The sequence below is a fragment of the Oryctolagus cuniculus genome, chromosome 2 (genome assembly GCF_964237555.1).
Source record: "Oryctolagus cuniculus chromosome 2, mOryCun1.1, whole genome shotgun sequence".
Taxonomy (NCBI): domain Eukaryota; kingdom Metazoa; phylum Chordata; class Mammalia; order Lagomorpha; family Leporidae; genus Oryctolagus; species Oryctolagus cuniculus.
In genome coordinates, this window is record NC_091433.1 from 43958543 (window position 1) to 44019490 (window position 60948).

The following is a 60948-nucleotide window of genomic DNA, read 5'->3' on the forward strand; positions in this document are numbered from 1 at the left end:
TTGGGCTGTAAGAGTTGGAGTCCCTAGCTTGCTAAATGCCGGTTTCTCACTCTGGCTTGCTTGCTTGCCAGCTGTAAGTCCACGACAGACCTCATTCTGGACCGGGAAGGAGGCAGGCCGGGTCCTTGAGAACAAAGAAAGTAAGCCCCCTGAAATTTATGACCTTCTGCTCCCCACCAGCTCCCTTGGAATTTATGGCCCAACGCTTCCCGCCAGTTCCTCCCTGTGCCATCTCCTTTGTGTAGCATCCCCGCCACATAATGTATAGCCTTTACATTTAAATGAACCAGTGAACATGTTAAGTCCCAATACCTTGCCATATAGAGAATAAGAAGGTAACCTATGAATGAGATGACATGCACCCTTGTAAGTGTGAGGCTATAAAAACCTCTCTTATGCAAACGAGAGGGCCTTTTGCCTGTGCATTGCTAAAGGGCTGTGTGTGGGTTAGGGGGTCCCAACCGGCTGGTAACAAATAAACCTCTGCTTTTGCATCCACAACTGTGCCTTGTGCATTGATTGGGAAATTCGGACTCAACAGGGCCACCACTGCTGCCTCCCAGATCCTGAATTAGCAGGAGGCTGGAGTCAGAAGCTGGCAGAATCAAGCCCCATGCAGTTGTCTTGTGTGTGTGTGTGTGTGTGTGTGTGTGTGTGTGTTTTCTTCTCCTTCTCCTTCTTTTAAGATTTATTTATTTATTTGAAAGTCAGAGTTACACAGAGAGAGGAGAGGCAGAGAGAGAATGAGGTCTTCCATCTGATGGTTCACTCCCCAATTGGCTGCAACAGCCGGAGCTGCGCCGATCTGAAGCCAAGAGCCAGGAGCTTCCTCTGGGTCTTCCACGCAGGTGGGAGGGGTGCAGGGGCCCAAGGACTTAGGCCATCCTCCACTGCTTTCTCAGGCCATAGCAGAGAGCTGGATCGGAAGTTGAGTAGCCGGGACTGGAACTGGTGCCCATATGAGATGCCGGCGCTGCAGGCCAGGGCATTAACCCCCTGTGCCACAGCGTCAGCCCCCCCATGCAGTTGTCTTAACTGACACTTGAGCTGCCAGGCTAAACACAGGAGGATCCCCACTTTAAAGAAGTGATTAGGGTGGTGTCAGGTCATTAGGATGTGCCTTGACCCAATAGGGCTGGTGTCCTCACAAACAGGCGGTTAGGACACAGACACACACAGAGGGACGGCCACAGGGAGGAGACACCATCCACAAGCCAGGGAGAGTGGCCTCAGGAGAAGCAACCTCCTGACCTTGGATGTGTAGCTGGCACTTCCATTGTTCAAGCCACGCAGTGTGTGGTGACTTTTAGGGCAGCTGGAACAAGCATTGCCCTTCCACACCTCTTCCCCTGTGCATGGACCAATCAGGGTGGACCCCTCTCCCCCGCACGTGAAGGCACGGGGCTGTGGGGGCCGCTGTAGGCAAATGTAGAGGCTTCTGAGGGCAGGGGCGTCTTCCCCCTCGTACCCTGGCATAGCCCCGAACGCACCGGGGGCCCTGAGGCTGTGTCTCCTGCAAACTCCCACCCCACGACGCAGCGGAGACCTTACCGTCAGAAAGCGCTCAGAAACACCGGGTGCACGGATCATCTGTGGGGACACAGGGGGTACTGCAAACAGGGGCTGTGGCTGCCAGAGGGCGGAGCGAGAGCTCCTTGGAGCTGGCAGGTGGATGATGGGCTGCACGGAGGGAACCCGGTGGGCTCATGGGGGTCGGGGCTGTGGGGGTGGTGGGGGGAACCCTGCAGGACAGGAAGGTGGTTTCAGAGAGGGGACAAGGTGACCAGCGGCCCCCAGCAGCCCAGGGATTTTTGGAGTGGAGCCAGGGGTGCAAGGAGAGAGTGTGGGAGGTGGGAGGGGCCAGGAGGGGGATGGCATGGATGTCAGCAGGTGCAGGGTGCCAAGAAAAGAGGAGAAGGTGACCAGTCCTACAAGCCTGGCCTCAGTGCACACGGGGCCTTCCGGTCCCTGCACTCCCTTGGCCTGGGGGCTGCCTGGGTGCACACGCTTCTAGCCTCAGCCCTGCCCTGGTTCCCCCAGTGGCCTTGGCTTCCTGGGGGTGACACCTGGCCTCAGTGGTCCCCGCACACCAGCTGGGCTCCCAGTGATGGGAGCTCCGGGCTGAGCATCCACCTCTGGGCACCTCCTCTGTTCACAGGGACAAGGCCTCTAGCACCTTCCTCCTTGCTCCTGGTTCTGCCCTGCTTGGGCTACTCAGATTTAACGGTCCTTAGCTCAATGAGCACCCTCTGTGGGCCACCCCGGGTCTTCTCCAGGCCAGGCCTCCCACGTCCACTCTGTTCTTCTGCCTCCCAGGTGACGTCCACACTTCCCCCCACGGGCTGCCCCCCTACTCTCATGAGTGTGTTGTGCTCCTTTTTTTTTAAAAAACTTGATTTTATTTATTTGAAAAGCAGAATGACAGAGAAAGACTGAGAGAGAGAGAGAGAGAGATCTTCCACTGCTGATTCACTCCCCCACTCCCCAAGCAGCAGTGACAGCCGGGACTGGGTCAGGCTGAGGCCAGGAGCCCAGAACTCCATCCTGGTCTCCCATGTGGGTGCAGGGGCCCAAGCACTTGGGCCATCGTCCACTGCTTTCCCAGGTGTGTCAGCAGGGAGCCGGATCGGACGTGGGGCACCTGGGACTCCAACTGGGGCTGCGATGAGGCTCACCTGCTGCCCCTTGACAGCAGGGGTGCTCTGCTTGGCTGTTGGCCCGATGTCCAAGCAGTCTCCCCTTTCAGAGTCTAAATCGGTGCCCCCAAATGCTCTGGCTTTTCCTGGAACCTGATGCTTCTGGCCCCAACAAATACTGGGAAGACAGGGTTAGGGTGGGTCCCGCAGCCCAGGGGTGTGTGTGTCTCAAAGCCCGTTACTTCTCTCCCTGTTCTAAGGGTTAACAGTGTCCTGAGCCCCCCAGGCTGGCAAGCAGGCTGCAGGGAAGGGGAGGATCTCTCGCCTTTTTTCTCTCCTGGGGCACAATGCTGAAAGTGAGCCAGTTGGGGGCAGGGCTGGAAGCCAAAACCAGCCACCCCCAAATGATATTATGAATGGGCAGCAACAATGCTCAGGGCTGGGGGGAGGGGGCCTGCCTGTGGACAAGCAGCAAGGTCAGGGTCGCAGGCCGCCCGTAAACAAGGATCACAATGCCGTCCTTTTCCTCCGGAGAGCCAGCTCCTCTCCCGGCCCTGTCCCCTGGGCCCAGGCCTCCCGGCCCTCATCCTCACCGGCTCTGTCACTGAAAGGGCCACTGCTGCTTCCTCAGGGAAAAGCCGGCTCTTTGTGGGCCCCCACTTCCTGCGCCTGTGGGAACCGCTGTGGGCTCGGGACATCTGCCTCCAGGCGCCTTTCTCAGGGGCCCAAGGTGGGAAGGAGGAGGGGTGCGGGCTGCAGGGGAGGGGGCTGTGACCTGTGCTGCTGGGATTGTCATCACCAGGCCTGCGGGGAGAACAATGAGGGGAGCCCCCAGCTTCCCCTGCCCAGAGCTTCCCTCTTCCCACCAGTGAGCCTTTGTGTGTGGCCTGTGGGGAGGGCGGGGGAATTCTTGTGTTTGCTTTTGTTTCCCTGTTCTTTTTTTTGGGGGGGGAGGGGGGTTGGGTGTTGGCCTTTGGCTAGCCCGGAGGCAGGGGGTCTGCAGGGGCTGGAGGCCTCTCTGAAGGCACCTGAAGGAGGATGGCAGGGGACCGGTGGCGGTGGCGGCATCTGTGGGGTCTTTGGAGGTGAGGGGTGGGTTCTCTGCTGGGTTCCTGGGGCTTTCAAGTGCACTTGCTTCTGGGAGGTGTGTCTGAGATCCTGGGGAAGGTAGCACAAAAGACTGGTGCCCACGAGGAAGAAGGGGCGGGTGGAGCAGCCAGGCCAAGGGCTCTCTCTGGAGGGCAATCCAGAGCAGCTGGCATAGTCAGTGACTCAGCAGCCTCTGGCTTCCACACTTGCATTCCAGGAAATGGGTCCAAGGAAGCCCCGCCCACGGCTCCAGCTGCAAATGCTGTGCGTGCTTCGGGGCTGCCACAGGTGCGTCAGATCATCCCAGGACACGGGAGAGACACTGCTCTGATTTTGATTCTCTGTAAGCCCAGGGTTCAGGAGACCCAGAGATGACCCCCAGGAGAGGGCAGCTTGTCCAGCCTGACTGCCAGCCAGCGGAATGTAGGCTATTTGCCACCGCTAACGAAACCTGTGCAGACTCCGGCGTGGACCCTCCCATGCACATGCGACAGCACTGCAGGGCAGAGGAAAGGGACCGCTGTAGTAATTGGGGAGCCGCTCAGAAAGATCCCCCAGGAGCCACTTTTGAAAACGTTGAGTGTCTTGCAACATGTCTGGGTGATGCGAAGACCCCGACTCTGGCGGCTGGAGCTGCTGCAGCACCTGGGACTGCCTCGCTCCACTTCCGGAGCAGTGCGGCTCAGCCTGGCTGCACAGGAGGGTGTCCAGGGCTAAACCCAACACTCGACAGCTGCTCTGGAAAACAGTATGGCCACTTCTCATAAAATCTGACACTAACCATGCAACCCAGCATGTGCAAGCTTGGGCATTGATTCTAGAAAAGAGAAAACTTGTGTTCGTACAAAACCTGTACATGGCTGTTCATGCTAGGTTTATTCCTGACTGCCCCAACACTGGTCCCAACCCAGATGTATCTATCTCAACAGGTGAATGGTTGGATGAACTGTGTTCTCTCCATACAAGTCAGCAACAAAAACAATGAATTCTTTTTTAAAAAATTTATTTATTTGACAGGTAGAATTACAGACAGTGAGAGAGAGAGAGAGAAAGGTCTTCCTTCTGTTGGCTCACTCCCCAAATGGCTGCCACAGCCGGCTCTGCGCTGATCCGAAGCCAGGATCCAGGTGCTTCTTGCTGATCTCCTATGCAGGTGCAGGGGCCCAAGCACCTCGGCCATCCTCCACTGCCTTCCCGGGCCACAGCAGAGAGCTAGACTGGAAGAGGAGCAACCGGGACTAGAACTGGTGCCCATATGGGATGCTGGCGCCACAGGCGAGGATTAGCCAAGTGAGCCATGGCGTTGGCCTTAACAATGAATTCTTTTTTTTTTTTTTAAGATTTATTTATTTATTTGCAAGTCAGAGTTACATAGAGAGAGGAGAGGCAGAGAGAGAGAGAGAGAGAGAGAGAGGGGTCTTCCATCCGATGGTTCACTCCCCAAATGGCCACAACGGCCAGAGCTGCGCCAATCCGAAGCCAGGAGCCAGGAGCCTCCTCCGGGTCTCCCACGTGGGTGCAGGGGCCCAAGGACTTGGGCCATCCTCCACTGCTTTCCTGGGCCATAGCAGAGAGCTGGACAGGAAGTGGAGCAGCCGGGTCTCGAACTGGCGCCCATGTGGGATGTTGGCGCTTTAAGCCAGGGCATCAACCCACTGTGCCACAGCGCCGCCGCCCCCCCCCCCTTTTTTTTTAACAGGCAGAGTGGACAGTGAGAGAGAGAGAGACAGAGAGAAAGGTCTTCCTTTGCTGTTGGTTCACCTTTCAATGGCCGCTGCGGCTGGCACGTTGTGGCCGGCGCACCGCGCTGATCCGATGGCAGGAGCCAGGTACTTATCCTGGTCTCCCATGGGGTGCAGGGCCCAAGGACTTGGGCCATCCTCCACTGCACTCCCTGGCCACAGCAGAGAGCTGGCCTGGAAGAGGGGTAACCGGGACTAGAACCCGGTGTGCCGGCCCCGCAAGGTGGAGGATTAGCCTAGTGAGCCACGGTGCCGGCTCACAATGAATTCTTGATACGTACTGATGGAATAAGGATATAAGCCTCAGCCATTCTAGCTCCTTCCTGAGCAACTTGGGGGATCTCAAGGGAATTATGCTGAATTAAAGAAGCCAAGCTCTGGGGCCAGCATTATGGCGTGGCGGGTAAATCCGCCACCTGCACTGCTAGCATCCCATATGGGCACCAGTTCCAGTTCCAGCTGCTCCCCTTCCTATCCAGCTCTCTGCTATGGCCTGGGAAAGCAGAAGAAGATGGCACGAGCTCTTGGGCCCCTGCACCCACGTGGGAGACCTGGAGGAAGCTCCTGGCTCCTGGCTTTGGATCAGCACAGCTCTCTCTGTTGCAGCCAATTGGGGAGTGAACCAGCTGATAGAAGACCTCTCTCTCTCTATGCCTCTCCTTCTCTCTCTGTGTAATGCTTTCAAATAAATAAACAAATCTTTAAAAAAAAGGCAAGCTCAAAGGATTACAAACTCTGATTCCATCTATCTAACATCCTGGAAAATTCTAAATTATATAGCTGGACTTTGCTTCTCTGAGCTCAGGCTGGGACCCAGGGTTCAGGAGCACATATAAGAGACAAGGCCAGGGTCCCACACAACCAGTCACTATTGGAATCAGAAAGTGTATTTTGCACAGAGACAGCAAAAAGAATAAGTCAGTGATGACAGCTCCCCACAATCTTTGTCCCCCATGCCAGAAACACTGTAAGGGACACACTGTGGCAGAAGGGGCCCGGTGACACTTGGACACCTGCTACTCAACACTCAATGCTGCGTTGCAGGGGCGTGGTATTAGATTCTGAGCGGAGGGTGGAGGAAGGCCCCCCGCTTCATCAAGACCTGGCCAGGAAGCCTCCCAGGGTGGGGAGGGCGTGAGATGTGGCCTCAGCGTCTCCTCCAGGTCTTCCATCTAGTCCTGATCTGGGCAGTCGCACACACACAAGCTGTGCTTTAAGGAAGCCTGTGTAGGTTGTGCAAGGTCGCAGGGGGCCATGGCAAGAGCTATTGCCCTACAGCTTTCTTGGAATGGACCTGGGCATTCGTAGTTGAAACCCATTCCCAGTAGTTCTGCTGGGAAGCTGAGGGTTCAATGTGTCTGGCCGGACTCCAGTTTCCTCACCTGTAAGTGAACGAGGCTGCGTGGAGGAGTGGGGACTTGCTCCCTGGCCACAGCCTCCCTGTGGACACAGAAGTGCTCAGATGTACGCAAAAGGCACTTACCAAGACCAAGGGCACTTGCCATCACCATGACCGTGGGAGACATTGTCCCGGACATGATCAGGAAAACGAAAAGCATCAAGTCCCAGGGTGCCCGGGCGCGTGCTAACACACCACTGCTGTGTGGCTGTGTCCAGAGCTCTCAGGAGTAACTGCCCTCGGCCTGGGAGAAGCGTTTGCATGGTCACATGTGTGCGTGTAAGAGGGAGAGTATCATGGTTTTCACCTACACGCGGAAATAAATTAGAACAATGTTCCAGACCCTAGCACCTTGCATCCTCATTCGCTCAGCTAATCCATTTGCTTAACCACTCATTCATTCTGTCCACAAACATTTGAAGTGCATCTCCTAACTACCCGACATGGCTCACATTAAATTTTAACTTATTTGGAACTGCAGGTTCAGGCTCTAACCCCAGGGCCTCCAGAAAGCCTTAGGGATGTCTTGGATACTGGTTATCAGTGCCTGAAACAGGATGTCACCAAGGGCAAACACAAGGGTAGGGACTTGGTGGTGCTGGGCCTGGGAAGAAAAGAACCCATGTGTGTGCTGCTAGCCAGAGTCAATTCTTGACTGGGACAGTGCTTCCTGTGCACCTGTGTCCATGGCCTTATCTGCCCATGTCATCCTTGGCACGTCCATAAACATTTCTTAGAGAAAGGGCTCCCAGGGTTGTAAAAGTTCAGGGATGATGTGATTAGCCATGTGGAATATTTTCTATAGGACTTTCTAGAAACTTTGCTGCCTGGTGCTAAAGACAAGACCTGTTAGAGAAGGGACAGCTGACTCTGGGCCCAGGAGAGGTCCAGCTCGTGCCAAGATCAGGGTCAGGTAGCAGGTGAAGGCAAGGGGAGGGTGAAGGAAGAACACAGGTCTTCTTCTTTTTTTTTTTTTATAGGATTTTTATAAGATTTGGGACCTGAAGCAACCTGAAAGTGACAAGAAGACAATCTGTTGGCCCAGAAGAGACAGCTGCTTCTCCCTGGGGGCTGGGGGACTTGGCATGCAGGTGGAGTTGGGAGAAGCAGAAGAGGGGTGTCGTATCTCTTCCATGGGGAAAGAGACCTTGAGGGCTGGTCTGGGGTGCACAGACCCTTCCCCAGCTGAGGCACCTCTGTACTGAGCAGCAGGGCAGGAGGAGGCCTGGCTTAGCATCTGCGCCAGAACCTTCCCCCTGCCCTAGTCATAAGAAACCACAACATCTGCCACCTGGTGACAGAGGAAAATACTACAGGACCACAGATGGGCTGGCAGCTGGTCAACCTCATGGTTTAACTTAACATTATTACTTTATAAAAGATTCCTTTAAAATTATTTATTATTTTATTAGAAAAGACAGAGAAGCAGACACAGAGAGATCCTCCATCTGCCAGTTCACTCTCCATGCGCTCCCAACAGCCAGCCAGGGCTGGGCCAGTCTGAAGCCAGGACCCCACAGCTCAGTCTGTTCTCCCTGTGGGTGGCATGGACCCAAGTACCTGAGCTATCAGCTGCAGCCTCCCAGAGTGAGCATTACCAGCAAACCGGAATCAGAAGCAGAGCCAGGACTCTAACCCAGGCTCTCCAATATGGGAGGTAGGTATCACAGGACATATCTTATACGCTGCTCCAAACACCTGCCCTTAATTTAATCTTATTTAACGCGAGTCATCTGTTGCATTCCTAGGGCAGAGTTCAGGATCTGAGTTAGGGGAAGCCCTCTGGGCTCTGGGCTGTCTTTTCTCCCTAATTATACTGGAACCATCAGAAGTTACTTGCACTGTGTAATGTTAGGCAACTTGAAGGCAGTTAGGTTTTAGTTTTAGTTCATTGCCAGCAGACTAGGAGCCCTTGTTTGCTGTTAACCACCACAAGATGTGGTTATCCTTGGTTTTTCCACTGGTGACAAACCTCGGTATGAAACTCTAGCCACTAATAGGGGACTTGTCCCTTTAACCTCCTTGAAGGGCTTCAGAGAAATATCTCCTGCTCCAAGTCCCTGTCACTTGTCTTAACCAGCATTTCATCCATGTCTTTATTGCCACCCATCATGTTACCTGCTGGAGGGAGGATGGTGTTCACAAAGGAGGGCACTCTGACAGTGGACACAGAAAGCTCACCAGCAGACCAGCAGTCACAGCGTGTGAGATGCCATGCCAGAGGCATGCACAGATACGTGCTCAGAGAAAATGTATTCCACTACATAGCATTCCCAAGGGAAGTGACACTCACTGATACTAAACAACAAATAGTAGACAAGTAGACAAAAAGCTGGGGGATGGCCTGGTGCCATGGCGCAGTAGCTTAATCCTCTGCCTTTAGTGCCAGCATCCCATATGGGCACCAGTTCTAGTCCCAGCTGCTTCTCTTCTAATCCAGCTCTCTGCTTTGGCCTGGGAAAGCAGTAGAAGATGGCCCAAGTACTTGGGCCCCTGCTCCTGCATGAGAAACTGGGGAGAAGCTCTTGGCTCCTGGCTTCAGACTGGCGCAGCTCCTGCCATTGCGGCCATTTGGGGAGTGAATCAACAGAAGGAAGACTTTCTCTCTCTCTCTCTCTCCCTCTGTCTGTAACTCTACCTCTCAAATAAATAAATAAAATCTTAAAAAAAAAAAGCTGGGGGAGAGGAGGGGTGAACGTCTGGGTAGGTGCACCTGCAAGGTTGATCTGCAGTGTGGAGAAAGAGTATGAACTATGCAGATAGTTCATATCTGCAGACGGCAATGGCCAACCCTGAGCAGCGTGAAAGCGTGTGTGTAGTCCGAAGTTTTCATATGAATGATCCGGTCTTTAGGATGACCTTGAATGTGAACATCTCTACATCAGATTTCCTGATCCTGGGATGGTATAGGACAGCACAGGACACTGTCGGGGGACTGTGGGTCAAGCTGTTCTCAGAAGGCTAGGTCCAGATGTTTGTCTCTGATGTAAGAAAGAATTTGAGGATGATATGTAGGTAAAGGCTAGCAGAGGAAGAACATTTGCATGCAAAGCCAAAGTACACACTTGATAGGGAGTATGGGCATGCTTAAGGATGAGCTGTGCCCAGTGAGGTTCAGGGTCATCCCGTATGATCTCAAGAGAGCAGAGGTATTGAATATTCACAGGACGTAGTGCTGGGGTGGGGGGGAGGTTTGAGTACTACCCATTTTCTTGCCTTTTAGGAAATCTTGGAAGTACACGATGGCGTAGGGGTGTCAACCATGGTCATTTTATTATAGCGTTGTGATACATATAACTGGGATGTGGTCAGCAGTCACGCTGGATGCTTTTGGCTGGTGCCAGTTATGAGCAGCGTTTTCACAGAAGCTGTGGTTTTCCTGTGGAAGGAGGGGTTGGGGCAGAGCAGGGAGCTGGTGACCTCAACCCCTCCTTGTTGGCCACCCCCTTGCCTGCATTATCGCCCTCCCTCAAAGACTTCCATCCCTTGACATTTATGGGAGGTCGAGGGAGGAAGGTTCCTCTTCTGTAACTTCACACCGTGTCCCTGCCTAACCAGGGAGTGACAGCCCCTTCCTTGCTGACCGATCTTGAGGCGCTAGACGATCATCGTTGGCAATGGCTGGAGTCCCGGCAAGACCATCATCTTTACATGGAATCTGGATTCTGGAAGACACAAATTTAACAACTAGGATGAGTATGCATGGGCCAAAAAGGAGCAAGAGTAAGGGCCATTTTGGAGAAGGGAGAGTGATTTTCGCTGCTTCCCAGGTGGTGGGATCTGAGGGACTTCCCTTACCAGAACCGTGGATCCACTTGGCTCGAGGGTAAATGCTTTTGGTGTCTTCTGCCATGAGCCTGCTGTTGTGCATGTAGGTGCAGCAGGCTTTGTTAATCTCTGCGCTTCTCCACCCTGTTCAGCCAGTGGGTGATCCAGGGCTAGTCCGTTGTCCATGATCGCATTATCCACAGAGCCTCAAGAATCTTGTAGTTGCTCTAGGGCCTGGCCACTGATCTGGGCCGAGCAGCAGACGGTTCTCCATCCTCTCCCTCTGCTGTTATTGTGGAAAAGTTTACCAGGGAGTTTTCCTGCCATTGGCAGTTTCCTGAGAAAGACAGGAGTAGGAAAAGCGTGTCATCCGGGAAGGACAGCGGTCTTCACGTCTCTCTCTCTCTAGGGAGAAGCTTTCAGCAAAAGCAAGAATCTTACTGATCTTTTAGCCATGTGAAGATAAACTGGATGTCCTCAACTGACTCACAGAAGTAGACAGAGTTATCCTCTGGGTGCGCCTATGCAGACTCAAGGGGTAGAATTTTCATTCTTTTTTTTTTTTTTTTTTTTTTTTTTTTTTTTTTTTGACAGGCAGAGTGGATAGTGAGAGAGAGAGACAGAGAGAAAGGTCTTCCTTTGCCGTTGGTTCACCCTCCAATGGCTGGCGCGGCCGGCACGCTGCGGCCGGCACACCGAGCTGATCCGATGGCAAGAACCAGGTACTTATCCTGGTCTCCCATGGGGTGCAGGGCGCAAGGACTTGGACCATCCTCCACTGCACTCCCTGGCCACAGCAGAGAGCTGGCCTGGAAGAGGGACAACCAGGACAGAATCCGGCACCCCGACCGGGACTAGAACCCGGTGTGCCGGCGCCGCAAGGTGGAGGATTAGCCTAGTGAGCCGCAGCGCCGGCCTAGAATTTTCATTCTTGACAGATGTACCCAGTAAGAAATTCCTTAGGATTTCACTGCAGTAGGAGAGCTGAATAGCACCCAGTAAGATCCTTTTGCTGAGGTTGCAATTGATCAGAAGGGGATCCCTCACTCTACATTTTTGACAAAATTAGATCCCTGTAGAGAATGATTGCTCATAATTTTTGGAACCTTGTGTTGGGAGAGTCTGTCTTGTTTCTGTATTGTGTCAGAGCCTCCTGCACCTGACCCAAGCTGATACTAGGCTTCATTTGATCTTGTGTATCTGAATCAAAGAGGCCTTTGGAGCTGAAGAAGAGTCTCCCACTAGCATCTTGTAGGGTTAAGCTGTCTGGAGCCTCAGGTGCCACCATCATCCTCAGGCAGGCCATGGGCAATAGGTTGACGCAGGATTGCGGGATCTCTGGCATAGCTTGCCCAGAGTGCTCCTAAGACAATGATTGGCCCTTTCCACCTTGCGTGAGGGTCGTGAGGATCAAGGATGGGGCCCTCCAAGAGGTGTGAAGATGACAGGAGATTCCCAGAGTGGTGGCAATCTGCTGAGTCCCTGTGAAGACAAAGGTGGGTTCACTGTCACCATGGAGGGACATTGTGAGTCCAAAATGTGAGACTGTTTTGTGAGCAGGACTTTCAATACTTCTCATGCCTTTCCTATTTGAGTCAGAAGGGTTTCTATCCATCCAATGAAAGTATCAAAGACCAATTAATATTTTTTAAAGATTTATTTATTTATTTATTTGAAAGAGTAACGGGGCCAGAGGGAAGAGACAGAAAAATAGAGATCCTTTATCCGTTGGTTTGTTCTCCAAATGGCCTCAACAGCTGGGGTTAGGCCAGGCCGAAACTAGGAGCCTGGAACTCCATCTGGGTCTCCCACTTTGGTGCAGGGACCATCGTCCACTGCCCTCCCAGGCACTTTAGCAGGGAACTGGATTAGATGTGCAGCATCTGGGACTTGAGCCAGCACTTGCCGGCATCACAGGCAGTGGCTTATCCCACTGCCCCACAATGCTAGCCCATCATAAATGTTTTTGACTATTTGCTGGGGACTTGTTAGTGAAATCTATCTACCAGTCCTTACTGGGGTAGGTTCTTGTCTTGTACATGGCAGTGAGTAGGGGAAGCAGTTCGAGAGGCCACCGAGGTTTTTTTGCAGACAGAGGGGACAGGATTGAGTAACCTCTCTTATAACAGTACGTAGTCCTTTTCCTCCAAAGACATGAGGCTATTTGAATAAGGACTTCTGTACCCAGATGGGTAGGGTTATACATTTCTTTGATAATTTTCTACTGCGGGACCACTGGGAGCATGATTTTATGATGTAAAGTCCCCCACCCATTGGGATCTTTAGTGTAACCTTGCTGGTGGACCCATTCCATATCAGACATGGCAGAGAGGAAACTTCCAGCTACCTCTGCCAGGCTAGGGTATGCGAGACACTCTGGAACCTCCTAGTGGCAACCTTCTTTGCTGTCCTGTCCACCAATGCACTTCTGACTATAGGGCTATTCCCTCCATGGTGTCCCCTTCAATGAATAACAGCCAAAGCTGCCTGGAGGACAGTCAAAATCTCTTGATGGGGGTTAATAGGGGGATCCCCCCCTCAGTAGTAGCAGTAGTCAGTTCTCTCGGATTGCCATGTGTGCACGTAACATGAGGAAAGCAAGTTCGGAGTCTGTATAAATGTTGACTCTGTCTCCCAGTCTCACGGCTCTAGTCAAGGTGATGAGTTTGGCCTTTGCAACCAAGGTGTTTGGTGGTGATGCCAGGGCCTCCACCACTTGGATGAGATCTACTATTTTGCCTTTCTGGTCCCTTCTTTCATGAAATTACTGCCATCAATGAACCATTCCTCACAGAGGTTCTCCTGGGGTTTCTTCCGTCGCCAGGCCTATTGGAATAGATCTGCTCTATGCTCTCTGCCCAACAGTGAGCCAGCTTTTCAGTGTCTTCAGATGGCAGAGGATTAGCTGGATTGAAGTCTCGGCACACTTTCAGAGTTACTGCTGGTGAGTCTACACGCGTTAGGGGTCCTCCTATCAGCCTCCTGCAATCTCTAGGACCCGTTATACTTGGTGCTGCACTATAGTCAGTTCGGTGGGTTCCTCCACCAACGTGCAATAGCAGCTACTGCCCCTAAGCACCAGGCCACTCTGTGGTCACTAAGTACAGCCATTTAGAGACGTAGGCCACCTGTCACAGAAGTGGGCCCAACTTGAGGGTGGGTACACCTGGGGCCATTTCTCTCAGCTATAAACATGGTGAAGGGCTTGTCTGAATTAGGAAGCCCTCGTGCAGCCATTCTAATAGGGACGAGATGGTAACTTATTTTGGTTTTACTTTGCATTTTCCTGATGATTCATGATGTTGAGCATTAAAAAAAATGTATTGGCCATTGGTGTCTTTTTGTGAGAAATATATATTCAGATCCCAACAAGATCCTTTGTCCATTTTAAAAATTTTTTTCTTGCTATTGTTTGAATTCCTTACCTATTCTATATATTAACACCTTATCAGTCGTATACCCTGCAAATATTGTCCCCCATTCCAGGGCTGCCTCTTTGCTCTGCTGAGTATTTCCTAGGGCGTGCAGAAACTTTTTTAGTTTAATGCCAACCCACTCATCTCTTTTTCCTTCTGTCGCCTGCTCTTTGGGGGTCAGGGCCAAGCGTTGCTTTCTCAGCCTCAGGTGCGGCAGACGAACATGGGCCGAGGTCCCCTGGAGCCTCTCCAGCCATCCTCAGCTCCGCTGTTACTAACACACCCACGAGAGGGGAATTTCTCAAAAATCCCAACCTTGAAGCATTGTCAGTTAGAATGCACTCTGGCTTAAACCAAATAGTTCCTAACCTTTATTTTATGAGAAGGAAGAGGCGCTTCTTCATAGCCAGTAGCTCCCAACACTTTTTTATTTTTTCTTTAAGATTTTTATTTATTTATTTGAAAGGCAGAATTACAGAGAGGCAGAGGCTGGGTCACTCCTAAATGGCCACAATGGCCGGAGCTGGGCCGATCGGAAGCCAGGAGCCAGGAGCCTCCTCCGGGTCCCCCACATGGGTGCAGGGGCCCAAGGGCCTGGGCCATCTTCTACTGCTATCCCAGGCCACAGCAGAGAGCTGGATTGGAAGAGGAGCAGCCTGGACCAGAACCGGCGTCCATACGTGATGCCTGCACAGCAAGTGCAAGTGGAGGATTAACCCACTGCGCCATAGCACTGGCCACCACCCTGTCTTATAATGCATGAAGAACTCTCCCTTTGCACTGTGCGCTATACGGCTCATTGAGGTGAGGCAGGGCAAGGAGCCCCGAGCCCCAGTCCTCTCCAGCGTCCTCTGTAAGAGTTCTCACACCCCGCGGCTCTCGCTGCATCCTCAGAAGTGCCGTGGTTCTGTCATTTCACCGCTCCTCAGTGAGGGAGTGCGCAAAGCGTCTGCTTTTGGAAGCAGTGTGCGGTGCCCGTCAAACAGACACTTGGGGGGCAAAGCACCAGCTCCAGGGGCTTCGCAGGGAAGGCGGTCCTGGACTGGACACCAGGCACGACACAGCGGACTGCTTTGTTTTCCCTTGTAAACGGATGGCGTGGTGACTTCTCCCTGGTCATCAAAATCTCTAGGGGTCAGCACAGGACAAGGGGACAGTGTTCCACCACTCTCGGCTGTCCCCGCCTCCCCCTTGCTGACACACCAGTCAGCATTGCCAGGGTTAGGAAGCGGAGGTCTCCATGAATTTCCTTTAACTTGCCGAGACACCCCAGGGCCACACAGTGTCGCAGGCAAACTGGTCCCCGGTCCACCAGGACACGCACGCAGCTCAGTCCGTGCCTGTGACCGCGTCCATGAGCCTGTGACCACGTCCATGAGCCTGTGACACTGAGGCCTGGCTCCCCCGAGGCTGCAGCTGTGTGCTCCTGGCACCTGACGCTGACTCTGATTCATTTACTGAATGAGTGGATGAATGAATGAATGAATGGGTGCGTTTCAAACCAGGACTGTTTCTGCCTCCCAAGGTCATTGTCTCAGGAGGAGCCCAGGCAAATGAGATCTGCGCGAAGTCCTGAGTGCTGATTGCTTCCTGTGCCTTTTGACCTCCAGCTATGAAGCTCGACCTTTACTGCTTGTTGAACACAGAGGGCTTTTAGAGGATATCCTTCACTGCTCTCCCACGAGGAAAGGGGCCTGGACGCTGCTCAAAGCCCCCTCGTTTGGGCCCTTTGGAGCACACTCTGAGGCAGGAAGATACCACGGGAGGGTGGCAGCAGCAGCGGATTTCAAAGCTGGAGGTCCCGGAGGAAGCCTGGGTCCATGTTCGCTTTCCAGGCAGGAGCAGTTTCGGGGGGGGGGGGGGCCTGTGACTGCGACAACCGAGCAGAAATCCCTCCCTCCGCCCCAAACAGCTGTGTTCCTGCACACGCACCTGCACGCACACACCCACTTTGGAAGGACCTGGGGTGCTCAGCATAAGTACTGAGTGGGAAGCAGCTCTTCCAAGATGTTAACATAGCCAAATCCAAGATAAGCTGCCCTGGGGGCTGTGGCCCGAGTGTCCCCCAACATTCTGTGTCTGGAGGCTTGGGTCTCGGTGTGCTGATGTAAGAGGCGAGGCCCCAGGGCAAGGTGATGAGGTCATGGGGTCACCGCCCTCTAAGGGCTTGAATGGACTTCTCAAGGGACCCGGGTGAGTTCCCCAGAGGAGCCTGGGGGCCTGGAGCTCTTCTGCACGCACTCCAACCACTGTGGCAGCCCACCCGGGGGCTCCCCCCACCCCCACCACACACAGATGGGGCTGCCTGGGGCTCCCCACCAACCCCCACCACACACAGATGGGGCTGCCTGGGGCTCCCTCCACCCCCACCACACACAGATGGGGCTGCCCGGGGCTCCCCCCCCCCACCCGCCACACACAGATGGGGCTGCCCGGGCTACACAAACCTCTTTTCTTTATAAAGTACCCAGCCTCAGGCACGTTGTTGTAGGAACAGAGGATGGAAGAACACAGCAGGGTAGCTGGGATTTGCATATAGCATGGCTGTCCTCAGGTAGAGGAAATACTGCTGCAAGCAGAGGCAAAGGAAGAAAAGCGAACTCCTTCTCCCAACGCAGACCTTGAGAAGTGGCTGCTTGCTGCCCTCTGCGATCTTGTCTAGGGAGGGAAGACGTCCTAAGTTCTGCTTCTGTAGACTCCAGTCATAAATCTGTCCTAATTAATCTGCCCCTGGTATCTCTTCTACAGACACCAGGCCCACCGACCATTGGAAGTGTGGTCCTAAGTCACGTAGGCTGCAGTTTAAACCCAGCAGCGCTGTACCAGCTAAGGTGTGATGCTGAGGAACTATAAATGTTGTAAGAAACTTGGGGTTGTTGCTCAGTTCTCAGGAAACGATTCCAGCTGAGCCCGCTGGCATAATAAGATCCTCCACTGTCTCTGGTGCCTGTTTGAATGGAGGGAGTTTTCCCACCCGATTTCTGTATTGATCAAACATTCTGCTGGGGACGGGGGGGGGGGGGGGGGGGTAGAGGGGAGGCCAGGTGAGAAATCTGCAGGAAATCCTGGCTCAGAGGTGGGGAGGGTTCGGCTGCCACTTGCTGGTGACACCAGTATCCCGGTCCCAGTCCCGGCTGCTCCCCTTCTGATCCAGCTTCCCCCTAACGTGCCTGAGAAGGCAAGGGAAGATGATGCTGGTTCTTGTCCCTGTCACCCATATGGGAGACCGGGCCTTGGCCTGGCCCAGCCTCAGCCATTGAGGCCATTTAGGGAGGGAAGCAGTGCAGTGATTGGAAGATCTCCCTTAGAACTCTCACCCCCAACCCCTGCCCTGTCACTCTGCCTGTCAAATAGATAGATAGATGATAGATAGATAGATAAATAGATCAATCGATCGATCTTAAGAAAAAAAAAAGATGTGTGGAGGCAGGGGTTGGAATCCTGGGCCCCAGCCTTCTCCGGCGAGGCTGACAAAATGGCACCAGCTGGGGAGCCTGGGACCTTCATAGAATTCCCAGCGAAAGTCCCCAGGCTCAGATCATCCTGGCGCTTAAGGGCACAGCAGACGGGTGACTCGGAGCCAGAGCCGGGGCTGAGATGGACTGGCAGATGGGACAGGGAGCGGGCTCAGGCTCCACGGGGTTGCGTCAGAGCAACTGGACTCGGCAGCCGGCCGGCGGCGGTGCGGCGGGGTTCCACCGCGTGGTTCTCCAGGATGGCAATCCTGGGATTCCGCGGGCCTTCGGGCTCCCCCGGGCCTCCCCTGTGTGTTCTGTCATTGCAGCCAGCAGAGAGCTAGGCTGGGAGGTCATGATCCCGTCCACCCTGCAGGCAGGGAAAGTGCAGCTTCGCGGAGAGAGACAGGAGGAGCGCTGGCTGTGTTTTGCCATCTCCTGGGCCCGAGTTCTCTACTTTTTTTTTTTTTTTAAGATTTTATTTATTTATCTGAGAGGTAGAGATATAGACAGTGAGAGGGAGAGACAGAGAGAAAGGTCTTCCCTCCACTGGCTCACTCCCCAAATGGCCACAATGGACAGAGCTGCGCAGATCTGAAGCCAGGAGCCAGGAGCTTCTTCCCGGTCTCCCACGTGGGTGCAGGGGCCTAAGGACTTGGGCCATCTTCCACTGCTTTCCCAGGCCATAGCAGAGAGCTGGACTGGAAGTAGAGCAGCCGGGTCTCAAACCAGCACCCATATGGGATGCCGGCACTGCAGGTGGTGGCTTTACCCGCTACGCCACAGCGCTGGCCCTGCTGAACGGGTTTTCAGGTGACTGAATGACAGGAGGGCCGTGCCCAGGGGACACCGGGGAGCGATGTGCTTGTCCTGTGGATGCAGGTCTAACGCTCTGGCACCCTGAACAGGCTCCAGCTGCTGTGCTGCCAAAGCAGGTCTTCTGCCCACAGGGTCCCCATGGTCGCTGGAGGGAGGATGGCCTCCAGGCTGCACAGACCAAGTATGGGTTCACAGCCGTGGTTCACTAACAGAGGGACGTGAACGGCCCAAGGGGACGCCCTCCTCTGTGCCAGGGAAAGCTCATTCCGGCTCCTAGGAGCTTAGCTGTTCCACCATGCCAGGTTCCCCCATAGCGTCCCAGGGACCACGGCACTCAGCCAATCCGGGAGCTGCAGGAATACAGCGGCTCCTGGAAACTGAGCAGACAAGGAACATCTCATCTTCCTTTCATCCCAACGCTGTGTCCGTCACTCCCCTGGGTGCCCCGGTGTCCTGAGCCTTGTCCAAGTCCTCACAGGAACAAAGAACCTGCTTCCCAGACACCTGCGACTGTGTCCGGAGCCACTCTGCCACCTGCTGACGATGTCTGGGAACTGCAGCCCCTGGCTGGCCAGGGCCACTTGAGCAGCAAGTTGGCGCCTGCCTAAGGAAGCCCCACTCACTCTGCAAAGCTCTGTGAAGCTCTGTGTGGTAAAGGCGCCTGACACCTAGGATGCTCTTTCACGTGTGGGGCCATGATTCTGCCCCTCACTTCCCCTGCACGGCTGCTTGCAGGAGATCTTCAGCATCTGCCTGCGTACTGTGTCTGTCCCCTGCCTCCAGACTGTCAGCATTCTATAGCCAGGCCAACACAGCACATCTAAGCAAGTGTCTGACGGATGAATGAGCGGACACCACCAAATGTGCACCGACCCAGGGGGGCTTCTGCTTCCTCTAGGCACGGTTCTGGGAAGGCTGAAACAGGCATTGTGCATCCCAGCTCATGAGCGGCTGCTCTGGGGCTTCTGACTCCAGACAGAAAATCTGTTCCCAGCTTTCCTTGATGAGTACCCAGAGTGCGAGAGGGCCATGCACGCAGGGGGCTTGAGGGAAGGGAGGGTTACAGGGTGGGCGGGGGCAGTGGAAAGGGCCTGTCGTCTGTAGAAGGGGGCCTCGGAGACTTGGGAGGGGGAATGGAAGGAAAAGAGAAGGCATTTTGCCGTGCGGGTGCTGAAGCTCATTGGCGTCAGCCAGCTCAGCTCCGTAACAGCGCATCACACACGGGCGGCTGTGTTTCCTCACAGCTCCGAGGGGCGGCCCCGCTCGCAGAGGGCTGCCTTCTCCCGGTGTCCTCTCCCAGCCTTCCCCCGCCCGTCCCTCTGTCCCCATCTCCTCTTCTCACAACCAGCACCAGCCAGATTGGAGTAGAGCCCAGTCCGGTGGCCTCATTTCCCCAGAGCCCCCTCTCTGAAGACCCCTACCTCCAAATACAGCCGCATTCTGCCCCACAGCTCTCCTCCCCTTGCCCGTGCCCCCCTCCTTTCCCCACGGGCCTCCAGCTGCCTCCCTGCCTGTCAGAGTGGAGAGTGGCCAGCGACTGGCACACGGAAGGGCCAGGTCGCGGGTGTCAGTGACTGAGAGGACAGAACACCCCAGAAGCCACAGAGGCCTCGGAGGGCAGAGCAGCTTTGAACAGCATGTCCACTTTGACCAGCCACAAGACGAAATGCCGAGCAAGTGGCGGGGAGCCATCTCTCAAAAGGCGGGGCTTCTGGGCCGACAGGAACAGGACTTGCTCTGCACGTGGACAGCAGAGGGAGCAGGCACTCGCAGAGTTCGGTTTCAGACAAGATGCTCCCCACACTTGGCCCGCAGTGTGCTCAGCTCATTTTAGGAGAAGTCTCTTGACCCTTATCCAGGTCCTTCACCCGTGAAACGGAGGATTGGGACCAAGTCCGCCAGTGAGATTGGAGTCCCAGTTCTGATGCTGCCAGCTCTGTGACCTCAGTCAAGTCACGTAACCTCTCTGAGATGGTCTCCATTTCACAAATAGTTTGATTAAGCATCTCTACTCCAGGGCCACCTCTTGCATTCTCACTAGCTGAAGACTTTAGAAAAATGTTTCCCACACAATTATAGACCTACAGAAACTAAGGAGTACCTCGGATATTCTGGTGTGTGGTTCTACAAAGAAGGCACAACCATCAACAGCAGGAGATGGACAGTGGTATCCTGCCATCCTCTGATTCTCAGACCTTGCTCAGGTTTTGCCAAATGGCCCAGCAGAGACTTTTCTAGCAAAAGGCCCTGTTCGGAACAACAGGCCTTGGGTCATCACATCTTTCAAGTTCTCGTAGGTATAAGACAATGCCTCCAGCTTCCTTTGATTTTCCTGATCTTAACCCTTTATCACAGGTATTTATTTATTTGAGAAGAGAGAGAGAGAGCGCACTCCTATCTAAGCACTCCCCACATGCCTGAAATAGTCAGAACTGGGCCACACTGAAGCCAGGAACTGGGAACTCAATGAGGTCTCCCATGTGGTTAGCAAGGACCCAAGGACTTGAGTCATCATCTGCTGCCTCCCAGGGTGTGCATCAGCAGGGAGCTGAGTCAGCAGCCAGAGGCAGATAAGGGACCCAGGCTCTCCCATGTGGAATGAGGGCCTCTTAACCACTGCATATAAGGCCTTACAAGGCCAAATGCTCGCCTCAAACAGCCTTAAATCCTCTGCCAGTGATGTTCGTAAGCTGCTCCTCAGGGCCAGGTCTCCTCGCCCGAGGACTCCTCGCCTGGGCTCTGGCTTCCCACACCAGCTCATGCCCCTGAGTGACACCTGGTGCTCAGCCCAGCTGGGCGCCTCTCCTTTAGGATGCCCCCCTCAGCCGGCTGGGGCCCAGCACCCCTTGCCGCCAGCCCCTCCCCCTCACTGCTCCCAGGCAGCTGGGGTCAACACGGCTCCCAGCCCTTGAGCTGAGAATACCAAAAGGGGCTTCACCTCCCTCTGTGCCTTAGGTTAAGGGAAGGGAAGGGGAGGGGGAGGGAAAGGGAGAGGGGGAGGGTGGGGAGAGAAGGGGAGAAGAAGGGGAGGGGGAGGGAAAGGGAGAGGAGGGAGGGTGGGGAGAGAAGGGGAGAAGAAGGGGAGGGGGAGGGAGGGGTGGGGGTTGGGAAAGGAACGAGAGGCAAGATGGTATCTCAAGACTGATCCCTGGGTGTTGTCCTGGGTGGGCTGGTGCCTGCTGGTGGCTGTGGCTAAGGAGGAACGGGAGGGCAGGAGCCCCAGGTATCAGGCAGAGGCGCGTCCATGTCAGGAAGGAGGCTGAAGGCACTGGGACGACTTCCCATAGCCCAGCGTTCCGAAAGACTGGTGTGGGGTCGAGTCATGGCAGGGCCAGGGGCAAGGCCAGAGGCAGCTCCACAAAGCACTGTGGGCTCTGTGTTCCCAGGAAGGTCAAAGGGGTCAGCACCTTGGGAGCAGCAGGGGCGTTGCCTGAGCGCAGTGGTGCCAGAGGCGCAGGTGAGTGAGGACCACGCAGGAACTGTGGTGCCAGGAGGAGGAGATGCAGCCGCCGAGCGAGCTGAGCTGTGCAGCGGGGGAAGTCCTGGCGCCATGAGCCGGAGTGTGGCCTGTGCACGGCTGCCTGGGGGGCCCAGCAGCAGCGCCGGGCTTTGTCCTGGCCGTCAGAGCTGAGGAGAGCTGAGTCCCCTGTCACTGGTGGCATTCAAGGAGGACAACGAGTTGGTGGGGTTGAGGCAGAGCGCTCCACCGGGACTGGATTCGGCCTGGGCAGGAGCCCGGGGCCTGGGGTCGGGGTGGGGGGGTCCTGCTCCAATTTTTGTGGCTCTGGCTGAATACCAGGGACTGAGCAATGCACAGAGGAAAGAGGTTTCTTGTGCTACAGTCCTGGAGGCTGCAAGTGCAAGGTCACGTGAGGTCACGTGATGAGGTCCCTGCCCCGCCCCGCCCCGCCCCGCCGTGCTGCTTCAACTCCTGGCGGATGACGGGAGGGGTGGGGCGGACGCCTGCAACACCTCACTCCGCAACAGCCTGGTCTCCAGGTAACTCATTCATCCGGGAGGGCGGGCGGAAGTCGGGCAGGCGGAAGTCGCTCAGCCGGGAAAGGGCCTCACTGGCTCCTGAGGACCCAGCCCTTGAGGCCCAAACCCCTCCCGTAAGGCCCTGCCCCCAGGCCAACCCCCAGCTCGCACCCGCATGCTGTGGAGCTGGGTAACCATGAGGCCTCCGCCCCTGGCGTCAGCTAGGCCCTGACGCCTCACAGTGGCCTTGCCCTGCCACGGTTCCCTGCGTGTCACAGGCAAGGGAGCTGGCTCGCAGCTGTCCATATTTGCAGGGCTCAGCCGGGAGCCCTGGCCAGCTTGTTTCTGACCCCTGCCTTCCGTGGCTCTCAAAGGTGACTCAGGATGCCGCCCCGGGCCTTGCGCTGCCCCGCGGGCCCCCGACAGGGGCTGCCTTTTCCCTCCCCATCTGTTCCCGGCAGCTGCTCCCCAGCATCTGAACCCCTGGGTGATCTGAGGACAGCACCGTGGCAGGAAGCCCTGCAGCTGCCCCCCTCCCCGCCCCATTCACTGGCGCACAAGCCAAGAGCGATAAAGCGGGCGCTAAAGATAGAAGATGCCTCTTGCTGGCCTGCTCTGATGTAAAAGCGCGCAGAACTTGGAATTAAACAGCCACTCCGCCTCATCGCAGAGCAGCGGGGCTCAATTAAGCTGTTCTGGCCCCGGGCTCGGGGGAGTGTTGGGTGCTTTTATTGCTCAAGACAATGAATAATACATGAATGTGCGCAGGCTCAGCTCAAACTGTGACTCATGCGTCAGGCGGCCGGCTTGGTTCCATTCCAGTCCATAGTCTAATGTGGACCTACATCATCCTGCACCTTAGGCTGCCTGGGCTTGGAGCCCAGGCCCCGTGCTTCTTGGGGATTCAAGTTTGCGTCTTCTAGGGCAGCCATTTAGCCTTGGGGTTAAGACACCCTCATCCTCATGTCCCAACCTGGAGCACCTGGGTGCGATTCCAGGTTCCAGCTTCCTGCAGCTCAGACCTGGAAGGCAGGGGTGATGGCTCAAGGAACTGGGTTCCCACCACCCATGTGGGAGACCTGGATTGATCCTCCCAGTGGCTGAGCCATTTGGGCATTGGACAGTGAACCAGTGAGCGGCAGCTCACTCGCTCGCTCTCTCCCCCTCCTTCTCAAATAAATACATTTAAAAAACCTTAACAAAGAATACTTTACATTGTCTAGGGAATAGCTTCCTGAAGTCCGGCACATGGACCTAGCCTGCAGAATGCTTGTCACCAGCCCAAGAACAGATAAGTACAGAAATGGAGTAAAAGCTTAGAAACCTTTTAGCAATTTAATAGTGATTTATGTGAGTTGAATCTAGTAATAAAATTGAGTTGACACTTTTTTTTTTTTTATTTGAGAGGCAGATATACACAGAGAGAGGTAAAGAGAAAGAATTAACAGAGAGAATGCTCATACTCTGGTCTACTCCCCCAGATGCCCACAATGGCCAGGACTAGGCAAGCCAGGCCCAAGCCTGAACTTAACTCAGAACTCACATGTGGGTGGCAGGCTCCGACCACTCTGGTCATCACTTGCTGCCTCCCAGGGTCTGCGTCGGCAGGAAACGAGACTCAGGAGCCAGAGTCAGGAATGGAATGAACCCAGGCACTCACAGGCGTCCTAACTGTGCATCTTAACCACTAGACCAAATGTCCACCACCACCACCAACCCGAGCTTGCATTTTATATGTTTGCTGTTTACTTCAGTTTTTGGGGAGTAATTCAATCTTCTATTTTACAGAAGTACTGATTGTCGCTCCCCCTCTTCGTGGAGGAACGACACTAAACCCTGCCTAGGCTTCATATCCGAGTCACGGCACCATTATGTCGCTCCCCCTCTTCGTGGAGGAACGACACAGGACCCTGCGCTGTTCTTTCGTCTGCTCGGCCCTTCCCGGGTTTGCTGCTGGTTCTTCCCGGGTTGGCTACTATCCCTTCCACCTCCGTGGAAGGGCAGTTCCCCCTGGCCGCATTCCCCACTTCCGCAGGGGAACGGCACACCGCCGGCCGGCTCGTCTCGGGGGGCTGCACAGGTGTTCCCTCAGATGTTCCCCTTAGATGTTCCTGGTGCATGCCGTCTCTCTCCTCCTTTATAGTCCTCCTCCGCCAATCCTAACTCGGCTGCCCACACGCCGAGTACGCTGCTCTCCTCCAATCAGGAGTAGGTCCTACAGTTTATTGGTTGAACTGGAGGCAGCTGCGTAGAAGCTGTTTTCTCCTCTCCCAGCGCCATATTGTGGGAGAGCAGATGCATAGAATAAGTCTTAATTCCAGTAACAATATAGTCCGAGTTGCTCCCCACAGTGGGAGAGCAGATGCATAGAATAAGTCTTAATTCCAGTAACAGTATAGTCCGAGTTGCTCCCCACACTGATTTGCTATAAGTTAGACATTTAAAACAAAAAAAACCCAAAGAGGCCTTGGTTCCTTTCCCCACTGGTGGTCTGAGCAGCACAGTGGCTGAGACAGTCTGCAGAGCACGTGGTGAGCTCCATGACCCTGGGAGCGCGAAGGGCTGGGTGCAAGAACTTGGAGGACGGGGGAGCACTGTGTTCCCCGCTGGGCTCTCTGCGCCAGGCACGATGCTGGCATCCAGCTGTGCGACCCTGCAGCTCATGACCGCTGCCCACCTTCCTGCAGCCACCATGCCCTCCCTCAGCTTGCAGACCCGTGGCGCAATCAGGACATCTGAGTTCAACCCCGATCCTGCCACCAAGTAGTTGGTTGGCCTCAGGCAAATCACTGCCTTCACTGGGCCTTAGGTGTCTCTCCTTTGCAAAATGTTAAGTGTTGGCCAGGTTGCCCTGAGGGGTCTGTTTTAGTGCATTTGCTGTTGCTATAACTAAATACCACAGACTATGTCATGTGCGAAGACTGATGGTTTATGTGGCCCACAGTTGTGAAGACTGGGAAGTTCAAGATCAGGTGCGTCTGGTGAGGATTTTCCTGCAGTTAGAAACTCCTGCAGAGTCCCAAGGTGGTGCATTACACAGTCAGACAGAGCAGGGGCACTAGCCTGGGTCTCTCTTCCTCTTCTATAAGCCACTGATTCCATCATCCCACCCTCATGCCCTAATCCTAATGACCTGCCCCAAAATCCACCTCCAGTACCATCAATATGACTGTGGATTATGTTCCACTGTGAGTTTCTAAGGGCAAACACCTACTGGGCCTTCTAGATCTTTCACTTGATGACCTAATCCTGGGTCTGGTAACCACTAAGATGTCTATCTTATTTATTTATAAGAGATAGACAGACAGACAAAGAGAGAGATCCCACCCACTGGTTACCTTTTCAAATGCTTGTGATGGCCAGGGCTGGGCCAAGGCTGAGGCCAAAGCCAGGAGCCAGGAACTCAATCCAGGTCTCCCATATGGGTGGCAGGGGCCCAAGCACTTGAGTCATCTTCTATTGCATTTCCAGGCATATAAGCAGGAAGTTGGATCAGAAGCGGAACAGCCAGGACTCAAACCAGCACTCTGATATGGGACGCTGGCATTGTAAGCGGCAGCTTAACCTGCTGTGCCACAACACCAGCCCCCTTTTTTTCTTTTTCATTTATACTCTTTCCACCAATATCTTCCATCCCTGGGGAGGAAGGGGCCTGAAATCCATTTTCTCCCTTAATGACGACTTCATGCAATCGCCTGTAGCCATGCCAGACCTCTTAGAAAATGCATTAATGGAATTCTTTAGTGGGAATAACCTTTGCTATAAACAGTGTTTAGAAGGGTATGCTTGGTCTACCTAACAGTGCTCATGGTAAACAAACCTGGAGCCATGGATTTATAGCATGATGCTGGTGAGGACACCATGGAAATCAAGTCCTTGTTTGTCAATAAGAGGGAGGTATCTCTGACTCGGAAACAGCTCTTCTAAGTGACGTTTCCACGGCCATTGCTTGGAGATCCCAGATGATAAATACAGGCCGGAGCGAGTCTCACTGCAGCCGTAAAGGACCCGGCAAGCAGCACTGGCAGCCTCAGACTCTGCCGTGCCTTTGGAATATTTGTATCGGTGAAATTATTAGGGAAGTTTGATACTGGGCAAGAGATTCGATCCATCAGTTTGACGGACAATCTGTCTCCTGTCATGGCTTCCATTCCCTTCTTTATGTGAGTGACTCTAAAATCTGTTATCTCCTGGCCCAGCCCAGTCACTTGAGCTCAAAACCGTACAGGCAAACAACTACTCAACATCTCTGCTGGGTGCCCAGGGAGAGCTTAAATTCAGCATGTCACGGTCTCAACTCTTCCTTTTATCTCAGCGGAACCAGAAGCTCCACCCCTGAGATGCTCAAATGATGGCCTGAAAGAGAGCAGGCACGGGGTGTGGGGCTGGTGAGGCCCCTGCTCAGATTTGGAGTTCTGTGAGCTCAGAAATCTTGGAAGGCTGTCCAGTCACCCATTACCAGACTAACAGCACCCACGAGCTTTTCTGTCTGCAGCTCAATGTCGTGGGAAAATCCTCTGAGTTTAAAGTGTGCAAGAGTAAGCCTGGGGGCCGGCGCTCTGGTGTGGTAGGTTAAGCATCCGCCTGTGGTGCTGGCATCCCATATGGGCACCAGTTTGAGTCCTGGCTGCTCCACTTCCAATCCAGGTCTCTGCTAATCCACCTGGCAAAGCAGTGGAAGATGGCACAAGTGCTTGGGTATCTGCAACCGCGTGGGAGACCAGGAAGAAGCTCCTGGCTCCTGGCTTAAGATCAGCACAGCTCCAGCCATTGTGGCCATTTGGGGAGTGAAACAGCGGATGGAAGACCTCTCTCTCTCTCTCTCTCTCTCTCTGTAATTCTGCCTCTCAAGTAAATATTTTTTTAAAGGGTAAGCCTGATTCTCTATGCATCATTCAGAACTCTTCCAGTCACATGCCACAGAAAGCAAAGTTTAATAAAGAGAACTTCATTGACTGGTAATTAAAAACCTGTGCTTCTGTGTACAGAACCTGTGCATCTTGTAGTGCCAGAAAGGAAGGAATTGCTCGAACACACACACACATACAGTACCACATGGACAGGGGTATGACACACACACACACACACACACACACACAGTACCACACAGACAGGGGTACCACACACACACACACACACACACACACCACCACCACACTGACAGGGGTACATCTAAGGGGCACAAGATCCCACTGAAAGAGCACTCAATGGCCAAGCCTGGGACAAGTTGAACAATAAAACAAACAAACAAACAAAAATATATATATATATGTGTATATATATATAAACCCAAAGCAAATAATAAATGTTCATGCATCCATGCTGATAGAAAAGGCTGATTGAATTAAGTGACACATGTGAGAGACGAAACAAGTCTGCCACAGGGAAAAATTTCAAATAAATTATATAGATACTCTGCCCTAAAGGAAGAGGAGCATAACTCACTCCCTCACGTGGGCAATGCACGGTGACGCCTGTCGAAGAATACAGAGTGGAAGACGAGCAGAATGAGGAGCTCTCTAGGAGAGACAACACCTGCCCAGGTGAGCAAGGTCAACCCCAGCAACTGTCAAGTCCTGCTAGTGGGAGCTATCTGTCATTTGATGTGATGACATTGGCACTTAATCCTTGTGAGCTTCCTCCCCACCCGTAACTCCAACATAATAAGAAAAATTAGGAAAGTTCCAACAAAGGAGCATCCTATAACCTACCTGATCAGAACACCATCAAACTGTCACGGTCATCAAAAACAAGGAAAGTCTGGGAAAGACGTTTGCTGCAGCAGTGTTAAGACATGGCTTGGGATGTACACAGCCCATATCAGAGTACCTGGACTTGAATCCCAGGTCGGCTCCGAATTCCAGCTTCCTGCCAAAGTGCGTCCTAGGAGGCAGCGGGAATGGCTCACGTGGTTGGGTCCATGCATCCATGTTGGAGACCCAGATGTGTTCTCACCTCCTGGCTTTGGTTTGGCTCAGCCTTGGCTGTTGTGGGCCTTTTGGGAGTAAACCAGTGGATAGGGAGATCTCTGTCTCTCTGTCTCTCTCAAATAAAACAGACAGCAACAGCATGGAAAATCTGAGAATCTCTCACAGCCAAGAGGGGCCCGAGGACACATGACAGCTGAGTGTCATTTTTGCATCTTAGGGACCCTGGAATTAAAAAAAGGACATCAAAACTAGAGAAATGTGAATAAACTGTGGAGTTTAGTTAATGATAATATATCCAAGTTGATTCATTGTTACTAATGCAAGATGTTAATAGCAGTGGGATTTGAGGGAGATAGAAAAGAGGTGGCGGGGCCAGAGCTGTGGCACAGCAGGTTAAAGCCCTGGCCTCGAAGTGCCCGCAATCCCATATGGGCGCCAATTCAAGTCCCGGCTGCTCCACTCCCGATCCAGCTCTCTGCTGTGGCCTGGGAAAGCAGTAGAAGATGGCCCAAGTCCTTGGGCCCCTGCTCCCACGTGGGAGATCCGGAAGAAGCTCCTGGCTCCTGGCTTTGGATCGGCGCAGCTCCGGCCGTTGCGGCCATCTGGGGAGTGGACCAGCGGATAGAAGACCTCTCTCTCTGTCTCTAACTCTCTCTGTATCTCTGTCTTTCAAATAAATAAAATAAATCTTAAAAAAAAAAAAAAACCCAGTGGCTCATGTGGGAACGTGGGATGCCAGTGTCCCAGGCAGTAGCTTAACATAATGCCAACCTTTAAAAAAAAAGAGAAAGAAAGAAAAAAGAAAAGAGGTGGTGTATGAAAACTTTGTGCCCCTGCCTTCACTCTCAGGGAAGTCACCTCCCCTGGGAGCCTTGGAAGCTCCAGGCTTAGGTGGCACTGAGTGTCAATCCCAGCGGTCAGAGAACTGCTCTGTGTCTTGGTGGATGTGCACAGAGGGGAACTGCAGGTACCCCTGAGGCTGTAGGTGGGCACACTCTGATGGGACACCCATGATCACTGGGGGACAGGACTCATTCACTGCATAATGTTTAAGCTTACAACCCCCTTGTCGTGGTCAAGCGTTGCCATGGTTGAATGCGAAATGGCAACACTGATCCTACCTCACTATGGTAGTAGCCCATACAACATACAACATACAACATACAATCCTTCCAGGGTGCTGCAGAAAAACAGAATGAATAGGATGTGTGTACACAAGTGTGTATAGGAGGAGTCTTCAAAAACTCCACAGAAAATATGTACTATGAATAAGCTGTGGGTGGATTTCAACAAAAGTTTTTTGGACCAAAATAAGCTTGGCTTTCAGTTCCATTTTCCATGAATGTTTTGAAGTCTCCTTGCATATCCACACATCCTATTAATTATATGTCTAATAAGGAGTTGGCTCACTTGATTATGGGGACTGGCAGGTGCAGCTCTGCTGTGTGAGCTGGCAGACTCAGGACCTGGGAGAGCCAACGCCGCAGATCCAGCTGGAAGGCCAGAGGCAGAGACACAGAAAGTCAGTGGTGCAGCTACAAATCCAAAGGCAGTCTGCTGGGAAGTTCCCTCTTTCTCTGCAGTGGGGGGCGGGGGACAGTCTTTTTGTTCCATTGAGACTTCCACCTGATTGGATGAGGCCCATCCACACGATGGAGGGCAACCTGCTTATTCAAGTTCATTGAGTTAAATATTCGTCTCATCCAAAGACACCCTTGCCCCCAGGACGACAGACAGAATTAGCCCCAGGCACCCTCACACAGTGGCTTAAGTTCCTCCCACACGGCAGAACTGATGGCGTGTTTACACTTCCCTTAAGGACAACTTGTGTCTTCCGATTATGCAACCTTAAGTTTTCCTCTGCATCCTAGTTTTTTTTGAAGTCCTCTCTTCTGAAGCAGACAGGCCTGCTCTCTGTTCCCTCTGCTCTCTACGAGTTGCCAGTCCTCTCTCCTGGCTCACCCTGGAGCCACACTGATAATGCTCTCCTCCAACTGGCCCATCCCATGCTCTCTTCTTCATCCCCCAAAGGCGTGCTTCTCCTTTCGGCGGCTGCTTCCCTGTGGCTCACTTCCTGCTGGGTTCTGGCCAGGGCACAGCCCCCCTGTGTGTTCTGCAATGCTCGCTCCCAGCTGCTCCACGCCCTCTGCATCACCGTGTACAAGCAGCACCTGGGGAACAGGCTCCTGCGTCTGCTCATTGAGACTGAGCGCTGCCCTGGGCCTCTCTCCTCTGGGTTTGGATGCTTGAGCTCCCACCAAAGGGCCTCTGAGGAAATGCAGAGCTTTCCATGGGAGTGTGGACTCTTGCCTGACCTACAGCACAGCTGACACTTCCGAAAGAGACTTCCTGTTCTCCTTCTCCCCACTCTAACCCTACTGCTCCAGTGATCCTACAGTACCAGTCCCCATAAGTCCTCTTTCCAGAAGCTCCTGGGAACCTGGGACTTGGCTTCCCAAGCACACCAGCCAGGCAGGCTCAGGGGAGGTCAACCATCCAGGACGGGCACCATCGAAGGACACCTTCGGGGTCCGTTCCCCTTTTCTGTTCATGGCGCCCTGATTTCTGTTTGGGGAAGCATCTTCTCCCCCCTTCCCATGTCAACATAGTTCTGAATGGATGGCCCCTGCTGGGTCCTGGGGTGGGCATGTGAGTCGGGCCTACCCTAACAGAATATCGCTGTTGGCCAGCGTTTGCAGCAGCAAAGGGTTGTGGGCTTTATGCCTCTTGAGAGCAAGGCCGCAGCCCATGCTACAGTTGTCTGCCACAGGGCTTGCACTTTCTACTGGGCTGCTAAGCCGGTAGGATGCAAATTGGAGGTACTGGTGGTCATTCTGGCCACCGCTTCGAAACTCTTTCGAGGGTGATAGCCACAGTCAACGCTCCCTGCCAACATCTTAGAATCAGCAGGGCCTAAAGTCCTCATATCACCCCTGTTCATCCATTTGCTTGTTTCCTGTTGCATGTACCTATTCATACCTCTTTTAGACTTAAACCAGTCGGAGTCGGCTAACAGTCGCCTGGAATGAAAAGAGCCCTGACAATGCAGTGACCCGCAGCCCAGCCCCACACTGGGGCTCCCGCCTGACTTTCTGATCTTCCTGTTCTCAGCCTCTGGTCCTGGCCCTTTCATCTGCGTGGTAGCCAGTCCTTGTGCCGACAGCACGTTCTCGGCGCAGCCTCCTTCGGTTAGAGCATATAATCTGTTTTATTTTCAGCAGGAAATGGCTCCAAACAAGAACCCGAAGAACAGAAGACACAACAGGAGCCAGAACCTGAGGCAACCTGGCGCTGGGGATTCGGAGGCCTGAGAGCCCGCTGGTTTCTCTTTAGGGACGTTTTCTTGGTTCTTAGAATCCAAGGGACTTCCCTGCTGCTGGGTCACGTTATCGATCCAGTGGATGTAGTTCACCAACAAGGTGTATATTCCCGGAACATTCTTCTCACCACAGCTCCTGCCCCAGCTGATGATACCCACCTGGTACCACTTCTTCCCAGGACTTTGGGTGCAGACAAGAGGTCCCCCACTGTCACCCTGTGGGCAGAGAACAGGTCAGGAGTGAGTTTTCTTCCAAACTACCCATCTGAAGCTGAGCCCATTAGGTGGAAGATAATTCATTCATCTTCCCTACTCCAGACTGCCAGTGTCCACCCCATCCCAGCAACTTGGGAGGAACATGCTGCTGTTAAATTCGCTTTGGGAGTTGTGGGTTGTAGAGTATGGAGGTGTCATTAAGCCACCAGTTGCACAAATTGTATCTTATATCAGAGAACCTGGGTTTAATTCCCAGCTCTGGATTCTGACTCCAGCTTCCTGCCAATGCAAATCTCAGGAGACAGCAGGTGATGGCTCAAATGGTTGGGTTCCTGCCACCCACCTAAGAGACCTGGATTGAGTTCCTAGCTCCTGGTTTCAGTCTGGCCTAGCCTTGGCTATTGCAGGCATTTGAGCAGTGAATCAGTGGGTGGGAACTTTCTCTCTCTCTCCCTATATTTCACTATCTCTCTGACCCTTAAATAAAATAAATTTTTAAAATCAATAAATAAAATGGGAGCAGATATTTTGGTGCAGAGGGTTAAGTGGCCACCTGACACTGGCATTCCATACTACATGAGTGCTGAATCGAGGCCTGACTGCTCTGCTTCAGATCCAGCTTCCTGCCAATGCACCTGGGAAGGCAGCAGATCATGATCCAAAGTGCTTGGGCCCCTGCCACCCATGTGGGAGACCTGGATGGAGTTCTTGGCTCATGGCTTCAGCCTTGGCCAGTCCTGGCTGTTGTAGCCATTCAGGGAGAGAACCAGTGGGTAGATCTTTGCCTCTCTTTTTTTCTCCCTCTCTCACTCGGCTTTTCAAAATAAATAAAATAAATCTTTAAAATAACTAATTCAATAAAAATATAAAAGACTACCAACATTAAAACATAATAAACCAATAGAGTGTGTGTCTGTGTATGGGACAGGACTATAAAGGGAAGAGGAAGAGGGTGGGCTTGGTGAGAGACAGCCTCAGGGCAGCACAAGGGGCAGGGTGGGACAAGGGAGTCAATGTTTTGCAGGCAGAGGGAAGAGTGAAGACTTGTTCTGTGGGTCTTAACAAATCAGCAGCTCAGGAAAGCATTGCAAGGAATGGGGAAAAAAAAAAACCAGAATATGAGAAACGTGGTTAGGATGATGAATTGGGTCTGCTTTGATGTTCTTCCAGGGGCATGGGGGGAATGGCATTTCTCTGAAATTCTTGGGTGTGGGTGTTTGCAAGGGGCAAGTCAGCTAAGCTTCCTGGAATACATGGCCCTGCAGGATGGAACCACGTGGTTCTGTGACTCACACCATCATCCAGTTATGCAGAGACTACGTACCAAGTCCCTACCACGTACCATACGCACGTACGGCTTCCTTTCTCATAGGAGGAAAATGAGCACCAAGGAGAAGTGGCCTTGCTGAAGGTTATATGTAGCTGGGCTAGAGCCGGAAGCCAGGACTTTTCCGATGCTAAAGCCTGTGCCTGCTCTTTCCGCTGTTGCAACACTACTCTCTTGCTGAAGGACCTGGGCAGTTTCAGCCTTGCAAGTGGCCTGTAATCAGTGGAGAGGTGGTCTCCCTTTCCATGACCCTAAAATGGTGGCTAGAGAGAACGGAGTCTGCCAATGATTTCCAACGGCAGCCAAGGACGATGGACATTTCCTGGCTATGCTCCAGGTGCAGTGTCAGCTCCTGGATTCTTCCCCTCATCAACAGCTCTGTGAGGTGGGCATTTTGACCTCCATTTTGTGAGTGCAGAGAGAGAGGTGGATAGAAACCAATAGGACCTGGTCGCTGGTCATGGATGGACACTGGGCACGGATGGTGAGGATGAATTCCAAGGCTGTAGGCTGCAGTGAATGGAGATAAAATGCAGGAGGAGACAATGAGTCATTGGTGTTCCAGTCCACTGTGGCTTGATTGTGAAATGCACCACTGGGGGGGTGGGCAGCAGATCGTCCTGGGTATCTGCAGCAAGCTGTGGCTTGAGGCTGCTCAAGGAAGCTTAGCAAGGTAAGCCCAAACCAAAATTACCTTTTCCAGAATAGAACATTGCCTCTGACACTCATCTGCTTTTTGTGGGAGTGCATGTGTTCTTTTCTTTGTGCTAATTCCGTTTCAAAGTCATGGGGCAAGAACAAAGTCAATGGAATTTCCACTCAAATACTCCTTCCATGAAAGTTGTTTTCATCATGTTATCCATCTTATGAAGGCATGTTATAAAAATCTGATTAGAATATTGCCTTTGATTTTTCATTTCTTTACATATCAGGAAGAGGACTGTCCTTGGGTAAGTAGGTAAGTTAATTTTATAAGCTTCAGTTTGCACATCATTAAAATGGAGATAATCTCCGTGGAATCCCAAGACTGTGGGCAGATGAAATGAGAACCGTCTATAAATCACTCTGCATAGGGCCTATGTAGTAAATGTTCCAGAAATGGAGGGTTATTATTTTACCCTTGCAAATGACAAGTGTTACTTGTGTATTCAGGAAACACAGATTCCTTTAACAGACTGCTGGTGCAGAGGGCCATCTGTAAATACGTACCTTGGAAAGAAAGAAAGGATTGCCCCAAAAGGCTAAGAGTCAAGGGCTAAGTCCATCAGCCAGGGACGAATCTGGGAGAAACTTGCTGACAAATCACAAGAGCCTCCCAAGCCCACTGCTGGGAGATCCATTGCCCCACACGATCACTCCTGTCCTGCTGGGGTAGAAGTGGATGACCTGGCTTCCAAGCCTGGCCCCATCACTACTGGATGCTGAACTTTGGGCAAATGATGTATAATCTGAATCCCTGTTATCTTATTTGTTCTACAGGGAGAGTGAGACCTGTCTGGCCTATCTCACAGGGTTAAGAAGAAGACAAAATTACTGAATATAGCCAAAGAGCTATAGAGTTACTACAGTGCTTCTCATCCTTCCAGACAGTGAATGGAATGACTAAGGAATAAAGAAGTCATGTTTCTCATCTGTAAAGCAGAGTTAGATTCAATGGCTTTGTACATTCTTTCTTGGCTCTAAATGTCTGTAATTCTAAAAGTCTGGGATTCCATGGAGTAGAACAAGACTTCATCCAGCTGTCACGGGCGATGTGTTCAAGACAATGTTCTCAGGAGAAGCCCAGGTCTCCAATCCAAGTCAGCTTGGCAGTCCTATAACCAAACTGCTCAGTAACCCAGTGGCTGCCAACCGCAGACTCTTGGGATGCCTCAGGGTCTCTCACAGATGTCTCCCCTTCAATGGATGCTTGGCTGACAGGTACCGACAGCCGGCTTGTTTGGTTCTTTTATTTGACCAACACTTTTTGGACACTGCGCTAGGCACCAGAAATTCACCCACCATTAAGACCTGTCTGCTGAAGCTGGAGAGACTCAAGAGCATGGGCAGCCACAAGTCCACTGTGATGCCCACTGACCAGGAGAGACTCCCATGGGGCATCACATTCCTCATTGCACATGTGCTTGACTTTAGATTCTGCTTGGCTGTACCACTTAAAAGTTATTTTCTAATTGAACTTTTAAATATAATTGTAATTCTAAATTTCAAAGATAATTGAACTTGTACAGATAATTGTAGATCCACAGCAGTCATGAAAAATAATGCAGGGGCCGGTGCTGTGGCGCAACGGGTTAATGCCCTGGCCTAAAGCACCAGCATCCCATATGGGCACCAGTTTGAGATCCAGCTGCTCCACTTCCAATCCAGCTCTCTGCTATGGCTTAGGAAAGCAGTAGAAGATGGCCCAAGTCCTTTGGGTCCCTGTACCTGCGTTGGAGACCCAGAAGAAGCTCCTGGCTCCTGGCTTTGGATCGGCACAGATCCAGCCATTGCAGCCAATTGGGGAGTGAACCATTGGATGGAAGACCTCTCTCTCTCGTTATCTGCCTCTCCTCTCTCTGTGTAACTCTGACTTTCAAATAAATAAATAAATCTTAAATAAAAAGAAAAAGAATGCAGGGATTCTCACGTGCTCTCAGTGTCTCCCAATAATATCTTGCAAAACTGCAGCACAAAATTACATTTTGACATAGCCCAGACACAGAACATCTCCATCACCACAGGGATCCTTCATGTTCCCTTTTTGTAGCCAATAACCAATAACCCTCCCTTCCCCAGCTCCTTAACCCCTGGCAACCACTAGTCTGTTCTCTCTTTAATTTCATCATTTCAAGGATGTTCTGGGATTGGAATCATACACTGTTGGATTCTATTTGGGATTTGGCTTGTTTCACACAGTAGTCTGTCTCTGAAGATCTACCCATGTTGTTGCATGGGTCAATAGTTTTCTTCCTTCATGTTGCTGCATAGTATTTCATGGTATGGATATACCGGTTTGTTTAACCTGCCACACTGAAGGACATTTGTTTCCAATATTTGGCTATTAACATAAACACTCCCGTACAGGTTTTTATATGAACTATATGAATCTAAACCTTTATTTCTCTAAAAAATAAAGTTCAAATGTGACATTTTCTGGAATGCAGGGTAAGATGTTTAGTTTTTTATAAAACTAAAAGACTGTTTTTGACAATGGCTGGACCACTGTAAAATTCTGCCAGCAATGACCTAGTTTCTTTACAACTTGGCCAGCATTGCTGTTACCACGTTTCATTTTTGGCATTCTCAGATATGTGTCGTGATGCCTCAACGTGGTTTTAATTTGCATTTTGCATCCCTCTGATGACCACTGAAGCTGATCATCTTTCCATATTCTTATTTGCTATTTACATATTCTCTTTGGTGAAATGCCTGTTCATGTATTTTGTCCATTTTCTAACTGGATTACATCTTTTCCTCTTTGTTTTTGTTTTTTCTGTTGAAGGTGAGAGTTCTTTAAATATTTTACATAAAATTCTTTTTGTCTGTATCTTGTCTTTTAATTCTCTTAACAGAATCAGAAGCTTTTATCTTTGGTCAAATCCAGTTTTTCCTTTCATGAATTGCACTTTATCATGTCTAAGAATTCTTTACGTAGCCCTCAGTTTTTTGTGTTTTTTTTTTTTCTAAATGCTTTTATAGCTTTACAGTTAAGTGCATAATATATTTTGAGTTAAATTTTAAATGAGTTTTTTACTTTACGAATTAAAGACTCTCAATTTTTTATAAAGCACTCTTTGCTAGAGTTTTTTTATTTCTCCTTATTTTTATTTTAGTTTTTTATTTTTCCTATGTTTATCAATAAATTGAATCCAGGTATAATAGTTTAACTCTGTATTCCAGTTGTGATAGATCCTGGATATGTTGGCCATTATGTTACAGGACTGTTTCCTCTTTAAATCTTCTAACAGGACTCTCATGAAAATGGAATAGCAGAAGGGGGTGTCAACTTTTTTTTTTTTTTTTTTTGAAAGTTAGAGTTACAGAGAGAGAGGGAGAGGGACAGGGATAGAGAAAGAGAGAGACAGAAAATGAGAATCTCCCAGCCATGGGTTCATTCCCCAGATAGCTGCAAAGGCCAAGGCTGGGTCAGGCTGAAGCCAGGAGCCAGAAATTTCTTTGGGGATCCATATGATTCCTCTATGGACCTCAAATCACCCTTGGCTTTTTGTTGTTGAAGCATTCTCAGATATGGGAATAGTCTTATGTGTTTCCCTAGAGTCCCTGAAGAAGCCCAGAACCATGTGTGCCAGAGACTCCCAGGTGTGCACACATAGCTCCAAGTGTGCTGTTCCCATAACGAGCACCCAGAGTCTCCACAATCCCTTTTCCCACCCCCTGCCGAAAGGCCCTGCTCTCCCACTCTTTTTCTAGACTGTTGATTGTCTGTCCCCAGTGGAGAGAGGATACCATGCTGCAGCAGCCCCGGTGCAGGGGCCTGGAGGGTGAGGGAGCGGTGCTCCTCAGTTACCTGGCAAGAATCATAAGTCTTGTTATCATATCTAGCACACAGCATATTGTTGGTGAGTTTTGGAAACACCTTGGTACATTTCCCCCAATCCATGATGACCATTGGCACTTTCATCATATCCGTCGTCATCGAGTATTTGTCACCTGGCCCAGAGAGAAAGCACATTAGAAAAGCCATTGGCAGTAAGTCCCCGTGCTGATGGTGCAGCTGGCTGTGCCTCAGCCCGCCCTGCAGCAGCCCCTCCCACGGCCCTTCCCATTCCTCAGCGTCCCTCTCTCCATTTCCTTTAGGTAACCCCAGAGCAGAAGTTTACTGTTCCATCACCCCAAACTTTCCCAAACAACTCCTCACCTACTGGAATTATTTCTCCCATTCCAAGCCATATGCCTACTTCCAGGAAGGTTTCCAGCTAAGACCCCAGCCAGCCCTTAGAGGATCAGCCTCTCTGTGGCAATGGCTGGTGACCACTTCTCAGCATAGTCCTGCCTCGCCCATGCATCTGCCTGCTGCTGCTTCCATTGCATCAGCATGGTGGCTCACTCACACAGGGCCGTGGACAGGGGCTGTGCACCCCTGGTGAAAACACTTCAGTCCTCCAGCCAGCGTAGGCACTTTGGCTGCTGGTCCCAGGAATTTGCCTGGACTTCTCTTTATCTCATTAATTCTGGCCACACAGAGATTTCAAAATCCTTCCCCTTACTGAGTATTTTTTAATCAAGTATGCACCCTCTGCCTTTCTAATTTTTTTGAAAAAATTATTTTTATTTGCAAAGTTGAAAGGGGGAGGAAAGGAAAGGAAGGGGGGAACGAGAGAGAGAGAAAGAGGGAGAGGGAGATCTTCTCTCTTCCCAAAGATTTAGTTCACTTCCCAAATGGCCAGAACTGCCAGGGCTGGGCCAGGTCGAAACTGGGAGCCTGGGACTCTAACCAGGTCACCCATGTGGGCAGCAGGTACCCAAATAATTGAGTCATCAACTGCTGCCCCCCAAAGTGCACGTTAGCAGGAAGCTGGAATAAGGAGCAAACCCAGACTCCAATGTGCATTATAGGCATCTCAAAGGACATCTTCGCCACTGTGCCAGATGCCCACTCCTGCTTTTAACTTGTGCGTTATGCCTGGAGCCCATAGTCACGTTCTACCAGTTTCCTCCTGGTTGCTAAGCTCTGGAAACACCTACAGTCTTCGAGGCCCCAGCTCACTGCTAACATCCCTATGGGTCCAGACTCCCACTTAGGCCTGACTTGGTGCTCTGCTCCCCTCCCGTATGTGTGATTTCATGGAGTCTTCTCTGGGCAGAATCCAGGGGGCCTTTCATCACACCTCCCTGTCTAGGAGTACTTGGTCCTATTCTGGTCAAGTATCAACATGACAGCCAGCAACAACAGATGCACTTTGAAGAAAAACTGGGCAACACTCTGAGCTAGCCAAAGCCGAGCCCAGGGTAGGTTTCTCGAATGCCTGTAGGGATCAACTGACAAACAGCAATGAGCAACTCCAAGGGGGACGTTCGAGAAGAAAGAGTAGACGGATCTCTGGCTAACTGAGGTTTGACTCTGATCAAATAAGACTGCTCTGAGTTGGCTGAATAAGGCCACACCCAGGCACTGGCTCAGAGCTGGCATCTCAGAGGTTTCCGTGGCACTCAGAGGCAGCAGAGAGCACGGGGACTGGCTTCAACACAAGTCCCTTTCTCCTCCCACCTTTCCTTGTCTCTCCTGTCCACTTTCCGCCTCTCTCCTTTGGATTTAGCGCTCGTCCTAACAGCTATTGGGAGACGCTCAACTGTAGCGTACCAGCCTTGGTTTGGCCCCAGCCTGCCACCCAGCACTCATGCCACTTGGAAGGGCTGGTCAGCGTGGGCATGCAGATGGGCACTATCAGGTCACTGAATGTGATGGGTGAGGACAGCAGCAGCAAGGCGATGTCGTTGTCCAGGCTGTCTCTTTGAAAGTTCTTTGGGTAAATTATGCTGGTGACGCTCCTTTCTTCCCGGTGTGCGCTGGTTAAGTCATTGGTCCCCATCACGATTTTCAGGTCTGTCACTCTGATGGTGTAGAAGAGGGGGCGTTGGAGAGAAGGGAAGTCAAAAAGTGTGCAAAGTTTGCTCTGCCCCTCCTCCCAGCCCCAACCTAAACTTCAGACCATTCTGGGGGCCTTCAGGGCTGATCCTGCTGGGACCAGGACTCAAAAGGTGTGAGAATTTGAAAAAAAAAATAGAGGGCAAAACAGCCAGTGAGCAGACCACAGCTATGCTTACTGCTGCCTCTGGGGTGCCAGACGTGAACAGGGTCCTCCTGTCTAATGGAGTCAGGGCTCAGATTAGGGCACTCTGGGGAGCTCATAAAAGATGACTTGGCACAGGCCAAATGAACCTTTGGGAGGGCAAAACGCCAATCCCTCTATTTGCATCAACTGGTCTACCAACCACCTAGCAACCCAGACAGGGTTTAATTTAGAACTGCTGCTGCATAAAGCAGAAAGCGCCTTTGGGGATAAGTCATCATCCTGGGCCCCCCTCCAGGCAGAATGGCCTTGAACTTTCCCATAGCTGATTCTTCAGCCTTGCCTGACAGCCGGTGCCACAAGGGCCCTTGGTTGTGCCCAGTTTCCATCCCTCCTTTAAAGTCAGCCTTTCTGTGTATATTCCAACTTTCTGGAGGTGACGTGGCAGAAAGCATGGGTGTTGGAGCCAGAATTTGAATTCTATGTCTACTTACTAAGAATGTACTGGGGGTGAATCATCTAACTTTATCAGACCTCAGTTTCCCTGTCCATAAATTAGTGATTCACTCTATGAGCCTCAGGTGGCCACTGTATGATTCAAGGAATTCATAAACTTGCTCAGCAGGGTCCCCTGCTCTTGGCTCGTCATCAGTAAATGCTAGGTGGTCCACCAATCTCATGGAGCACAGAGAATGTTTCACAAGGAATAGGGAATGAGGCAATCAGATGGCACACAAAGCCAGGCTTCTAGAATTCGAATTTCCTCCTAGAAGGACTCGCACACCCTGGGAGAGGCAGATGGACCAAACCCTTCAGTTCCATCGAGCCACAGGTTTTCCAACAGAAAGGTGTGACCTCGGGGCAGCTGTGGTCATTGGCCATTGGGGTCAATAAGGAAGGCAAAGCCTCAGGTTGGCTGCCTCCTTGTCTCCAAGGCAGGAGGGCATGGGTGGGAGCTATATGTGTCCAACTCTGCATGGAACAGTGCTAAGAGTTCTCTCTGCCATCAGGTCTGGCTGAGTGTGTGCATGCCCCAGGGCTGGGCCCTTGGTACTCACACTAGCATCTCAGAAGACACGCAGTGAGCAGCCGTGAGGATCCACTGTGTGCTGAGGATAGAGCCGCCGCAATAGTGAGTTCCTGACTGAATGCTCACCTGCCACGGGAACTCACCCACCTCAGCCTCCGTCCCCGCTATGATTCTGGAATGCTGAGTTCCGTGCTCAAAAACAGGTCTTACACCGCACCCTGGAGGGAAAGGAGAAGAATGGAAGGGAAAAGACGCACGGCTTAGACCACGTCCAGCACGGGTCAGGCCCTGGGCTGGGGGGAGATGAGGGTTGTAGGCAGGCAGCATCATCCCCACCACAGAGAACGGGACACAGAGGCTGGTCCAGCGAGGCGTCCCTCCCGCTACGAGGGAGCTGACAGATGCTTTCATTTGGTTGCTCTGAGCTCAGGACCAGGGTCTGAAGCACCGGCTTGGACTCCACCCGGCACTGTGAGCTCAGCTGAGTCTCTGAGCTTCTGCTCTCATCCGGCACACATTGGAGAGGATGCTCTCCAGAGGCAGCTCTGACAGGGAAGGCAGGAAAGCAGCCGCTCCCAAAGCTGTCCGCATGCTAACGGGCCCTGCTCAGGAGCCTGAAACGATGTGTAACTTTGCCAGATAACAACGGACCTAGGAGACGGAATGAAGGTTTCTAATCAAGCAATCCCAATACGGGGAAAGTGTGCAGGATGTAGGGGAAGAGGCAGAAGAAAAGCCAATCAGAATCCGTTGTGCGGCGGAAGAAAGGTGCAGGGAGAGGCAACATTGCTGGCTTTAAGACAGACACAGGTGGCCCAGAGCAACCTCTGGAAGTTGGAGAGGCCGTGGCCAAGTCTCCCCCAGAGCCTCCCCAATGGGCCCCGACACCTTGAATTCAGCCCTGGGAGACCCGGGTTGGCATTCCGCCCTCCAGAACTGTAAGATAAGAGAGTTGTGGTGACTTGTGTTACAGCAGCCCTGGAAATGACTATTCCCAGGAAGCCACAAGGGTGGCACAGGAAGTGCCAGAATCTCCTGCAAAGTCCTGAATGGTCCAGGCTGTCCATGAGGAGCAGCTCCATCCCCGGGGGCTGGGAACAAAGACTGCAGCGGCCCGAGCCAAGGAGAGATTCACTGTCCAGAGAGGCCTGGTCCAGCTCCTCAACCCCACAGGGGACACATGCATTGAAAGCTGCTGACTTGCATGCCCGCTGTATGTTCTGGAACAAGGCACAAGTTTGACTCTAAAGAGCCCAAGACCCCGTCTTCTCTCTCCCCCTCCCTCCCTCTCTGGTTTTCCCAACACCAGCTCCGCAGCAGCTTTGAGGACTTTGCAGGATGGGTTGGAGTGAGCCAGGGGTACTCACTGCTGGCTTCAGAGACCTGGGATGAGAACTCAGCCCTGTGTGTGAAGAGCCTTCAGCTGTGCATACATGCTCACTCCACGACTTTTGGATCTGCACTTCCTCCATTTGATGTCCCAATCACACGTCTGAGCGTTTGCTCGCTGTATGTCAGGTACAGCTACAAGCACCTCACTGTTAGGACCACACTAGGAGTAGGTACTCTTGCGTGCACTCTCATTTTACGGTTGGCATCACTGAGGCACAGAAAGCTCACGTAGTTTGCTCAAGGTCACACAGCAGGTCAAGGCTAAACCAAGACTTGAACCAGACAGTCTGGCATCAGAGCTGGTGCTCTTGCTACCCAATGCTGCCGTCTGCCCGGAAGGTTCTCTCTCACATGGCCTGCATCACTCCCTCACTTTGTTCAGGCCCCTCCCCAGAGCCGTCTCCAGAGGATCTGTGTCTACCAGAGCCCCTCTTGTCCTTGGTGACTGTTTATCTGCTGCCCTGCATTACGCTTCTACGTTGTGTGGTCGCCCTGAGGACGCATCCACCCCTGGTCCTTGTTTCCTGGCCCTGGTCCCAGGATGCAGCTCTGCGAGGGGAAGGTGGCATCGTCTGTCTTGCCGCGCTGCGTCCTCAGGCCTGGAACCACACCTGGCACAGAACAGTGGCCCTCTGATTCCATGATGCCACTTCTGGACACTCAGCCTAAAGGAAACTTCTGGAATGCACCAAACACACATATTTGAAGGAGGTGCACTGCCGTAAACTTCTTAACAGACAAATTGAAAACAACCTAATGTTACGATTACATGATTAAAATATAGGAGGAGGAACCGCTTCTCGGCCATACAAGTTATGCTCGTGGGGAGTTTCTAATGATGCAGGAAAATGCTTGTGATTCAAAGTTGAGTGGAAAAAGTCAGGAGGAAACCATATTTTAAAACTCACAATTTCATCAGGTTAAAAATCTCAACGTGGAAGTGTGGGAGAAAATGCATCAAAACCAAGAGGCAATTGTGAGCCGGGTTGCATGGTGGGCGGCTGGCATGAGTATCCACTCCATTTGTCTCTGAGATGCACAACAGGGCACCTGCTAAGAGCACAAGGCTCTGCAGTCAGACAGCTCGAGCCTCTTGCTTGTAAACCATTTGGAGGAAGCTGCGAACCCTTCTCTTCAGTCCTGAAATGGGCATAACACCCTGTCCCATAAAACAGAAGAGTGGATGAGATAACGGTGTTGAAATCCTCACAAAGTGCTTGGGGCGCAGTACCTTCTCCTTCTCTTCGATCCTGAAATGGGCATAACACCCTGTCCCATAAGACAGATGAGTGGATGAGATAACTGGTGTTAAAGTCCTCACAGAGTGCTTGGGGCGCAGTCCCTTCTCCAGCCGCTGCGCAGGCCGTGTTCTGGGCAAAAGGCAGTGTGCACAGTGGGGAAAGGCCGGGTGCTCACCAGGCAAAGGGGACTTGAGTTTGTGGGAAGATACATGCAGCTACATGTGTTTATTTTGGTGTGAAAAATATTTTCAAAATACATGCATAGATCTTATAATATACATTGCCCATGAACTTTCTGAAGACCCGTCACAGCTCTGCCGATTTCTTGCAGTGTGACTCTGGACAAATCCCGAGCCTGTCCTGCTCCAATGCTAAGAGCAGGATCCCCCCCCTGTGGTGGTGTGGACATTTGCCTGTGGGAAAGTGCTTGGCCAATGACGGCTGCTTCTAAGTCATCCAGCCTCCTTCCAGCCTTGGCCATCCCTTAGCGAGACCAAGGACCTACCGGCAGCTGTGGAAAGCTGACTGCTGAGAACGGAAGTGCCCCTGAACTTGACTACGGTGAGCTACGCTTCTGCGTTGAGTCTGTAGCTCTTGGGAGACTTCGTGCTCCATGACCCCCACCCTCTGAGCTGAAGGACTGATGGTTGGCTCATTCCATGCACTCCCTTGTGCCTTGGGATTCAAAACCAAGACTCAAGTTCACACAGGGGAAACACTGGGCTGGGCATTAGAAGAGAGAGAGAAGTGGCTTCAAGGAGGGGTGGATGGGAAAACATCAAGCTAGGTCCTTGTGCCCTGGCCTTCAAGGAGCCAGTTAGCAAATCCATGAGCTCGTGTCCAGCTCTGTCCCTTTGGTCCTCACGCTCACCACTGACTGGATGAAGGGAGGTGAGGAGGCCAGCTCTCAGGCCCAGCCCTGCCTGCGACAGCTGCTCTGGCCCCTGGGAGAAGAGTCCACCTACCGAGATCTTTTCCGTTGGCCCGGGAAAGGAGCAGGAAAATTGAGAACAGGAGCATGGCCCTTGCTGTGCTGTGGGCCTGGGAGGTTACGGAGGCTGGGGCCGAGGGGAATAGTGCTGCATTCTTAGAGCCACAGCCCTGCTGGTGATGTCACAGTGGGCACGGCTCGGAGAATGCAGACTGAAGTCACGCAGGCTTCTTTTCTGGCTGTGTTGTTTCTACGGTGGCCTCACGATGGGGCCTTGTCCTTGAAGCCTCCCATTCTACAGCACCTGCCACAGCAGACCTTCTCGGAGAATGCATGGCTAAGGTCTGAGCCAGGGGCTTCCAGGCTGTATCCCAGGGTATGGGGAGGGAGGGGGACCCAGGAGCCCCTGAGGCTGCTCCCAGCTTTAACATCCTGTGTGGCACAGTGGCCCTCTTAGTTCTCTGCTCTGGGCTCCGACCCGGACCCCAGGAGTGGGGCTTAGGGTCTGGGCTCAGGGGTCCCAGCCTCCCCTCGCATCCTGAGCAGCAGGCAACAATCCCCGCTCTCTCCACTTACTCCACATGCTCCCCAAATCTTCCGACGGGTCCCTGCCCATTCCTAGAGATGAAAACATTGGAGTCAGAAGGAGCTGTGCAGCCCGTGGCCTCACCTGATGCCAGCAATGCAGTCACAGGACTTGGACCTTACTACATGTGTTAGTTTGTACCTCTGCATGCTGACTCGGGTGGAATTGACCCAAATGTCTCGGAACTGCCATGCTAGCCAAGGGCCAGGCCCAGTGGTTGGAAGCCAGTTGCATGATCATTTCAGCCCTCGATGACAGTGTGTCCACCCTGCCCAACCTCACGCCTCAGTTTCCTCTCCTGCAGCAGGGGGACCCAGTGTCCCCTCTCAAAGTGAGGCCCCGCAGGTGGGGAGGTGGCCCCTCAGCTCTGCACCAAGGGTGTGGCTCTAGCTGCTTTCTGGGGAGGTGCAGCTTCATCAATTTGCTCTTCTATTTTTTCCCCACTGGTGGATTCCTGAAGGCAGCCGCTCTGGGCCCTGGGGACCCGTGGGAGAGGTAGAGCGGATGTGGGCTGGCACTATCCCCATCTGCTCTGAATCATACCTCGCCTGCCCTGGCCCTCATGATGGGCCCTGCCTTCCTCCCTGGCCTACAGGTGACGGCCCCAAAGCATACGGGTCACCTGCTCCTGGTCCCACCAAACAGGCTCCCTCCTTGTCCTCAGGTGCCTTTGCTGGACACTCCCTGGTTTTCCCACTGCCCAGCCTTAGGGCTCAGGTCTCTCCTAGCCACAGGTCAGCCACCAGCCCCCTGCTGAATGTCAATGGCTTCTTCTTTGCTCACTGTCTGTTGGGGCCGGGGGTGGGGCTGTGGAGGGGAGAAGGATTCCGGGCTCCGGGTGTCTGGAGAATGGGGCATGAGAGCTGATCTCATGCATGGGGAGGCAGGGACAGCAGAGGTGCCCGCTGGGAGCTGCTGCTCACTTCTGGGAAGTATCTGAACCAAATCACAGCACGCTGAGGGGAGGCGCTCTTGCCTTTCGAAGACCATCCTATGGGCTCTATGTGTCTCCTGTGCCCATGAACTCGGGCCCGTTTCCTGTGCAGGACTCAGACGTAGTCCACTGCTGCTTTCCAAAGACGATGCACTGCAACTAGTGGAAGGATGGCTGGGTGGGGACAACTATGTCACTCGGCCACGTGGCCTGTGTCCTGCACAATTCCAGAGGGGACCACCCTTTTAGGCTACAAGAGGTAAGGCTCTCCTAGACTCGGACAGACATGGGGGGCCCAGGGTGGGGAGAGCAGTGTCAGTGCTGCAGAAGGCATCCTCAGAAATTCAAAGAGGAAAGCAGGTGCCAGGTGAGAGGGGATGTCCAGGGCTATTGCCAGACTCATACTCTGGAGGGCCTCAGGGTGGCTTTCTCCTTGGTCAGTGGTTTTCTGGCTGTCTCAGACCCTTGTGAGCTACGACAGAATACTGGAGTAGGAACTTTATAAAGAACAGATGTGTACTCTCTCACCGAGCTGCATCATGGAAGCCGAAGGCAAGGTCAAGGCTGGGTCTCCGGTTCCAAGACAACCTTTATTGCACCCTCCAGGAGAGAGAGATGTTGTGTCATCCCGTGTGGAAGAGAGTAAGGGCTCTCCTGCAGCCTTGGTAACGTGGCATCGACCCAGACACCTCCAAAGGGCCTTACCTCACGGCACAGTTGCACGGTGAATGACATTTCCAGCACGTACACTTTGGAGAGGTCATAGTGAAACTATGCCACTGACTTTGGTGTGCAGTCTGGACCTTGTTCAGTGTAGATTTGGGTTCCTAGACTTAGAAAATAAAAATCTAGAATATAGGCTGCCAAGTTGAAGCTCATTTCAGAAGATGATGCTGCAATTTTTTTTTTTTTTTTTTTTTTTTTTTTTTTTTAGTGTGAGTGTGGCCAATGCAATATTTGGGACATACTTATACTGAACAGAATGTAGTTTATCTGAAAATTCATATATAACTGGTGCCTTGCGTCACCTGGCAATCTTAGGCCGATTTCTAGGTCTTATGTTCAGATCCCGATTCAGTGGATTGAGGCTGGCGGGGCCGGGGGCTGGGGAGCAGCTCTCGGATGTCAATCATCTCCGGACCATTTTGAGAACTATCAGCATGGCCTAGTGGAGACAGCTGCTGCTGGGTAGGGGCCCAGTGTGCGCTGCACAGGGAGTCGGATGCTGGGAGAGATGCTTAGAATCCATCCCACAGAGCTTCCCGGAGTGCGGCAAGGAGACTTCAGAAGCTAGAGGCTGGGGACGTACTACCAGGTACTCAGGGGCGAGAAGGAGCAGAAAGTGACCTCAACGTAGAGGTAACCCCACCTGGGCCTGGGAGGTAGGAGCTGAGTTCCCGGCGACCTGGGGCCTCTCGGCAGCTGTGATGCTGGGGCGCAGGGGAGCAGAGCCAGGGCGGAGGGAAGGGCAATGCTCTTCTCCAGGCCCATTCTGTGGGCGGGAGCCTGGCACTGAGCCAGCGTCTGGAGTGTGCCAAGGGCTTGGCTCTTCCAATCTACAAATGGCTACTGGGTTTGGACTCAAGTGACTGCAGGCTATTAAGAACATTCAGGAAAAGTTTTTTATCTGGGCCAGACTAATCAGCCCATGGAATGGCTTTTAAAGAGGCAGTGAGATGAGAATAAAGCTGGGTTAGATCACAATCCATGTGTAGCTCAGATTGTCCGCTCTGCTCCGCGGTGCCTTTGCTTTAGTTTTCCTTTATCAGCAGTGGGAGAGGTCTGGTCGGAGCCCTGTGCTTTTCCCATTTTGCAGCAGTTTGCCAAGCAGGGCCGTGTAGGAAAACCTAGTAAGTCATCCTAGCTGGGGCAAGCCCCTAGCGCGGGTCTGTACAACTGCCTTGCTCTACCAGATCCCCCACCACAAGCTCTCACAGCGGACGCGGCCACTGCACGGAACTCCATCACGCTGCGCTAAGGCTCCGCCTCCGAATCTCCTCGGGTGCCGCAGTGTGGGCAGCCGGTACCTGGCATCGCGTGGAGCCCAGCGGCATCGCGTGGAGCCCAGCCACATCACGGGACTGCAACCCTTCAGGCACAGGGACCTCACCAACACCCAGCGAGCACCAAAGCCAGACGCCCTGGGAGGATGCCTCTTGTCTCCTGACTGCCATCCGTGCGGGGACTCGCCTCCCTCGGAAGCTGCCCTGTATTCAAATGGGCACTGCAGGACCTAGGAAGTGATTTGCGCGTTGGATTGGAGAGGGGGCTCTGGAATCAGATGTACAGATCCTTCCACCTCCAGATCTCGCTCTGGCACTCCCACAAAGGGCCTCGGGCAGGCCGCTGAGCCTCTCAGAGCTTCGCTTACCTCTGCCCAGTGGGAAGAGGAGAAGCCACCAGTCAGGGCTGACAGCAGGGTGGGCTGGGTCCCAGGGTCTAGTACACAACAACTAACGCACCCATGTGTTTGCTGCCACGATGATGGTGAGCTCTGAAGTCCAGGCCACAGCCTCAGCCTCTAGGTTGGCATCTTTGGTCTGGCACAGGTCACAGCCACAGGCTTGTCTCTTCGGCACCACCTCGGAGGTCATCCTCCTCCGAGACCCTCTGTGATTCCAGGTGAGGTAGCCGGGAAGCTGACAGGGCAGGACGCTGACTTAGTCTGCTGCCTTCCTGTGCACCTCAGTGTTTGCATCTGCAGACACACTTAACGTGCAGAGCAATTCTGTGTGCTGGATCAGGTTAGGCCCTTGCTTGTCCGTGGAGATGGAAACACCTGCTGACAAGTCCAGAGACTGGGCGAGCCTTCCAGGTTACTGATTGGCATGCCGGGATTCAAACCCATGTAGGCAACGCTGCTCCCCTGATGGGCTTTCAGCCAACCAATCATATCCAATTTTTACATTATTTTTCCTAATCTTTGCAAAATATCTAGGAGATGAGATGAAACACAGACTTTAAATGACTTGCTCAATATAATGCAACTCACTGGGGTGGAGCCAGAGCTTGAATGCTTTAGGATCATAGGTCAACCTCCAGCTTGAGTGAGATCAAGTCTCCCCAGGGCTCGCATGCATCCATCCAGCCTTCCATCCGACCCAACTATTAAGTGCCTAATATGGACCAGGTGCCATTCTAAGAACTGAGGGTGTAGGAGTAAATAAAAAAGTCCTTGCCCTCATTAAGTTTACAGTCAGTGGGAGAGCGACAGAGAGTGAATGTGTACTGATGACAGAGGCTGACTTCATGAGTGAAATGGAGAAGACAGAGTAGGAAACGGGCACAGGAGTGAAGGTTGGGGGCAGGGTCTTTTCTGGAACCTGGGAGCCCTGTGGATAACTGCTGCTTCAGGTGGAGGGAGCTTCATTCATTCAGCCATCACATGCTCAAGAATGAAACACAGGTGCTATTGCTGATGAGGGGATAGGGTTGTACAGCAGGTCTTAAGGTGACAAGACCTAAATACCTAGACTGCCGAAGAGAATGTGAAAGCAAAGGAGAGTGTGGCCGAGGGAGAGGGTGTGAGGCCCGTGGCAGAGACGTGGAGAGACCTGGAGAGACTGGCGCTCATGGAGGAACTGTCCATGCTCAGGGACGTCCCTGCGCCCAGAGCATCCATGGTCCGTTGTCCATGCTCCCAGCCTCCTCTTCCAGCTCCATCTCCTCTCCGCACGTCTCTGTGGATGGATTCTCGGGGCTCAGCCCCCTCTCATCTCAGCACACGCTCTCCCCAGGCTTCTCCTCCAGCCCCAAGGCCTCAGGCGCTGACCACTCTCTTGCCTGCCCTTCTGCCCCCAACCTGAGATCTGCAGCTGCACCCGCCTACTCGTCCCGCAGAGCCCAGCAGCCACAGGACCTGTCTCCTCTCTCTCTCGATTGCACTGTTTCTCATCAGTGCCCACATCTCCTCCTGACTCCAGGCCACCACTGTCTGTCATCTCTGTCACTGGAGCCGCTTCCCATGTCATCCTCTCTAGAATAACCTCCATGTTTCGCCCAGACAAATCTTTCAATGCAAATGTTACCATGTGATCTGCTTTCACTCCATCCCTTCACCTTCAACTAATCTCATGGTCATTTCCTAACAAAGTCTAGCAGGCTTTTGAGACCTCGTTCCAGAGACTGTAAGCGCTCACCCCAAGCCCCCCAGAACCCCACATCCTTCAATGCCAGTACAGACAGTGGAATCCAGGGCTTCTTGAGATACACAGGGGGTGGAAAGGGAGCCTGCAGGCACTACTTGCCTGTGAGTCCCTTGAGCTACCCCTGCGGAGGGATCACAAGACAGGCAAGGACTGGGTTGTGCAGAGCCAGCGAGGCCAGGCTAACTTGCATCTCATGCCTGCTGCCTAGCCCCAGGGCTCACTGTGACGTCACTTGGGTCCAGCACTGCCCTGCATTTGTGAAGCCCCACCTTGAAGCAGCTGCAGCTGGCATTTCATCAGCCTGGATGGGAGGCAAAGGTTGAGCCACCCTGGACTCAAGCAACAAACAAGATGCTCTGGCTACTAATTCCACTGCTTGTGGCACTCAAGGGACATGCCCAGGACAATCCAGGTCTGTGCCAGGCTCACCCAGAGCATAGGATGGGGGAATGTTTGCTACTTGGTACCCGCCACCTGTAGAATGGATTGAGTGGCATGGGGGCTGCTGACTTAGAGCCAATGACCAGGAAATGCAGGGATTATAATTGATGAATCAAAGTAGACATACAGTGCTCAGTGAAGACAGCATCTATAATGATCTCTGGGGTCTGGACCCAGACATCTGGAAGCAAGGGTACTTGGAGCAACAAGTTAGCAACTGACTGCTTCTCTAGGTTCCACTCTCCTCTTTGCAAAAGCATGTAGGCTCTCTGGGCCCAGCACCCTGGGACAGGCAGCTGTGTGGTGGTGGAATCAGGCTTCTTTAATTTAGAACACCTGTGTTAGACCACGTGCTCTCTAAGTGGAGACCAGGCCAGGGCTGCTGTGAGAAGGTGAGGAGCCAGATGAGTGATGCAGCTTCAGTCCTGTGCAAGGCGCCACAGGACAAAGCTCTATGGCATATTTGGAAGTGTCCCAACCGGTGCATTTTCTGTGGCACCACAGTGGCTATCCACATATTAAACACCCTGACATTTTATCATAGTGCTTCCTTTAAGTGAGAAGGTGAAAACTGCAATAAGATATTTTGAGAAGGAGAGACAGAGAGACCACCTTTCCATAACGTTTATTATAATATGTTGTTATAATTGTTCTTCTTTATGTTAGCTATGATTTTCATCTCTAACTGTGCCTAACTGGTACCTTAAAGCTTTATCAAAGGTATGCATGCACAGGGAAAACCTTGTCCATGGTGTTTGGTACTACCCACGGTTCCAGACATCCACTGGGGTCTTGGCACATGTCCCTGGCAGACAGGGGTGGGCTACTGTACGTACTGCCCTGCTCTGCAGGCTCCTTGAGAAGGGGCTGATGGGATGGACAGTGCATGTGGAAGAGCAGCAGCGAGCTAGGAAAGGGAAGCCTAGGGTTTCAAATATAAATTTGTCACTGAGGTCATACACTACCTTATAGCTAGCAGATTCTCAGTAAACACTTCCGGGAGCAAAGAGTTGATAGGTCTGTGTTACTGCCCAGGTTTAACCACCCCTGAGAGTGAAGGATGTTTCCACGGCTTCATGCTTGAGAAACTAAGACATTCCAATTCAAGCCCCTTCAGCATACACCCAGAGTGCAATTTGGAGACCTAAAAGGCTAAAATTGGGATGTGTCAAAGAAAATACCAAACAGAATCAGAAAGGTAGTAAATCTTTCTGAACAATTACTCCAAACAGTTGAATAAGCTGAAATTATGTAGTGCCTCAAACATCCAGGAAATGGTTAGCTTTTCGTGTTCACCCCTTAGTCAGCCAGTGTTTATTGGAGTTTAACACGTTCAAAGACTCTGCTAAATGCTGGCAATGGAGAGAGGGTGAGACACAGCCTCTAATCAAGACATTTGTAGTCAGGGAGAGAAACTTGCTAACAGATCATGAATACAGTGTGGTAGGGCCCCTACTGAAACGTTTTCAGGTGCTTTGGGACCACAGAGGAGTCAAAGGCTGAGCTGATCGCCAGCGGCCAATGATTTAATCAATCATGTTTACGTAACGGGGCCTCCAAGAAAATCCCGGAGGGCAGGGTTCAGAGCAAGTCGGGGTTGTGGCACACATGGAGGAGGGGACTGCAGAGGGCCTGGGAGCTCTGCACGGTCTCCTCACGCCCCGCCCTCGCCTTCTTTGCACCCAACTCTTCATCCGTGCCCTTTGACAAGTCCCAGTGCGGCAAGTCAGCAGCGGGAGGTAAACTGTGAGCAGCTTTAGCAGATGAACAGACCCAAGGAGAGACTCATGGGAAGCCCTGATTGGTAGTCAAGTCAGACAGAGGCGTGGCTAATTCCAGAACCTGCGACTTGTGATTGGCTGCTTAAGTGGGGACAGTCTTGTGGGACAGAGCTCTTAACCTGTGGTGTCTACACTAACTCCAGTTGGTGTCAGAATGGAAATGATGTGCGGGACACCCAGTTGGCTCCCCTGGAGAATTGCTTGGCGTGGGAGAAACATCTGTCCATCACAGTGAGGGAGTGGGAGGCGTGTGTGTGTGTGTGTGTGTGTGTGTGTGTGTGTGTGTAGAGGGAGAGAAGAGCTAGTTCGTATTTTCCCCCTATACTCCAAGGAGCATGACTGTGTGACTTGGGTCTTGAGAAGAGACCACTGAAGAGGTCCCCCCTCCACCCCGCCCCGCAACATGAGTGAGATCATATTGATGCGCAGTAAGGGGAACTGAACTGAGAGTGCGGGGTGCGGGGTGGGAGGTGGAGCCAGGGCAGTGAGGGGTCCGCGCTGACGGCAGGGAGAAGATTCCACAGTCCTGAGGGGAGACGTGGAGGTGGGGGAGCAGTCAGGGCCTGCGTGCTGCCATGTCTGTGTGTCAGCGTCTCCGGGAGTGGCTGTCAGAGTGGCAGGGACCGTGAGGAAGAAGTGACAGCATCAGTGGGGAGGAGAATCCCTCAAGGGGAGATGGGCCAATGCTAATTCACGTTCCCTATTCCTGATTTACATAGAGCTGAGCTGAGGGGGCGTAGCCGTGCTGAGAACACCTAGCTCCGAGTGTTCTGACAGGGCTGTGACAGTGGGGTACGCGGGGGAGAAGGCGACAGTGCCACTCTCTGGAAAGTGACACTTCCTAAAATAAACACCAGTGGAGTGTCATGAACTTGGTGTCCTTGGCAAACCATACTTAAACATTAAACACGGACTGAATGTTTATCTTGTTCAAATGCTATTTGCTGTGATGTGTTCATGAGTGCTGTGGCCAAGACAGTTAAATTATTCTACCAGAATAACCAGTTATCTGACAGATTCCTAAAGGTGGTGGTGGCAGTCTCTGAGAATGGCATGCACTTTCTGGATCTGTTTTAAACCTTCCCATTTAAGAAGTGGCTGTCTCTTTTTCTATTAGAGCAAGGGCATGTGGGAGTCATGCCTACTTCCCAGTTTCAATGTAACAACCAGAATGGAAACAAAAAAAAAAAAACACCCAGAATAGCTGTGCTGAAGTATTGTCCCACATTAGAGCTTGCCAGTGTGTGTCTGTGGGTCACTGGGAATTCGAGAAACTAGAAGAACAGGATGGGGGAGGAGAGGGCAATGCAGGGAGTAGGGAGAAGAGGAGCAAACCAAGAGTAGAGGTGAGAGAAAGGAGCAAGGCCCCTCAAATCTAATACTTCAAGTGTGGAATTGTGACATTCAGAAAAAGTCTGAATATAACAGGCAAGAGATGGGACCAGAAATGTCCACCCTGGGGCAGGTGTTTGGTGCGGTGGGTAAGACGCCACCTGGGACACCCTCATCCCACATCAGAGTGGCTGACTCAAGTCCTGGCTCCATTGCTGCTGATTCTAGCTCCCAGCTAATACAAACCCCGGGAGAGCAGTAGGGGACAATGGCTCAAGTGCTTGGATCCCTGCCACCTATGTGAGAGACCTGGATTTGATCTGGCCCAGTACCAGTTACTGGGGGGCAATTTGGAAGTTTTATAAAAAGCTGGACATGCACTTGCCATATGACCTAGGGGTCTCTATCTGGATTTTTATCCTAGAGAAATGAAAACCACATTCACAAAAAATCTCCTTTTAAACTCTTTAATTCTATTTAAATTTTTTTTTTTTTTTGACAGGCAGAGTGGACAGTGAGAGAGAGAGACAGAGAGAAAGGTCTTCCTTTGCCGTTGGTTCACCCTCCAATGGCCGCCGCGGCCGGCGCACTGCGGCCGGTGCACCGCGCTGATCCAATGGCAGGAGCCAGGTGCTTTTCCTGGTCTCCCATGGGGTGCAGGGCCCAAGCACCTGGGCCATCCTCCACTGCACTCCCTGGCCACAGCAGAGGGCTGGCCTGGAAGAGGGGCAACCGGGACAGAATCCGGCGCCCCGACCGGGACTAGAACCTGGTGTGCCGGCGCCGCTAGGCGGAGGATTAGCCTAGTGAGCCGCGGCGCTGGCCTTAATTCTATTTAATTTTCATTAACTTTTCTAAGCTAAGTCCTCCTTATCCCTCTATGTCTTGCCTCAGGTATTCTTTCATTTTATTGTTTTTAGCTTGACATCTGCTGGCTCATGTTCCACCTGCTTTCTTCTAACTTCTTCCTTGAATTTCTGATTTATAATCTGCTTTCATAGACATACTTATAAGGTTTTATTTTTTAAAATTTATAGCAAAATGTTTGTTCAGATTTTCCCCTTGTTTCGGGTAGTATTTTCTATCTAGCAAAATTTGCTGCTTCCTCTCTTACTCTGTTTAAACAAAGAACATTTACTATTTTTGTGCCGAATGCCTTTTTAGTCTCATTTTCCCAAGCTGACGGTTTTTAAAGATTCCCTCAGGGATTGGTTATTTGCTGGAGATTGGTGGCCACTGGGACCTTGTCCTTTGCTTATCTTTTCTGCTCCCTCCCATGGTCCCCAATCCCCCACATGCCTGCTTTCGGTCCCTGTGAATTGAATCCCTCACTGTATCGCCTCTCAGCTCCAAATTCACCCTTCATCATCTGTGCTGCAACAGAGGGGCTGGACTCTGCAAGCAACCTTTCTCTGCAGCAAGCACAGCATGAAACTCTCAGTAGAGGGTTCTGGGGACACTGCAGAGGGAGTGGGCTTCGTGCCTGGCTTTTATTGCATGGTTGCCAGCAAGGGGAGGGGACACATGTGATAGTGTTCGGGTACAGCTACTCATCCCTTAGCGAGCTCCTACTTTTAGGGAGCTTCTCATATACAAATGAGTAAAAGGGTGGCCTCTGTATATTGGCCCACATTTGCTGATTTCTTCACAGCAAGTTACACCCATTAGCTTAGAATACAACAGATGCAAAACTCAATTGTCAACACATCCGGTTGTTATAAACATCACACAATGAGCAGATTTTTAGTCGTCACAAGCCCACCTACATTGCATGAAACTGTACCCAGCATCTGCAGCCATAGACAAAATAAAGTCTGTACCTCCAACCGCCACTGCCCTTGGAGCTCCCGGGCCCAGAGACTCCCCACCTTGCTAGTGAGCAACATCACCTAGACACACAAACCCCCTCTCTGATTCCTCTCTCCCCTGGGAGTCCCCTTTTCTTCTTCTGGATAGCGCCCCCCAACACACACACACACACACACACACACCCCTGCCTTAGCCTCTGGCTGGTCTCATGCCATAAAGGGCCTGCCTGCCAATCTATCAAAGCGTCCCCCAGATAAAGTTTGGCTGTGCTACCGCCACCTCTGCTCCCATCTTTCTTTCCCTTTAATCAAACTTGAAACCCCACAAACTGTCTACACCTCCTCCCATTGCAGCTGTCCCACTGCAGACACACAGACATCCTAGGTTTGCCACCATTGGACATAGGCAGGCTCCCAACACCTAAACTCCCTCTGTGCACTTGTGTGCTGCCATTTGAACACCTACACCCAGCAGGTGTTTCTTGTTGCCAGTTCTGGCCAGAGTTCTCTGTCCACCTACCTCAAAGGGTTTTCTGCTTATTGAGCAGCAGCTACCAGCTCTAGCCCAAGTCACCCTTAGCAAACTTCTCTGCCTTCCACTGGGCTGGACACACACCTTCTCCAGTGGGTTCTGCATGCCCAAGACCAAGTTTGCTTCCTCCTTAGGTACTCTCCCCTAGCCCTGAGGTTTGCTTAGAATCCTCTTGACTCTTAGTAGTTAGTCCTTTTGATTTTTCATGCTAAACTTTCCCTGTTCAAATTACTGCATGGTTCCTGTCTCCTGCCTATCTTTGGTGTGTCCCCACTGCCACCCCAGGCTGATGCCCTGCCTGATGGAGCTCTTCCCCCACTTCCCCAGGTAGCACAACTTTTTGGGTTTGTCAGGAATTGACATGAATGGGAGTGTGATTTGCTGGTGTTTTCCACAATCTGTCCCCACCAGGCCTGCTCTTTTTTACTTCACTCAACTTTGTCACTGGTCTGAGCTGGGCAGATGCCGAGAATACGGGAAGAGGATTTCTCTGTGCTTTTCATGGTGACAGGTGGCTCTTTCATTCTCATGCAGATAAGGTTCAGTGTGGCTACCGACCTGCCTTTCTGAAGTCAATCTGGTTGCCGTTTCAAGAACTGCTTGAAGTCCAGAATGGTGAGTTCCCGTGGCAAGTGAGTATCCAGCTGTCTGGGAAACACCTCTGTGCAGGCTCCATCATACATCGGTGGTGGGTTCTGACGGCTGCACATTGCTTCCCAAGGACCTTGTAAGTGTCTCCGGTGTTGTCTTAGTTTACCTCATATCTTATCCATGTCATTTTTGGGGCTAGGTCATTCAATGAGATCGGGGTGCTGAACTGTATACCCAGTAGGTTCCAATTAGTTTCAGACCCCAAAAATCTCTGTTCTACTGCCACTCTCTCCTCTTTTTTTTTTTTTAAAGATTTATTTATTTATTCTGAAAGAGTTACACAGAGAGGGGAGAGGCAGAGAGAGAGAGAGAGAGAGAGAGAGAGAGAGAGAGGTCTTCCATCCAATGGTTTATTCCCCAATTGGCCACAATGGCTGGAACTGTGCCAATCCAAAGCCAGGAGCCAGGAACTTCCTCCGGGTTTCCTACGTGGGTGCAGGGGCTCAAGGACTTGGCCATCTTCTTCTGCTTTCCCAGGCCATAGCAGAGAGCTGGATCGGAAGTGGAGCAGTCGGGTCTTGAACCGGCGCCCACATGGGATGCTGGCACTGCAGGCCAGGGCATTAACCCACTGCACCACAGCGCCAGCCCCGACTCTCTCCTCTTTATTTAATCAACCATATCCAAAGGTGGGCTGCTCATTGTGACCACGCACTCCATATTGGAAGATCAGTGCAGGCGTCTCTCACCTGTCCTCACTACATGAAGACAATATCTTGGATTCACTTGTTGTTCACATACTCACTGAGTATCTACTATGTGTTGTTCTAATTGCTTGGACTATAGCAGCTGACAAGAGAGCCAAGCGCCCCGTCACCAAGGAGAGCACAATGCTCTTCCTTCTGATGGATGCATTTCACTTCCTTTGGAAGAGGGTTTTCCCTGGGCTCATGGTTCCTCGGCTCAGAGATTCCCCTGAGCTTTGGCCTATGACTCCTACCTATCCAATCTCTGTCTACTCTCTAGGCCACTGCAATACAACCACTACTCTGAATTTCCCAGTATTTAGTTGTAAATCCTACACTTGCGTCTGAGAGTGTGAAATACATGACAACTATGGTGTCGCTCCCCCTCTTCGCGGAGGAACAACACAGGACCCTGTGCTGTTCTTTTGTCTGCTCGGCCCTCCCCGGGTTTGCTGCTGGTCCTTCCCGGGTTGGCTGCCGTCCCTTCCACCTCCGTGGAAGGGCGGCTCCCCCTGCCACCTTCCCCACTTCCGCAGGGGAGCGGCACACCGCCGGCCGGCTCTCTCGGGGGCTGCTCAGATGTTATCCGGATGTTCCCTTTAGATGTTCCTGGTGCATGCCGTCTCTCTCCTCCTTTATAGTCCTCTTCCACCAATCCCAACTCTGCTACCCACACGCCGAGTACGCTGCTCTCCTCCAATCAGGAGTAGGATCAGCTCCTGCAGGTTATTGGTCGAACTGGAGACAGCTGTGTAGAAGTTGTTTACTCCTCTCCCAGCGCCATATTGTGGGAGAGCAGATGCATAGAATAAGTCTTAATTCCAGTAACTTAGTCTAGTCCGAGTTGCTCCCCACACTATGGTTAGCACCGGCATCTTTATACTCATTCTTTAGGTTGGAAACGGCACTAACAGATTTCACTGTGATCATGGGGACTAGAGTATACAGCAATATCCATGCAGAGAGAAAGCACGTGCAGAAGATCATTATTCACCAGGATTACAAGCCGCCCCTCTTCGACAGTGACCTTGCTCTGCTCCTGCTTGCCACACCGGTAAATTTCACCAACTTCAAAATGCCCATCTGCCTGCAGGAGAGAGAGAGGATCTGGGACCGGTGTTGGATGGCAGAGTGGGTGTCGGTTCATGGGTATGGTATGTGCCTTCCCTGGGTCACCTATAGAGGGCATCCATGTAGGTTGCCCCGGGCTGCACAGCTTGATGCTTTGGGTGTGGGAAGACCCAGCGCTGAATTTCAGCTTGACCACTTGCTGGCTTTTCAGTATTGGACCAGCTTCTCCTTTTCACCTCTATATATCTGTGGAATAACAGCCATTTCTCCCTTAAGTGAATTATGTGGATTAAATTCCATGAAATTATACAGGTGAGGTCCTCAGTAAAATCCTGCGATAGAAGGATCTCAAAATGTGAGAGGTAAGGATAGTTGTTGAGGACCTAGAAGCATCTAATGTAGACCACCTGACGCAGACCACCATCCCAAGGTGACCTTGAGCCGAGTTCAGTCACCAATGACTCCATTCCTTTCCCTGCAGGGCACCAGGCTGGCCGGCCAGGGAAGGGCCTCTGGGAGGGAGGAGTGGGATAGAGAGAAAGCCAAGGGCTGCTCTAGCATCATGATCAATTCCTTTCTACAAGATGGCACCTCCAGGTGTGTCCTCTTCCTGGCTTCTCCATTTGGCATGGCAGACTCAGAGGTTGCGCTGTTTTGAATTTCTGTTCAGGGACAAAGTATGGCTACGGAGAGACAGCGGAGACACAGCTCATTGCAGGGGCTGGCTTCAGTGAAGTTCCCCCGGGAGACACGTTTAGCAGAGGGACCATATGCTGGAGTGACTGGAGAGGCTATTGAGTGGGGGCTTACATAGGTCCCCTCTAAGGCTCCCCCCTCCACCCATTCTAGAACTTCCAATCTGATTGTCCATGGACCCGTCGCTGTCTGCGGCCAATGCAGCGCTCATTCTCACACTGACTTCCTCACTTTCCCAGGCCACTACGATGGCTTAAACATGCACCTGAAAAAGCTGAGGGTGGTACAGGTTGACTGGAAAGAATGCCTCAAGAGAGTAAAAGAGCTCTCCAAGAACATGATTTGTGCCTGGCAGGAACCAGGCACCAATGGCAAATGCCAGGTACGCAGCCCCTGCCTAGCCCCTCCCCCTCCAACACTCCACCCCTTTCTAGGTTCCCAGGAGGAAGCCCAGGAGGGAGGCCCCAAACTGATAGCAGTAGGACCCCCACCTCCCACCACATCCTCTGTTGGAGGTACTGCTGATTGCTTTGCAGGTGAGTGCTTCTTCCTTCTCTCACTTGCAGGGAGACAGTGGGGCGCCCATGGTCTGCTCTATGCGTGGGACTCAGAGGTTCTTCCAAGTGGGTGTCTTCAGCTGGGGCAAAAGATCCGGCACCAGGGGAAGACCTGGTCTGTTTGTGTCTGTGGCCCAATTTATTCCATGGATCCAGGAAGTGACGCAGAAAGAGGGGAAAGCCTTCACCATCTCAGCAGCCCCGAGGAGCTCCCTGACTCCAGCTCCACAGTACCCCTTCCTTCTAGGCTTGGGGTCTCAAATGCTGCTTGCCGCCATGTTGACTGGAGATAAATCAGATCTCTAGGCTGTGGACTCATGTACTCTCTCTCTCTCTCTCTCTCTCTCTCTCTCTCGTCCCTGCTCCCCTCCCCTCCTTACACAAGCATCTGTGCAGCATTACCCTGCCATGGCCTCTGCCCCGGGCTCCAGAAGGTAAACACAGACTCGCTTCTCCTCACTCTCACAATCCAACGAAGGAACATCAAACGTAGTGCAAAAAAGAGAGGTGCAAGCAGTTCACAGGGGATCCCAGAGGGAAAACAATAACTTCCAACACGGAGGTCAAGGTCAGTGCTTCAGGAATGCACTGGAAAACCAATCCTGAGAGATGTGTTTCTGGTCCTGGATTTCCTTATCTATGAAAAAGATTCAATGCGATGCATTCTAAGATCTTACAGCACACCAACACTCTGTTACGCCTACTGACTTCTTGTATGTCTCCCAGAGGACACAATAGCTATTGAACAGCTTTAACTCTATCAGGTCAGGCCTTAACAGAGACCCAAACGCCACTAACAACACAGAGTGTGCCCCATCTGAGGCACAGGTGCTCTTCCCCCAGCCTACGCATAGAAGCAACACTGCAGTAGAATTGGGGTCAGGAGTCCTATGTCCAGTTTGGAGCTGCAAGTGGGGAGATGATGACTTGGGACTTTGAGACCATATTTTTCTTTCCCTCCCTTTAACAGATCCAAATATAGAAAGTTTGGATAAAAAGGTGGCCTGAAGGAAGTGATAGTGTCTTCCCTTTTAGAGAACTGGGAGATAGTTTTTAAAGACCAGTGCTACAGAGTGAAGTCAGGGATTGGTCGTGGAGTCTTTTCAGGGTTTCTTGTTGCTTAAGTCCACCTCGCACTGCTTCACTCAGATATGTGAGCACTGGATATGTATCAGGTGTTGGAAGGATACAGGAATGTGGCTATGGATAGCTCATGACCTCAAGTGTATATGTTACATCCAAATTTGTGCATCTCCTCACAGGGTTCTATTAATCAGCAACTGGTATATACAGAGTTTTCTTT

The 60948-nt window shown here is 52.2% G+C and overlaps 2 protein-coding genes across 5 annotated transcripts; one reads left to right on the forward strand and one right to left on the reverse strand.

The window, feature by feature from the left end:
• Positions 1-31421: 31421 nt before the first annotated feature.
• Positions 31422-44612, reverse strand: PRSS55 (serine protease 55). Its single transcript, XM_008248975.4, has 5 exons — positions 44457-44612; positions 40887-41076; positions 39399-39649; positions 37605-37747; positions 31422-31767 (listed from the first exon to the last, which is right to left on the reverse strand). The coding sequence occupies exons 1-5, from the start codon at positions 44509-44511 to the stop codon at positions 31447-31449; spliced, it is 960 nt and encodes a 319-aa protein (XP_008247197.1). The 5' UTR covers positions 44512-44612; the 3' UTR covers positions 31422-31446.
• A 16-nt stretch (positions 44613-44628) lies between these two features.
• PRSS51 (serine protease 51) lies at positions 44629-59959 on the forward strand. 4 transcript variants are annotated; one of them, XM_070068213.1, is made up of 6 exons: positions 44633-44764; positions 46055-46201; positions 56519-56616; positions 58216-58470; positions 59242-59470; positions 59655-59959. In XM_070068213.1, exons 3-6 carry the CDS (start codon positions 56597-56599, stop codon positions 59949-59951), a joined length of 801 nt encoding a protein of 266 aa, XP_069924314.1. In that variant the 5' UTR covers positions 44633-44764; positions 46055-46201; positions 56519-56596; the 3' UTR covers positions 59952-59959. The 4 variants fall into 4 exon arrangements, with proteins under 4 accessions (XP_069924313.1, XP_069924314.1, XP_051687644.2 ...); XM_070068212.1 differs by lacking the exon at positions 46055-46201 and having other exon boundaries at positions 44629-44764; XM_051831684.2 differs by lacking the exons at positions 44633-44764; positions 46055-46201 and adding an exon at positions 48240-50502 and having other exon boundaries at positions 56519-56711.
• The last annotated feature ends 989 nt before the right edge of the window (positions 59960-60948 follow it).

Bases quoted from the DNA above. Each gene is read 5' to 3' on its own strand.
- PRSS51 (XM_051831684.2), top strand. From the start codon at position 50,442: ATGCTCTGGCTACTAATTCCACTGCTTGTGGCACTCAAGGGACATGCC. The intron at 50,503-56,518 runs GTCTGTGCCAGG...ATTCTCATGCAG, and splicing joins ACATGCCCAGGACAATCCAG to ATAAGGTTCAGTGTGGCTAC. The intron at 56,712-58,215 runs GTAAGTGTCTCC...CTCATTCTTTAG, and splicing joins CATTGCTTCCCAAGGACCTT to GTTGGAAACGGCACTAACAG.
- PRSS55 (XM_008248975.4), bottom strand. From the start codon at position 44,511: ATGCTCCTGTTCTCAATTTTCCTGCTCCTTTCCCGGGCCAACGGAAAA. The intron at 37,748-39,398 runs GTACGCTACAGT...TCTCTGGGCCAG, and splicing joins CTGGGGCCAAACCAAGGCTG to GTGACAAATACTCGATGACG. The intron at 31,768-37,604 runs GTAACTGAGGAG...CTCTGCCCACAG, and splicing joins AGACTTATGATTCTTGCCAG to GGTGACAGTGGGGGACCTCT.